Source organism: Morus notabilis, unplaced genomic scaffold, assembly GCF_000414095.1.
Source record: "Morus notabilis unplaced genomic scaffold, ASM41409v2 Scaffold502, whole genome shotgun sequence".
NCBI lineage: Eukaryota > Viridiplantae > Streptophyta > Magnoliopsida > Rosales > Moraceae > Morus > Morus notabilis.
In genome coordinates, this window is record NW_010364639.1 from 104706 (window position 1) to 168043 (window position 63338).

Here is a 63338-nt window from a genome sequence, read left to right on the forward strand (position 1 = left end):
TACACCAATAAAAAAACTCTAGCAAATCCAGTAAAATTACAAGTTTCAAACCTGTAACCCAACGGGCTACCGCGGGGTAATACAGTAAGGTCTTGTTGACGAAAACTAATCGTCAACAGAAACCATCATATAGAAATTCATATCATTAAATAACTTTTTACTTTGTCCATTTTATTTTCTCAATTCAGCTTCTTTCTCAAAATATGTATGCAAATTGACGTTTGCTTTTTCTTTCTACTTAAATTGAACTTAACTTTTCACATATATTTTTTACATATATCACATTTTTTTGGTACATTTTTTTTTTCATCTCATAAAGGTTACTATTATATATATTGACTTTTATGTACGACACGTTCAATTTAGAGATTTCATGTATGCATATATTAATTTTTTACCTCACCCATTAGTTAATTAATTTATAAGTGATACATGTATCTATTGAAAAATACACATCACAAACTGCATAAAACATAATATATAATGAGATTTGGAATTTCATTAACTTTATGGATCGAATAACTCATGTTGCTACATACAATAATTCATAGTAAGATTTAAATGTACCAATTTAGCTATAAAGTCATCCCTGCAAATACTACTTTAGAGTGTCCAAAAGGAGTTTAATTGTTCTTTTACATGACTTGAGCTATGATTTAAGTTGTAAATGTGAGAGAAAAATACTATAATAAAAAAGTTAAATTTAAATTTTTATAAGAGAAAACACTGTAACAATATGACTTGAGTCATAAAAATACTCCGTACATAGAAGTAGTTGGACAATTTTAGTTGAAATGAGAATATTACTCTAGGAGAATTTTCCTCCAATCTACCTGAAGTTGACGCTCAATATATACTATATAAGTGCCACAAAAGTTTTCACTTAATTAAGTATAAGTAATTTAGTAAATCTAATTAAATATTTTCCACGACCGCCATGAGCTTAGCACAACCAACCTAACCAAGCCCAACTCAAACCCGATCCTCTTCGGATCTTCACAAACCGACTCTATCGTTGTCGCAAGCAAGAAGAGAGTGAGCCCAACCTCACCATTACAAGTGAGATCCTCCTTTGCAATCTTCCTCATTCACGCTACCGCAACCTTGTTGTGATCTTCCTTCTCTATGCATGCCGAGCCCTATTGCAAACCTACTCCTCCACGCGAGACCTTCTTTTGTCGAAGCCTATACCCGTTGTTGATTTGGTTCTTTTGCAATTATTCTAGTTTGGAGATTTTTGTTGTTGTAAATATTAGGGGTCAAATTATTATCTACAAGAGACCATTTATTTTAACTTCTCAATAATCTGTCCTAATACTAAGAGTAATATTCTATAGGATATCACTGATTGTTGCTGAAATAAATAGTTCTTTATTTGTCTAGGTGTGAAAGGAATGCCTCGTTCATTTTACCGATTCGAGTTTTCAGTTTTAGATTTCTACAGTAAAAAGTTCTCAGAAAATGTCACATCTAACTTCTTCTGTTACAGTGAAAAGCTCTCAGAAAATGTCACATCTCAGTTCGAATTAAAAATTTGAATCTGCAAAGTAAACGAGGAGATCAAAAATTATGCTTTCATTATGTGGAAGCATTGTTCTCTCAATTTAATAGCGAGAGAGACGTTTCAATGGTTTACAGTTTTGTCACACTAAGTCCCAGCGGCTAGTGGTCAAAACTTCATTTTCGTATATAGGTTTTAGTGGACCCCGACGTCATAAATATTATATTTTATATAAGGTCTTTTGGGATGAGAAATTTTTGAAAAAAAAGAAAAGGATGAGAAAGAAAATATATCCTTTTTTGTTCATTATCCGCAGCGATCGTTATTAATTATATGTTTTAGCTATCATCAATAGTGTATTAGAAATTTTAACATTTTTCAAAATAATTTTGAAAGAAAAACAAATTACAATGGGTAGCAATAAATAAGAAAAGAAAGATGTACAAAAGAAGAAAAGGAAAATTGGTTTAGTACTAGAATATGAAAAACCATACTCTACTTAAAAAATTAGGCTGGTTAATTTTATAAATGGTCCATGATATTTATTTTTATTTCATTTTAATCCCTGACTTTTAAAATGTCTCACAGTTAGGTGTTAAATATTTGACAGAATCTGTGAAAATTATATTGCAAAATTAGAAACATCTAAAGTTTAGAGAGTATAATAATAAAAACAACAAGAGTTACTTTCCACGGATAATTTCTAAATTTTAACTGTTTTTAATTTTAATTCTTAATTTACATAGATTCCGTCAAATATTTAACACTCACGGAAGGACTGAAATTGAGTAAAACTTCAGGACCAACTGTGAGACATTTTAAAAATTAAGGACTAAGCTGGGATTAAGAGTAAACTTTAAGAACCATTTGTAGAATTAACCCAAAACGTAACTATTAAAAACTCGTGTATATATATATATATATATATATGAGTGTGATTTAATGGCTACTCTAATATTTATCTATTGTTGAGTATCATTATTTTAATAGTATCCTCGCAGGCATTGAAATATGTCTGCCATTGGTCCTTCTTGTGGAAAACTTTGATGCGGGATTGGGATTCGGATTGGGATTGGGATTGGGCTTTAATAGTATTTGCTTGGCATGATGTGTTTTTATTTGCCCGGCATGATGTGTTTTGGGGGGTCTCTAAGACGGCTCCCATTTTCTTTTTTCTTCTTCTGAAAATTGAAAAGACAAATTAGCTTTGTATAAATTTAGAACTCTAGTGGAATGGTTGTGGGCTTCTTTGGCTTGAGTGATTAATTGGATGAACAAAGGAGGGGTTTATATAGATTTGAGATGGACCGAAACTGAGTAAAACTTCAGAACCAACTGTGAGATATTTTAAAAATCAAGGACTAAGCTGGAATTAAGAGTAAACTTTAAGAGCCATTTGTAGAATTAACCCAAAACGCAACTATTAAAAACTCGTATATATATATATATATGAGTGTGATAAAATGGCTACTCTAATATTTATCTATTGTTGAGTATCATTATTTTAACCTTATATTTTTAATTTGATGGTTATAATAAACTTAGTAGTTGCCAAAAAAAAATATATTATAATTAATATGATTAGATTCTTATTACGCCTTATCATAAAATTTCTATATTTAAAGATAACAACTAATGGAAACTTAATCATGCATGAAAACTCATTTATATAGACACACATTTTAATTGTGATTGATTACAGGTTCGAATTCAATTATGTAATTTGACATTTAGAAACGTGGCCCTGTTCATTTTACCGATTCGAGTTTTGTTAGAGTAAAAAGCTCTCAGAAACAATCACATCTAACTTTTTTGTTACAGTAAAAAGCTCTCACATAAAGTCACATCTCAACTCGAATTAAAAACTCGAATCAACGAACTAAACGGGCCCGTACCTTAAAAATCACAAATTTGGAATTTGCGTGTAGCACCGGCTAGTGATGCCCTGAAAAATGTCCCAACTTTAGGAGATTTGCGTGAGCATACGATAGTGGTCCATAATAAAGCATAAATATATATGGGCTTTGGTTTGGTTGTGGTTTGTGCTGAGCCCTGAGGGGACCAAAACTTATCTTCATTTTCCATTTCTTGATCAGTTTATAGTGAAAAGCTGCCAAGAAAACCCAAATGGACTTGGACCCAATACAGAAATAGACGGGCGAGCAAAGTCAAATTCTCACAAGCCGAGCCCTTTGTTTGTGTCTCTGTCTTCATTCTACAAAATTAATTCAAAGCTGATATCTCTCTGTTTTTTTTCCGTGAAAAGGAAGTTTGGAATTGTAGGGACAAATGACAATGAACAAGACGATGTATATTTTATATATTTTTTGTTTTTTTTATGCCTAAAGTCCTTTTCAATGTTTGTTTTGCTTGCAGTCGTTGTTCTTGTCAAGTGAGTTGTATGTCTTTGGAGTGACGTGTTAAGTTGTGACAGTTTTAAGTCAGCAAAAAAAAAAAAAAAAAAAAAAAAAAAAAAAAAAAAAAAAAAAAAAAAAAAAAAAAAAAAAAAAAAAAAAAAAAAAAAAAACTCTTTCCTGCATAAGTTACTCGTAGAGCACAAAATTATCGTTAATTTGAGTTGAGATGTGATTTTATATGAGAGTTTTTTACTATAGTAGAAAAAATTAAATGTAACTTTTTGTGAAAATTTTTAACTGTAACAAAATTAAAATTAAAAACTCAAATCGGTGAAATAAATGAACCTTAAGAAAACTGAGCGGAATCGACCGAAATTGTCTAGGAGCGTTGGCCCCACATTTGCATCGAAACTTCTTGATTTGTAGATACGGTTACTATCTGAACGAAAGAAGAAATAAACTATCTGATTACCTCTCAAAACCTAGCTCTGGGCCCAAGAATGCAATGTGCTCAGGATCTCTACTTTGTTGGGTCTAAGCCCATGTTCTGTATGTAGCTCTTCTTTTGTTTGGTTTGGGTTCCTATGCTGAGCCACTTTGAACACACGCGAAAGAAAGAAAAGAATTCTACTGTTTTCTTATAAATGGCATTGTACTTCCAATCCAATCAAATTATTTCTGCTAATATAGGCCTCGTTCTTCCGTTAATGAGTTCGAATTGAGATGTGATTTTATGTAAAAATTTTTCATTGTAACAGAAAAGTTAAATGTGACATTTTGTGAGAGCTTTTAACTGTAATAAAACTGAAATTGAAAACACGAATTAGTGAAATAAACGATACCATAGTTGGTGAGATTTATAAACTTTATAATATATAGTGTTGCATAGAAGAGTGTATATAAGAACCAAGATCATATAATCTGATTGACTGCCTTGAAATCTTACTTTAGAAACCCAAGTTCACAATCAAGATTTGACCTATATTAATATTCCCTTGCAAGAACAGCGATAAGCAATTATAACATGACACTGTTTTTAATAATAGTACCTAACCTTACTTTGTGCGTCCATACATACAAAATTAAGGTGATCAATGATTCAACAAAATAAATACCATTTTATTGTATAATGAATGGTCTAAACCCTATTACTCCATTGATAGTCGATATCACGATTGTGGAGAGAGTGATATTCGACGTCAGATCAAATTACGAAACATAAAGTTGAATTTTCACCGATATATTACGGTTATATATATATATATATATATATATTACATATCCATATATGTATTTATAGTCAATGTGGTTTTATACATATTACGTACAAACAAAACCCACATGCCTAAAATTTCAAACAACTTTTTAATAGGCTTTCGTTACTGTTCAGACGTCCATTTCCGTCCTAATTATCAAATGAAAGTTATGCCCTAAGTTTGTAATCTTTATCAGATTTAATCTACCAAAGCACCTTATCGTTGATTAAACAAATTTATCAAACTCTGACTATAGATGGCCCATCAATAATTGTAAGATGACACCGGTAGGGATGACAATCTTATCTATTGGTACGGGCACCCAAATATCCTTAATAAGACATGTATGGGGATACTAGAGGCGGGCATGGGGCAAAAATTGGCCCCCAATTTGAATGCCTCCAAGCGACTAGACTTTTTTCTTTATACTAGTTGCAGAACATGTGTTATGCACGTGAAGAGTAATCGTGTATTAAGTTTTAATTATTGTGTTATTATAAAATTTTAAAAATTAAGTTTTAAGGCAAATAGCCAAAAAAGATTAATAAAAGGACTAAAATGAAAGAGAAAAAAAAATCTTGGAGAGCCAAAAAAAAAAAAAAAAAAACTGTAGCAACATTATTACAGTTCACGCATTTTTGACTAAGAAATATATGAATAGTGAACGTGTTTTTCAAGATGAAAAGATAAAAAAAAAAAAAAAAAAAAGAGAGCATTAAAAAAAGAGTGAAAGTACTATTCATAAAAGTGTGATTTTTAACTAAAATTACGTTGTTTTGGTTGAAAATAGTAAAACCCTATTGACATTTTTATATATTGTTATAGATTATAAATATATGATACACGCATGCATGCATACATACATATATTATAACACATCTCTCATATGTATCTATATATGTATGTATTCGTTTTTCTTTTGCTTTCATTTTAATTCTTGTATTGTCACCGTTGGTTAGTCAGGCCAGCTCGATCGGTCGTTCTAATTTGACTCGCCAAAAGAACAAAACTGAGTATCAACCATTAATCATTTTCAGCTTGGAATTAATTTGTGATACAAGACTTTTGGAATTAATTTGTACCAAAGGTATGGAATCTGTGCAAGTGGGAACAAACTAAGGACACTTTTGACAACTTTAGATATGTCTATATCAAAGAAAGTTTTAAATAATTATGTTACTTTTTCTTTTTTGCATGAGAATAATATCACCGACCAATGATTTGACCCATTTGGCTGGCAAGTCCAATAAAGTCCGAGAAATCGGTGGGGAAATAAAAGAAAACAAAAGTCGTGTTTAAAAGTCGTGTTTAGAATTAGTTATGTTTTTATTTTTTTATATATTTTAAGAAAAAAAATGAAATATTTTTAAAACTGAGTTTGATATAATAAAGACGAAAAATAGAAATGAAAACGATTTTTTAGTTAAGTGTAAAATGAGAGAAATAAAAAATGACTTTTAGTCGTTTTTTATTTTTTGTTTTCGTTTTCTCATCTCTCGAGCAGAGAGAGAGAAAGAGACCTCTCTCGAGTAGAGAGATAGAAAGAGAGATATTAATAAATTTTTTTACACTGAAAATAATCTCTTGATAAAACTATCAAACACATTTTTAAAAATGATTTTTGTCTGAGATTGAAAACATTTTCATTTTCATTTTTATACAAAAAACAAAATCATTTTAGAACGAGTTCCAAACGTGCTCTGCATCACTTTTTTTGAGAAAAAAATGAAAATATTTTCAAAATATCATTTGGTGCAATAAAGACAAAAAACGAAAATGAAAACGATTTTTTGGTTTAGTGTAAAATGAGAGAGAAATAAAAAAAGACTTTTAGTCGTTTTTCATTTTTTTTTTATTTTCTCATCTCTCGAGCAGAGAGAGAGAAAGAGAAACATTAATGAGTTTTTTTACACAAAAAATAATCTCTTGATAAAACTACTAAATGCATTTTCAAAAATGATTTCTGTCTGAGATTGAAAACATTTTTATACAAAAAATAAAATCATTTTAGAACGAGTTACAAACGCGTCCAAAGTTTCTGTTTTCAAGTCAAATCCGTAATTTAATTTATTTGACACGTGTTACCAGACTTTTGGAGTAGACAATAATGTTGCCTTCGTATATATACCCAAAATGGGAACACCTATATGCATGCTCCTATATATATATATATATTAGATTTATTTAAAAATATACTTTTAATTTTAATCTCATTAAATATATACTTTTAAATTAAATTTAATACCACATTTTATATACATTTTCATGGTCAATCCTTGATTTTAACCTTAAGAATACCTAAAATACCTTTAAATAAAAACATAGAAAAAAGAAAAAAACCTAAAAAAAGTTTAAACTCACAATTTTTAACCTTTAAAATATGTAAAATACCATTTAAATGGTTTTTTTTGTGTTATTAATGTTTAATTATCATAATATTAGAAAGTTTTAGTCTTTTTTCCTTTTTTCTTAAGGATAGTTTAGTCATTTTAAAGATCATAATCAATTATTGACCGAGATAAGACATAAATCTCCATATTAAATGTATAAAATCTATATAAAATGTGGTATTAAATTTAATTTAAAAGTATACATTTAATGAGATAAAAAACTGAATGTATAGATTTTGAATAAACCTAAAATGCAAGGTATAATAAAAAATATAAACATGTCAATATGTAATATAGTCGTTTTATTCGCCTTCAAAAATGTGGTCCATTTTGGTCGGCAATGGGTTGGTTTGCTTCCATATCTACATCTACTACTGAAAATGATGAAGAGGCTTTTAAAAATTGGACAATTTATATTATCAACCTTTTTTTTTTCTTTTCAAAATCATTGTTTCGGGCGGAACTTTATGAGTCTCTTCTGGGTGGGAATGCTAGTGAAATTCATGAAAATGGAAATATTTTTTGAAAGATCGACCACTTTCAAGAAAAGGGGACTTTTGTTTTCATCTTTATCTGCTTTCTGGTGGTTTAACTATATTCACACGCGTTTCTTCCTCGTTATTTCATATTACAGCTATTTTCCTAAATTTCATTGTCTTTTCCTCCAAACAATGTTGTTATAAATCCATAAAAAAATGTTATAAAACAAAATAGACCAAATGCAAGTCCCATCAAACGCTACTCTGTTATTTGGCCATGACAAGTGTTTAGTTTGGATAAAACGAGGGGACAACGAACTATTACTTTTATATTTTGATAAAGTCTATTTATATGTTCATGATCATAGTTAAATATTATATATATTTATAAAAGTATCATGATTGATAATAACAAATATTCCCTTACAACAAAGAAAATAGTTAAAACATTACTTCTATAAAAAAATAAAGATGATTTCTTTATGCATTCTTTCTGATTGACACTAGCGTAACTTCCACAAAGTAAACAAAATTGAGTTTTTAGCAAAAAGTAATGCAATCCAAATCCAATATATACTTAGCTATAATGAATTCATTATTGATGTTGATGTTCTTCCATTATATATTATCTTACAAATTCAACTTTTAAAATCTACTGGCAACAGACTATACAAAACAACAAAGAAAGGACAAACCTAAACAGAAAATAACAACTTGAGAACATAGTGAACAAACCCATACAAACACAATAGATCAGTAAGATCAAGGATATATATTTTTATTTGTTAGGGAAATACTAAGCAATATATATATATATATCGGAAAAGAAAAAAAATCCTACTAGAAAGAAAGATATTAGGAGGATCACTCTTTTGTTAGGAAATAGATTACGGGAAGTTAAAATGAATATGAGAAGAAAGCAAGAGTAGAGTAATCTATGGTTGATTATTTTCATATAGTTCTGTTGAAACACCTTGATTTTGGCCTTAAAAATACGTGACAATGAGCATTAACATTTTTAACAGAAACAAAACGTGTATCGTAAGTATTTAACCTTGTAAAATCATAAAAATTAAACCTCCAATAGAGCTCAATATATCCAGCCTTATTTTACAATATTACTGTTAATTTCTTAATTGGTAATTTATGCATTCTATTTATTGTATAGCATTCGCGATGATAATGGGGCTAAATTATAACTTGCAATTTGCATGCATGTTTGCTAACTAATAGCTCGTTGATAATGTCAATCAAGTCCTGCTTGGCTTTGAAATAGTTTGCAGAAATACAAAAACCAACTTAGTTTGATGAATTAAATTTTTTTTGTATTAATTGTAAAAGACAAACTTAAAAGTACTTTTGTTCAAGAATTATGTAAGTACATTTAATCCCTCAAAAAATAAAAAAGAGTGCAAGTGCATTTGATTATGCAAAAAGTTAGGTGGTTCCCACCGAATGTTTGCTGAATTATTGGATTAAAAAAAGTCACTATAAACTCTTTTATAATTATAAGTATAATATACATATCGAAATTATACAGTGGCGATTGGAATTAAAAATAAACTGATCTTTTTCGCTTGCAAATAAGAAATTAGTTTGATAATATTTAAATAATGCATAATAGAAGTTTGAAGAAGTAAGGATATAGTAAAGGCTGTATACGTCACTCCACAAATAAACAGATGGCAAAATCTTTAGTTGCTCTTATTGTCTCCAATTTTTTGCAATAGTTTAAATATCTATAAGAGAATTTTCATTTGTATATCCATTGCTGTGCTCACAACTGTTACAATCATCACACAAATGTTTGTTATTTAGTTATGTAGTCGAATAAGTTGCTTCCATATACATAATCATATATTTTCTTATATATGTGTTATAACGTCTGCATATATATCATATATATCACATACGTAAAATATAGATTATATGTGGCATCCATATCATTAATATCGTATGACGCAGTCCAAAAATTATATAATAATAAAATCCAACTTGGATCAAATAAAAAATTAATTTTAAGATTTCGAATCATGAAAATATATAACCAAAGAAGACATTATTAACATAAAATATTTAACTTACAAAACACTTGAGAATGAAGTTTACACACAAAGGCCCAGAGAGGACCCCCAAAAAAACAAGAGTTTTACACTGATATGGAAACCAGAACGAAATTTTTTCCCCTCTCTCAAGCTTGAAGAAAAACAAAGACAAATTTTCACATGAGGAAATTAGAAAGAGCCAAAGAAGGGAAGAATGAGGTATCTCGTTGAAAAGTCAAAAAGGCTCGCTCTCAAAGAAAAAAACCCTCCCGGAAAAAAGCTGCAAAGAATTCATCAATACTACACGTGGGTATAATTCAACGTAGTCAATACTCAATGGTCAACTACGCAAAAACGTCACATATAAAGTGAGGAAAAAAAAAAAAAAAAAAAAAAAACCCTTTCGGAAAAAGGAATAAACTTTGCAGCTAAACTGGCTATTATTAAGACTCATGATTATGGCTGGTGGACTTCTGCGCTAGAGAGAGATTTTCCTATTTTTCCTATTTTTTTTTTTTTGATATGGCATATGATTCCTGAAAAAAGAACTGTTGTCATTAAGAATTTATTATTCCTAGTCATCACGATGGAGCTAGCTAAGTCATGATTACTTTTTTTTTTTCCTCAGTGATCAAGTGTAGTTCTTGAGCAAAGCCTGTCTTATATTTCTCACTAGATCCTTCGCGTTCATGCTGTACTCAACGTCCATCTGCAAGAAACCAAAAAAAATATTAACTTTTAATTAATTAATTAGTTATCTATTTTTTGTTGGGAAAGAGCTTATCTATACAACTGGAATAAGTAATATTTGAGGGACCAAATTTTTTATCACTTCAATGTGTTCACAGCTTTCCTGATGTGATAATTCTTTAAGCACAAAAGAAAAAACATCGATGATCAGTTTAGTTCATAAGTTTGTATAGAAATTTATATTTATTTAATTTTTTTGGTAAATAAGGTATGCGTCAAACATTTTAGGGTTCATTTGGTACGAGAATTCAAAACAGAATGATTTTAATTATGATTCTAAAATCAGAATTATAATTCATGATTTTGGATTTAAATCATGATTCTGAAACTATGATTTAAAATCAGAGGTTTGAATCACCTTGAATCAAGAGGGAGATGGTTTAAGAATCATGATTTGAGCTAGTTTAAAACATCACATCAGATTCTAAATCATGATTCAGAATCGTCCAAACCAAACACTGATTTTAAATCATGATTCAGAATCATGATTTAGAATCACTATAAACAAACACTGATTTTGAATCATGATCTAAAATTATGATTCTGGATCTATCTACCAAACGCACCCTTAATTCAAACTTTGCAAACAAGAGTTTGGCTTTCCATTAAAAAAAAAAATTCACGTTGAAATAATGGTCAACACAAATGATACCTCGAGTATTAGCTAATAATATTTCAAGGATTTTCGTAGTTTTAGTAATAAATGGTGGTATTAAGGTGGACTATATTTGTTATTACACAAAACAAAAGACAATCTAATAATAATCTTGTAACATGTTCTTAAAGATTTACCTGAGCAACAATAGTAATGTGGGTGGTAGAACCACCAAATGGTAAGACACTGCTGTTGACAATTGTGAGGTGAAGCTTCTCTATCTCGCAAAGTATGTTAGACAAACATCCTTTTTGCTTCTCGCAGTGGATTCTAATCAAAACGTCCTTGCCCGAAACTCTTGCTTCGATTTCGGGCAGCGGTTGGTCGGAGCTGCTGTCGAAGTTCTCGTCGGACGAAGAGATCTCGTCGTCGGCGGAGAGATGAGATCTCTTCACAAAAACAACTGACTCCACAGTCTTCTTTGCAGCCTGTTCCTCAAGTATGCTTACTCGTTCTTGAAGAGTTTTTATGTACGTGATTGCATCTCCAAGGACGGAAGCCTTGTCCATCTGTTAACAAATCAATTGACACATATAAATATGATAATTAAAAACTTTCATCAATTTCATAGATACTTATATTATCATAATTTCCTTATTATGTGTGTTAATTAATCACTCAAACTGTGTACTAAAATTAAGTTATGACAGCTATTCATTAATGTAAACGATGTTAGATTCAGACAGTATATCACCACTTGCTATATTTATTCATTTCAATGGAAAATCTCTACTATTTATTTAGGAGAATAAAATCTCCATCTCCAACGCAGCAATAAGCACATGATATATGAATTATTATACATTTCTAGCTAAGAGATTCTAAGAAACAAAAGAAAGGTAAAAAAATAGAAGATAAACTAGTCATATATAATGTTGAAATTTAGAACAAACTTGTGGTACCTTTTTTAGGCCTGGAACGACAGCCGAAAGAGCTATGTACCTCTGATTGAGCTTCTCACGGCGCCTTCTTTCGGCTATTACATGATCTTGAGCATGTAAGGGAGACCTACTCATGGCGGCGGCCGGCCTCTTCTCGCGGATAACTTGCCCTAATTTCGGTGAGAAGTTCTCGTTTCGATCATGATAGGAAGATTGAAAGATCATGTATTTATCGGTGGATCCAGCCGGCTCGTCCTTTGGCTGCTTCACAGGGGACTGATCTAGGTTATCATAGTACTTCTCGGGGGTGGTCGCCGCCGAGCTAGCGTACTTTTCGAAGGAAATTATCTGCGAGGATGAAGAAGAAGCTGCCTTTGCGCTGGTTTTATGATAGTGGTAATTATCATTAGTGGTGCAAGAGTTATTGTTGTTCCAGCTATTGTTGATCTTGAGCTGTTTGGCTGGCCGGCTTTCAAAGTCTGTGATCTGATGGTGAGGAGCTTGGTCTACCGGCGTGGCGGCGCCGCCCAGATTTTGCGAGTTCGCCGGGGCGAAATTCGTGTTGTGAGATGAGTAGCTTTCGGAAGAAAAAGACTGGAAATTGATGTCGTCAAATGAATAGTGATGGTCCAGAGAGTTCACTTGATCATATTGGTGGAAGAAATTATAATCCATTTCCTACAAAATTAAGAATCATTAAACCATAATCACTACTATATATATATATATATGTGTGTGTGTTATGAATGGTAACTTAAATTAGGTCTTACCAGTTCAGATAACCATTTGGCTGATGGGATTTCCATTTAAGGCACCTGGTTATTTGAAGGTTTGATTAAATCAGCAATATATCTTGAATATGATGAAGAAACCTGCATAAAATTCAAGAAATGGTCATTTTATAAAGGGAGGAGAAGAAAAAAAAAACTAAAAAGCCACAAACCCAAATGAAATAAAAAATCATATATAGACAAATTAGAAAAGGAATAATATGAGGCTGAGATCTGAAGACCAAATTAAACTTATCCCAAATATGTGGTTTGTGGAAATTAATGAAAATCTTTGGTGGGATAATTATATCTGGAGACTTGGAAAAAAGATTATAATCACTTACCTTTAGAACAAGAAGAAGACCAGAAAATCTTTTGTGTTTTCAGTTTTTCGTCAGAGTTGATGTAGAATTTTTGCAGTTGGTGTGTGCGTGTTATATAAGGTGCACCGACGCGCACCATAAACTCGGCGGATAATCAGAGATATTAAAGTCAGAGAGAATAATAATTACAATGTTCCATTAATAATATTAATTAAAGAAAAAGAATTAATTAATTAAAGCCGCACGCATTACACCGTACAAGTAAATGTTCGCACGTGTGAAACTGTTCATCCGTTTTTCTTGTAGTTCACTGTTCATTTGTGGGCTGTATTAGTATTAAACCATTTATTATGCTCTCCTCATCGTCTGTGGTCAAATTCTGACTCCCAACTCTTTTTAGGCAATAAAATATTGCCACGTCTTAAGGACGTACGTAAATTTATTATTGGTCAGCCAGTGCTTGACCGTTCCCACTTACCCATTTTTTTGGAGTAGTTTAGAAGCTTCTTTTTTTTTTTTTTTTTTTTCCCCCCCTCTGAGCTACGCCGTATAATTGTTGCTATGTTCGCACTATATACGTTTTGTAGTTATTCTAAGGTGTTTATATTACAAAGAAGGCCAAATTTAGTCGATTTGTACTGTCAAATTCTTGAAGGTTTTATGTCTTGGCTCATTAAGAATACGGTCTTATCTAAAACCAAAATCATTCCATAATTTCCATTCAAAATTTCAAACTGTACCCTCATTTTTTTCCCTGTATTTAAGGTATATGCTTTCAGACTAATTAGGAGATTATATCATGGGATTAATAAATATTAATTAATAAACACAATGTAAATTAGCATAGAAGCAAATAGAAAATAAAGCGGATCAAATTGAGATATGTACGGATAGAAAGAGTGAAATTCATCAAATCATCATGTTATGCTCTTAAGAGGCAATAGCTATAACCAATATAAAGGTCAATTAGGATAGTACCACTTCTAAGAGGAATTTCTTAGGAGTGAATAAAAAAATACCATTTTTTTTATTTCTTTACAAACATCATTACTAAATTTAAAATCCATCTCTATCTCATAAAAAAACACTAACCCTATTTTTTTTTTTTTTTTTTATCTCTCTTCCATTCTCTTTACTCTCCCACTGTTAGTGCAGGTTTTGTCCCTGATGAGCAATAATCGAAGATAAAGATCGCCATGTCTCCGCCATGAGATAGATCTTTATCGCGATGATAGATCTCTGTGGCAGTTTGATCATCAATGGGATTCGATCAAGGCGGCCAATGAAGGGACCTCACCTAAAAGATCAAGTTCTCTGGAGATCCATAAGGAGTTGTGTCTCGACGACAAGGTGTGGATCATCATAGCATCGTCACTGGTCTCTCGATTCCACTAAGCTATCATCAAGGGCGGCGTATGGAGACTCATGGTTGTTATCATAAGGCCTTCATCATTTGATCTTATTGTTTGACGACACAGCAGTTAGATAAGAGAGAGGAGACAAAAAGTGAACATTAGGGTTTCTAATGATAAATGTGGTGTGTTTGAATAGAAAAAAATAAGAAGCTGTATTTCTTTATTCAATGACAAAAGAAGTGGTATAAGAGCCAATTTCCTCCCAATATAAGCCAAGAATAAAGTTAAAAAGGTCAAATTGCAAGAGTCATAACAATCAAGTTCCACGTAAGGGAGTAAATTTTCTGGTCGGAGAATACAATGGAAAACTATTAGCATCTTCACCCAATTTAGTGAAAAAGATAATGGTTTTGAAAAGTAAATGAGGAAACATGCATGGGATTCTCGATTCCTTTCTAGTGTTTATTTGTTGAAAAATGTAATGTAAATAATCCAATTCTCTTTCTAGTTTATTGAACTTAGGAATAGAAAACTTATGATCAATATAATTACTAAAATGTACTTTATTGAATAATCATTGCCTTGTAATAGATGAACTTGTCAAGGGTGTATAAGTGATTTGATATTCTTCGATTCCAGCTTTTTTGATGATATTTATGTATGTTATATCTAATATTTAGAAGGGTAATTTAGTATTTTCCTTAACTTTATGTTATATATGTACTAAAAGAGCGTTATTTAGTATTTTACTCCATTAAAGAGCATTTTCAAGACAATACTAAATTAATTTTCTAATAATTTTAAAATTTTGATAGAAAAGTCACCCTCCAATGTAGTGATATTTTTTGTGCTAAATTTGAAATATGTTGTGCATGCTGTCGAATTAGCACCAAATATAGCATATGCCATATTTTGGTGTATGATGCTATTGGTCAATGTGCTGATTTTTTTTATTTAATAATTACTAGATTACTATTTTCATAATTATTTAAAAAAATGTAAAATTAATTTCAAATTACTTACAAAGCTTATAATGATCGTGACACAAAATAATTTTGAGTAATCTTGACAAATACCCTTTGAAAGTGCATGGGTCAAGATTTTTACCCTTTACTCTTGATTCATAACCTTTTTAGTCAAATAATTACACTAACAAAATGGTATTTATCAAGAGTAAAAGGTACAAGTCCAGACTCATGCACTCTTAAGGACAAATTTTTCATTTTTTCAATAATTTTTTTAGCACAAAATAGTATTACCTATGACATTCACATTTTTTGTCAAAGTATTTGAAACGGAGATGATCATTAAAGTTTTGACTTCTGATTTCTACATGTTCCTTTAACTAATCATACATATGTTAGAGTAGATAGCAACCTTTCGTATTAATACTTTGTTAAAGTATCATGGTATCGCAATGTTTGATGCCAGTTCGAATCTATAATTATTGTATGTATCCATTATTTTGTCATCACATATTGGACTTTTGTTTGAATTTGTTACAACTCTCTGTTCTCTTTTTGAAATTTGGGTTCAGTGTATGATTAATTTATTTCTTAAATTCTCCAAGGTCGTGTTTTATGAATAGGTTAAACAATATTGGTCCTTTCCTTTAAAAAAATATGGTCCACAAATTTTTCATGAAAATAATGGTCCACATTTGGTGAGCTCAATATATGGTACTTAGTCATATTATCATTCATACCATGCATAGAATTTTTCCCCCCTTGTACATTCTCCCATGGAATTGCAATATTCATCTGAATATCTCATGTATATATAAAAAGTAAATTTAGAACTTTACAATCTTAAAAATAAAAACTCAATGGCTGTGATAAGATATGAAACAATATATTGTCAGTGATGTTAGAATTTGTTATGATATATAGGCAAAATATTGTGAGCTTCTGTGCCCCAGAGTGCATATTATTCATCTAGAAAGGAGGCCTACGTCTTCCCTAAAAAATAAATGTTGAAAAAATAAATGAAGGAGATAACAATCAAAATACCCTAGCCACTAGGGATATAAAAAGAAAAAGAAAGCATAAAATAATTTAAAAAAAAAAACGATAGCACTAGCCACTAGGGATATATAGATATTAGATACATTGGCTTTTAGATCTATCTTTAGTTGTACAAAGGAGCTTAGAAATTGCGCGAGTGATGATCATCATGATAATCACATATACTGTCCACGTAATTAAAGTCTCGACTTTATGCATTAGCCACAGTGGAATTCATGATTGTGCTACATTATCTATTCCATAATAATTCGGATATCTACAGAAAGTAAATTACTCATTTTAATAATTATTTAAGATTCTGCAAACATGTGTGAGCATTATTAACAGGACAGGGAGTACTACGAGGACAAAACCCTACATCCCCACGTGGGAATTATAAACATATGTGAATAAGGAAACCGAGTCGAAGCTAATATATATATATATATATATATATATATATATATATATAGACACGCACATACATATACACACTGAATTACAGTGATTAAATCGAAAATTTCGCCGGCTGCTTAATTGCTGGAATTAGGTGCCCAATTGAATGGTCAAAGACTTAATTCACAATTAATCATATTAAGCATCCAATTTCTTACTTAAGCGCTAGTCAATTGGATAATCAATATTGCTATTAAACTATTATGTCAAATCAGTCCTAATGTTGGCCCCACTAATTAATTTTAATTAACACGCGGCTAATTTTGCAGATTCAATTAATGACTAGTACAATAGAAGTGATTGTATAGCTTTAGGTGAAATGTACTACTTATCAAAAGTAAGATAAGGAGTTGTCTTTAGTTTTAACCTTTTAAAACAAGATCTTGAAAAACAATCCATCCAGTATCGTTTGTCTCGTGAAGAATTGAAAAGGGTTATTGAAGATGCATGATTTCAGACTTTGCTTGTGTTATACAAGAATTTTCACAGCTTCGAGTCAACACGCCATGTCACCAACCTCGGAGCTCAACGGTTATGTTGAGCTCAAAATCAAATTAGTTAAGGAGGTATGGATGACCTGACAACCTCACACCCTCAGCTATGGTTCAATCCTTTAACTGAAGACATTATCCCTTAGCTCAGCTTACAAATGCCATGAGCTCAAGTGTGGATGAGCTCGTGGCCCAATCAAGTTAAAGATATTAGAATCCCACATTGGCTAAAGATATTGGCATGATCTACTTAATAAGGTGAGGATAATCATCTCCTAACAAGCCGGTTTTGTTAGGTTGAGTTAGACCCAATATTCTTTGATTTCTGTAAAATGGTATCAGAGCAAGCTCAGTTTTACAATGTTAGGTCCCCCAATATCGACTTATTCGCAACGGTTTGGCATGGTCCATGCTGTGCGTGAGGAGGCGTATTAGAATCCCATATTAGCTGGAGATATTGGCACGATCCAGTTAATAAGGTAAAGGCAATCATTCACTAACAAATCGGTTTTGTTAGGTTGAGTTAGACTAAATATCCTTTGATTTCTGTAAAAAAAAATCTGACCAGCTCTCATACCTAACCAGGTCGAAGACTTGGTTGGCTCACATAATTAAATCGAAAGCTCAGCTAGTCCCCACACCTAGTGAGTTGGGGACTAGGTGTGAAACTCGCGAGCATGAATCTCTTCCCTCACACCCTACTTCTCTACCCTCATTCCTAAGCCCGCTTTTCTCGCTAAAAACCCACGTCCGTTGAAGGAAAAACTTCACCATCATTAATGACCCTCGATGACCGACTTATCTGAAGATCCAATCGCCATGCTCACCCACAACGTGGAGGGACACCTAGCTTGAGACGAGAAAAGGTGGCGACGGTTACACCCACGTCGAAGGAGGTCGAGGGTTGAGACGAGGAACGTGGGTAAGATAGCAGTCTCAGCACGTGGGAAACGGATTAAAGGGGTCTATAAATGCGAACGAAGGGGGGAGGATAGGGGGATTTTTCAAGATCTTTCAGCTGTTACTCTGCCGAATTTGTACTCAGAGAGTGTGAGAGTTTGAGTGTGTAGTCGAAGATCTCCAATAAAAATTCATACACGATTTTCTCCCTTTTCACTTGAAATCGTTACACTTTTTTGTATTTTTCTTGTTGTTTGATCCGTGTTGTTGAGATCTTGCTTCAAAGATCTTGTTTTTTTGGTTGTGGACAGAATTTCACAGTCAACAGCTTAGAACAAGTATACATGACCGAGTAGCCCTCCCCACGATTTTTTTTTTCTTATGCGGGACATTCTCTGGTACTACTTTTTAACTTTAACAAGATTTTATGCAGATCCAACCAAAGAATCTCCGTTCTTATGCTGCTAAAATAATTTTGGTTTTGGACTTTTCCTTTTGCACGTTGTATATTTATTCTTCTCCTCTCATTCTATTAACATTATTTGCTTGGGTATAATCTCCAACACAAAAATCAAATACTAATACCATATTTTATGAAAAAAGGAAGTAGAAATAACATGTTTATTATGTTGTATTTGTTGATCCAATTATATATATACATATATATATATATACACGTATATATTTTTATTTACATATAAATTGCAACAGTGCTATATCTATTTTTTTCATAATCATTAAGCCTTGAAATTTATAAAAGAAACTTCTACTTTTAAAATAATTTGAAAATGATAAGGGTGTAGCGATTGAATAAAATTTGTATACATAAACCAATAGCAATTTTGAATATCAAAATTTGGTATATGCTAATTTTGGTGTCAAACTAATGCAAAATTTAGCACTAAAATAACATGATATTGGAGATCGATTTTTCTATTTAAATGCTAAAATTTGATATTTACACGCTACTTTTTTTTTTTCATAAGTTTTGGTCCAAACCTTTGTTGCTATACAATGTTTTCTCTAAAGCAATTTAAACAAAATTGAATTTATATTTAAACTTTATGTTCAAATCTAAGCCATACGAGCCATAATTTGGCAATGCTTTGGAGATGCTCTAAGTTAGTATGTGATAAGACATTTAATGAGTGCAAATTTTAAGGGTTCGTTTGGTATGAGAGTCCAAACCAGAGTGATTCTAGTTTTGATTTTGGAACCATAACCATGATTCATGATTTTGGGTCCAAATCATGGTTCTGATACCAGAACCAGAATCAGGGATTTGAACCACCCAAAACTAATGGGGGTGGTTTTAGAATCAGGAGTGATTCCTGGCTTAAAACATCACATCAAGGTTCAAACCTTAAATCAGAACAATCTAAACCAAACACTGATTCTGGGTGAGTTAAATCAGAACCACTTTTTACCTTTTGTAAACAAACACTGGTTTGAATCAGAATCATGGTTCCGGGTTCAAAACCCTTATACCAAACAATGCCTAAGTAGAATGCCCTAAGTAAAATGAGTTTGATTAAAATATAGAAAAATAATGAGAACCATCAGCTCCTATTTGGATAATTTAAAAGAATAATATTCTCATGTAGCTTGGAAAGTGTATGGAAAAGAAGCAATAAAAGAATACAACTTATTCTCACTCCAATTTGGCGAACCACGGTAGTCGCCTCGCCACCGTCCATGGTGAGCCATAGTGGCTCCCCCGGGGGGGGAGGGAGAGGGAGCCATATGGGTCACCCTCACCTTGCTCCGGAGATGTAATTAGCCCACAAAAAAAAGATGATGGCTTTTGCTAGTAATCTCCAACATATTTTATTTTTCTTGTTAAAACTGTACGGCCTGTGAATTGAGCAACTAACAAGACGAGCGAAAAAAAAAAAGGAATAATAAATTATTGAAATATGAAGGGAAGGAAGCTTCCTGGATAAAAGTAACTCTTGAAAATTATCAATTTCAGTCCCTTTCCCTTTAATTACTTTTTTTGGTTCATACCATATATTTTGGAAGTTAGCAGTGGCTTATGATAACCGGCAATGACAAATCAAAAGATTGCATAGATCTAGTTGTTATAAATATCTTTGAATAACTGATGACAGCATTGTGTCCACTTTTATTAACATTTCCAAGTAAAATGGCAATGATTGTAAAATATTCAAATTTAAGAATGCAAGTAGTGATAGTTTCAGTATAAATGCCATGATCTGTACAATATATATATATATATATATTGATAATAGTCCAAGTCAACGAGCATAAAATATTGATTCCTGCAACATTATTGCACCCATTTAAGAAAGGAATACGAAAGGAAACAAGAAAAGGAAATGTTCTTTGGATTTGTTCTAAATTGGAAAGTTTATGTAGTGGGTGTGTGAATTATATATATATATAAATATACTTAATGCGTGCTTTCTACGCTAAATTAAGCGTAAATTGTCTTATTCTCAACAGGGAGCTTCCAGATGAGTGTATATATATATATATGTATATATATTCTTATATAATAAAGGGGAATCCAATAAGAAGTTGAGGAATTAAAAAAGAGCTTCACATGATACACGTGAATTACTATTGTATCTCCGGTGTTATTGTACATATAAGCTAATTAATTCAGAAGATAAGGACGTACGAGTCTCAAATCTCAATAATAGATTAATCACTGAAAGTTAATTAATTGAATATTGTAGAGACGTCATGACTGAATTTAGAGTCGACTGTAAGGAAAAAGTGCTTCCAAAATGCAGCCAATCACGGTAAATTATAAGAAGGGCACTGAATTTTCGGTTTATTTTGAGAATTCAATATCAATTTATTTACATATAGTACTAATTATACAACTATTCCCTTCAGATTTGAACGAATATTGCAAATATTATATTTCTTTTTTTTTAAGGAAAACATTATCTTATTTTGGCTTTCCCTAATAAATCAACTTAATTATGAAATAGTTCTGTAACGTATTATTAATTTCCCTCTTAGAAGCTATTATGCGTAATTAGTTTGCGGAACAATACATTATTAGTTTTCTATTATTGGAAAATTCAAATTTGTGAATTTGTGCTTCAAGGTTCAACTTATTACTTATAGAAAGCTACATATATATATATATATATATATATATAAGTGATACTAAATTAAATAAGGAAGTGTTGAGCTATTATAATACATTTTTATTTACCTATCAGCAAAAGGAAAAAAAAAATACATTTGTTATATTTTATCATGCAAGTTGTCCTCTCTCATTTCATATAAGAAAATCAATACATTTCATTTTTGTATTCTTCTCACTCCTTCAATCAACTTGAGCTCAAAATATAAGTTTGTTTTAAAAATAGAAAAATAGTTGAATATTAAATACAAATAATCCGTGGGCGGTTGAATTTGCTCGGCAGCTCTTTTGGAAAGATCATATACACGACTTAATTCGGTTAGCTAGGTGTACAAGCAAATGAAACTCTCTTTTTCTACACTCTTACTGATATACATGTATATGTAAACATATATATATATATATATATATATATATATATAATTTTTGGTTGTGCATGAATCTGCATGCAGTTTCTTTGTGGTCATGATTTAAGGCTAGTTTCGCTAGTCTACTATCAAATCTGAACTCTGATCACCATACAAGATGAGTCTTTTCTCGTCTACATTTAAGTTGTTATAACACTATAGGGTTTTAGGGATGATAAAGTAATCGTTAAAAACATATAGCAACAGATTTCAGAATTTTAGCGAGCAAATTAACCATCTATTTTCTGTTGTACTTTTACAACATTCATAATAGCGATCAAGAATAATCAAACAAAATTACAAAAGTAAACTTGATCCTTTCCATATACATTAATTCATAAGTAGTGTTGTATGTCGCTAGATAATCATTTGTGGTCGCCACTAAATTAACATTTTAATGAAAATTAGGTATATCGAGAAAAATAAGAAGAACTTTATTTTTCTTTGTACTTTATTTTTCTTTTCTTGGCGAATAAATTTGAGTGAAGAGGTTGGTGTGGAAAGGAGTCTATAAAGATGCTAATTTAGTTAGGACTTAGGATGTAGTTTCTTTTAATGCCAATTGCTTTTTTTTTTCTTTCATTTAATAAAAAAAGAGGAAAAATAAAAGTAAAAGAGAGCCAAATGCCAAATGGCGGATGGGGATAAATTTTTGAAAAGACTGAATTAAGAAAACTTGGAAAAGTTATTTAAAACTCTGTGTATATATATATGGGTATGATTTTAAAGATTACTTCTTTATTTATCGATATTATTATTTTAATCGTAAGGTATTAATCTGACGGTTAAAATAAATTGAATAGTTGATAAAAAAAATTATGACAATTAATAAAATTAAATTCTTATCACGCCATGTCATAATCAAATTTTTATATTGATGGTAACCACGGATAGAAACATAAACATTAAAAACTTAGTTCATAAATATGGATATATATATATATATATGCTAACCCTCAGCAGATATTCCTCCCTAATTTGATTTGTTTTTGTTGCACACGTCAAGTAGATCTTGTGATCTCGTGTTATCACAACACAACGGAAGAAAATCTGTGCCCTTGTTTTATTGTGGTACACAAATAATCACAATGCGAATCACGCAGAAGGTCAGTTTCATTTTATAAAATAATCATTTTTACATGCACAAGTACTGTTAGGAATTTTTTATTGGCATTTTCGTTAGAAAGAATATTCTTTAAATGTTTCCGAGTTGTTAATTCGAATTTGTGATTACGAAATGAATGAGTTGAATATGCAAGTCATATGTTGAGATGAATGAACTTCGATACAACTAGATATGTTCTTTCTCCTTCTTCTTCTTCTTTTTCTGCTTAACATAATAACGGGAGATTCGAATTCTAAATAATCTTGTAAAGAGTAGTCGGGTGTGGAATTATTGTGTTACACTACGGGCCTGTTTAGTTCGCTTATGTGACTTTATGTGAGAATTTTTTAGTATAGAAAAAAAAGTTAGATGTGACTACTTTTGAGAGCTTTTTACTATAGGAAAACTCAAATCGGTGAAATGAACGGAGCCTATATCTTTTAATCATTCATTTTTTTTATTATTCGGTATTAAGTAATTTGGATGCATGGTAATTCGTGTTGGTGCGTAATTGTTTATGAGCTGATGATCAAGTTTAGAGCATACCATCTTCTCCTTTTCTTAGATGTGGCTTTTGGTGTCTTAATTAATTGTTCTTCTGGTACTGATGTCACTTTATAGGTTATTCTCGTATCGAATATGCAATTTTTTTAATTAAAAAACAAATAAGAGAAGGAAGATCACATAATCTTTGGTGGGTCTAATTGTTTACAATTAATATGATTTCATTTGGATCTGTTTATGCACCTACAACCATTAAATACATGTCATCCTTTCTAATCTGTTTTATGTTCAGATTATTTTAAAAGTAAAGTTTTTTTTTCTTTTTTTCATGAAATATTTTAAAAAGTACATGGTTGATAAGACGTCAGATTTCTCTTTATATAGGACAAAAAGAGAAAATTACTAAACCTATCTTTAAAAATGCATGATTTTAATATTTTATCATTTATTCTTGTTTAATACCCTTTTGACTACTATAGTATTTGATTAAAACGGTATTAATCAAGAATAAAATGTAAAAATCAAGACTGGACAACCTAAAAGGATATTTATCTCTTTTTTCTTAAAAAATTTAATACAATATTATTAGTGTTCAGCCCGTTTATCAATATCAATGACGCCGTAAAAATGAATGAGAAAACAAAAAGATCCAACAAATGGTCGGAGAATCTATAGAAGAGACTATAATATAAAGGTTAAAGAAGATATATATCTAATGATAAAGAAAGAATTTTCTTATCTATTTAACCAAAGAAGCTTACACGAAGGGCACCAAAAAGAGTTCATCCTCGTTGGCTATTTTTAGAGTAAGAAATTAGAAAGTGTCCGGCATTTTTTGTCTCTCAACTTAAAAAATATTTTTTTTACACGAGAGGAAGGAAAAGAGTGAAGAAGGAGAGCACCTACATGGCATTAAAAGATGCAGTTCTCGAATATAGCACGTGGTAATTGAACGTGGTCAATTTCGTCAACCACCCAAAAACGACAAAAAGTGGCCACGGAAAAAACAAAACATTCGGAAACTCTTACGATTGAACATGTATTTTGGCACCACCAATAATAAAAAAAAACTGTTATTTTTAATCGTTAGATTAATTTTTTAAAAGAGTAAATGTGTTCATATACATGTTTAAAATTTACAACGTGCGGTACATAACTGCGCTTACAATAAATCAGATTGTTAAAAAACTAATTCTACTATTAAAATATAATTTTTATTGGCGGAGCGAAAATGCATGTCCTATACGATATATAAATTTTACCATGATGCAAAAAACAAAGTATATGGCTGTGTTTAGAATTGATTCCATTTTTATTTTTCACATTTTTTTAAAAAAAATAAAAATATTTGAAAAACGGCGTTTGACACAATAAAGACAAAAAACAGAAATGAAAACAATTTTTTGATTTGGTGTGAAATGAGAGAGAAATGAAAAATGACTTTTAGTCGTTTTTCATTTTTTTTTTTTCGTTTTCTCCTCTCTCGAACAGAGAGAAAGAGATAGAGACATTAATTAGTTTTTGTATACTGAAAACAATCTCTTGATAAAATTATCAAACGCATTTTTAAAAATAATTTCTATCTGAAATTGAAAATGTTTTCATTTTCATTTTCATATAAAAAATAAAATTATTTTAGAACGAATTCCAAACGTAGTTCATAAGAATCTTCGAACTAAAGACAACAAAACTAAAAAAAAAAAAAAGAAAATAAAGCCATGGTTAAGCAAGATTGACAAAAAAATGCTTTCTAAATGATCTCAAAAGCGGAGAGGAAACACCGGAAAATGCATTTATATATAATCATCAGAAACCATTCTTAGTTATATATATGGAACAAAAGTTGTACAAGTTGTTATGTATATAGATATACATTGGGAATTAAAGAGGCATCAAGAATCATTTGCTAGCTCTGCAATTCAGGACTAGTTGTGCAAAGTCTCTCTTACATTTTTCTCGAGATCATTCGCATCCAAGCAGAACCCAACTTTAAAAAAAAGAAAAAAAGAAAAAAAGAAAAAAAAAAGAAGCAGAACCAAAAAATTAAAAAGACTAGAACGTACACTTTCTCTTTCCGGTTGGTGTGAGAAAGAAGATCTTTTTGAGGTCACATATACGCAAGTGTATCGAAGAAGATTTATATACATTACTAAGGTTTGTTATCAGAGATAATAAATAAATGAAATCAAAGACGTACGCAAACACAATGTAAACTAAAATACTAAAAATCATATACTAGCATATATGGAAAATGTTGTAGCTAATTTGATTTCATGACATGACTTTCTCAATGTTCATTTGGAGACATCCTCTAACCTTCATGGCTCAAACGTTGGTGATCAACTTTGTCCTCTTTTCAATTAAACTTAACTTGAAGGAAAAAAAAATTACGAGAAGAATTTTACAGCATGGTATGAAAAAAAAAATATATTTTAAGCTATGTTTTGAAGCGTTGGATGGGCATGAATTTCTGTCAATTTATGTGCCTCTTAATTTCATGTGATTTTTTTTTAGCGGATCCAACCTTCAAAAACGTAATGCCCTACTAGTAGGATAAAAAGCTTTAGGATTAATTTCAAAAATTTCCCTCGAATTTTGACTTTTGTAACACTTTACCCCATGTATTTTAAAAAGTAACATCCGTTCATTCCGAACTTTGTTCCGTTAACAAGTTTAATCCTTCTATTACAATGAGTAACGAAATTGTCACATGTCACTTATTTAGTGAGAATTGAAAGCACAATTACGCTTATACCCTCCTACTCATATAATTCTCCATTTTTATTGAAAAAAATCACTATCTTCGTTCCCATTTTGCTTCTTTTTTTTTCTTCACCATTTTCATCCATGGCAAGTTCTTGCAGTACAAACAGTGGCGGCGGCGGCTAGGTAAACGAAGAAATTCGAAGTCCTATTCGATGTCAATGTGGGTTGGATCTGGTAATGAAGACATCACACACAAAAAAGAATCTGAGAAGATAATTTTATGGTTACATTCGGTTAAGCGATTATTCCCCCATCAAGCCACATGACTTCCACCTCCGATCAAATCAGAAAAATATATATGATCAAATCAAGAAATCACAACAACAATTAATCAGATTTAATTCTTTCTTCTTCAAGAATTGCCACAAATTTATTATTATTATTTACAACTTATGACTCAAAATATTACCTACGGAAACACAGATTGACACAGTAAAATTCGTTCCTCCTAAAATAGCTATTCTGCAATCAACTTTTTTTTTCTTTGTTGGCTGAAATAGTGTATTATTACAAAAAGGAGTTTAAAAGGATGCAAATGCCGCTCCTGCAAATATAGAATTCCCAGAACCACTACAAAGTTGAGCAGCTTCAAACAAAATCAGAAAACGCAAAGGGATAAGCCATTACGTTAATGGTTCTTGGAATCCAAACAAAATAATAATAATAATAATAATAAAACTCAAAACAACTAAAAAGACTTCCAGCAGCTTCAATAATATGTTTTGATAATACCATTCGACGGCATCCAACTCCCCATCTAATTACTTTTTTAATAACCTAGGGTTGTTGCAGGTTAATTTACAATAATACTCTTTTTAGATGAGTCATGTACCTGACACGTGGCGATTTTCGTCACTCATTATAACAAAAGGATAAAACTTTTAAACGGAATAAAGTTTGGGAGAATGAATGTTACTTTTTAAAATTCAGAGGGTAAAGTGTCATAAGAGTTATAGTTCGGGGATAATTTTTGAAATTAATCTAAAGCTTTAAGAAAAAAAGGTAACAAAGTTTTCTCGTGCGTTTATTATTTATAGATAACAAAACAAGGGTAAAAAAAAAAAAAGTAACCACATAATTCAAAAATAGTTATCAGGAGACAAAGAACTTAAGGATTCCAAATCATCTATATCAACGTTGGCATTTGTTGCTCCATATCTATCGTCTCTGTCGATCTCATTGCTCTTTTCTGTCAAACGCATTTTGTGCTAAATAAATTTATTTAGAAAATTAAATTTACTCACAAAGATTTTGTTAGGACTATTAGTTGGCAAATTTGTTACCAAAAGATTGTAAATTCAAAAATAAAATAAGTAAGATTGTGGACTACTATGCAGACTCTTGATGCCATACAGGAAGCTTATAAGACTATGTTCAGCAAATGTGTTAAAGTGTGTGAAATAAATAAGTTTCTGCGGGAGCACGTCAATGAGCTTGTTAAAGAGAATGATGTGTTGAAGAGAGCTGCTAATAATTATGAATTCCTTGTTGCAGAGAGATAAAAGAAGTTAAAGGAAACAAGGGCTGAACAGGAGAGCACTCAACAAAATTTGAAAATGATGAATTCTGGTACCAATAAACTGGAACATATTCTTTCATTGGGAAGATCAAGTGGTGATTGTCAAGGCCTTGGATACACTGGTGAAAGCTCAACGTCCAAGATAGTGTTTGTGAAGGAGAAACGCGCTCCTGAACCTCAAATTAGCCCCTGTAAGAAAGTTGTTATCTCACGCCCTCAGCATAAGTCAAGAAGGTTTGTTCCTACATGTTAGTATTGTAATTTACCTGGCCACATTAGACCTAGATGTTACAAATACTTGAATGCTTTAAAAAGAGGTATGATCATTAATCCACCAAATTCTGCATTCACAAGAAGGACACCTAGAATGAAAATTGATGTGTACGAAAAATTTCTTAGACTTGTGTGGGTAAGGAAATCTAATTTGAGGTGTCATAAGGCTTATACTTCTTTAAAAGCATGTACTAACGGTTGTGTGTGTAGTAATGGTGGCTGGTCCAAGCATTAGACAGGTGATAATAGCAAGATTAAGAGAGTGTTACATTCAGGGGGAGTAAGACTCGTCGAGGATTCAGGGGGAGCAATTTGCAGAGATCAATGACCTTATAAGATGATCTGTAGAAAAGTATTCCATCAAGTGTTATAACACTTTCTGCGACAACAATTTCTAGAAGATTTATTATTATTATTTTTACTTTTATTTTGGCTTATTTTTGTCAAAAAGGGGGAGAAAGGTGTTGTTTTTGTACTTTTTTTTTCTAGTTTTTGAATTTTGATTGTTAATAGGAACAATATGTTAATTTTGCAACCAAAAAAATGTCAAAGGGGGAGACTGTTAGGACTATTAGTTGGCAAATTTATTGACAAAAGGTTATAAATTTAAAAACAAAATCAGCAAGATTGTGGACTATAATGGAGACTATATTCTTGGCTACTTGCACCGGATTTGGGATGATTTCCTCAATAAAAAGAAATAAGTTTATGGAGCTGATTTGGTTGACTTTTGGTGACTAATTGAAGTGGGTTGTATGAAAAGAATCTGTGGAGAAAATGTGCACATATGGAAAAGTGATTTGTTGCATAATTGATTTGAAGAGATATCTTGGATATACTTAAATTTGGAGTGTAAATGGTATTGATCTTGGTACCAAAATAGTATATGTTGCATGTGCTCTGCAAAATAAGGGCAAATCTGGATTGGGGTACTTTGGCTATATATTCATATGTGTGTACGTGAGGGAGTGTGGCTTGGAAGAGAAAAAGTAGGCTTTTTTCTTTTATGGTTTTAAAAGCAATTCAAGGCCATATTATGGGGCATAGGTTTTAGAGATATATTTTTGAGAAAAAGTATGTGAGATTGTGCTTTTGAGTGTGAAAATATTTTGCAAAAAGAGCTGCTTTGATGTTCTTTGAGAGAAAATAGAAAAAGGTGGTTCTTCAGGAGGATAACGTATTGCTTTCGGGAGAAAGTTTTCAAAGACGAGTGGTGCTTACTGGACAAGGCCTCTAAGAAGATTTTACACAATGACGACAACATCAAGGACGGAGTCTTTGAGTGTGTAAGTCCGATTGGTGTTTGTAATCTCTTTATCTTAGTGGATTATTCACTGTCTGGGCGTGGCCCCGTAGATATAAGTGTGCGCACCGAATTGCGATATCAATTTCTTGTTTCTTTTAATCTTTCTGCACTTATAATTTGTTGCAGGTAAATAAAAGAAAAAATATATGCATATGCACGTATTTGTCATCAGTGTTACAATAAGTGTTACAACACTCTTTGTGACACCGACCGAAAAACAGACCTTTCAAATTTCATTATCAATCAAACAAATTAAATGATGATTAACACTTATTTAGAAAATCTTCAAACAAATTAATTAAGGTGAGAAATATTAATTAAAGTAAGAAAATAGAGATATTTGAACAAAATATATATACGTAATATATATATACACATATACGTGTGTGTTACAAATCAGAACTTTCGTTGACATATTTGGACGGAACTTCTTTTTGAAACCCAAACTATTATCTTTTAACTAAAAATCACCAGTTGAAAATCCTATTAAAAAATTTCCACATATCATTTTTGAAACATGGGTAACAAAATTTTGAAATGCAAAACTCCATTTATAAAAAGATCAAATTGCAAAAGCATACTTTACTTTTAAACAAAAAAAAAAAAGCGAGAGAGAAAGGTAGATTTGTAAAATAAAATTTAAGGAGCTTTTATTTAAACAATAGATTTATAAAATAAAAGTTAACGAGCTTTTATTTTAGAATTTATCATTTAAAGAAAAGAGAACTGCTTCACAATAAATTTTCAATTCACGAGCTTTTTCTTCAACAGACTCAGCAAGAATTTTCGTAAGTAATGGTCTAATGGGGTTTTCGTAAGATACTTTTTGTTTTTTGAATAAAATTGTTGCCAAGATTTTCAAGATCAAGAAATTAAAAATTTCCTTCACACACAACGAAAAAAAAGGACCTCTTTGAAACTTGTAATGCTAGCTATAGTTATTGTAATACCATAATTTACTGATAATGCCAAATTATATATAGTATTGATGTGCAAAGATTGAGTCAAAAGGAAACAAGATTTGAAATGCAATTTAAAGATTGATCCTAAGTGACAAACATAAAGGTGCATTTGTCTCAAAAAGGCCTTCCAGATGAATATTTTTTTAATCGGTCCTCAAAGTGTGGTGAGGAAAATAAAGGTGCGCAGATTTCACGTGATTCACGTGAAACCACTATGTTCTAGAACATTAGTTTACTCCACAAATTATGTATACGAAACATTGAATAACCAATCAAAAATATTAAACACTTCTTTAATTAGAGACACTCTTGGAGAAAAATCTTCAAACATATGCCCATGGACAAAACTTTCTCCCAATATTTTTCTGAAATTCTCATCGAGATTTCAGAATTTCCGTGGTCCCAGATATCTTTTGGGTTTTGTCACAATTTTTATAATTTTCAGTAAATACCAAGAAATATGAATAAAAATAACGATTTTGACGAGGTTGTAGTCTATTTTTTAAATAAATTGTGGAAAATATTGTAAAAATATCAAGATAATATTGGTGAAAATATCAAAAAGTTTCAAAAACATGTGTTGATGATTCACTAAATTAAATAAATTAATAGAGTAATGTTAGAGACAACAACTCAAATCTCAACTTTTGTGTATAACTAGCGTGGCATGTGAGTTGTCATTTTTTCATTGATAGATGTAATCTCTTTCATTAATTGGCGTAATAATATTTTAAACACCCACCAATAAAAAAAAAGATAAACTCACATACTACATCAGTTAGTATATAAGAGTTGAGATTTGAATTGGTGTCCTTAGTATTACTCAAATCGATTATAGTGTTAGATGATGCGTGAGATACTTGCCCGACTAATTAATAGGCCAGTCTACATGATTTTATACGTATTGGCCCAACAAGGTGATAAGGTCTGAGGTAAATCCAAAAATCAAAGTGAAAATTACATGGTTTCATAGTTTTTTACAGACCTATTATTTATGTCATATAAAATAATTAAGTGTAATCATGATTTTATTGAATGATAATTGTGTATTTTTTAGTAGAGTGAAATAAATAATATCTTTTAGCATCTTGAGTGGTATTTCTGGTTTTTTTCTCAAAATCAAAATAGCGTCCAGATTCAACAATTCTCTTATCACCGAAGAATCAAATGAACATATAGGGCTTGGAAATTTCTGGCTTCATGGAATTAATCAGCCACGTGATTATCATGGAGTTTTCATAGTCCCAAAACCTCAAAAAAGCTAGATCCACAATATCTCTTGAAGCATCCAGGCCAGTTAGGTACCCCATCTTTCCTTTGCCATGCAAGAATATCTTCAGTTAATATACTGTGCAAGAATGCATATAATACTATAAAATGGCTCTCGTCAATGTAAAACAAGAAACAACTACACAAAATGAAGAAAACAAATTACTTGCACTGCATAATTTAATTAAATACATGATAGATTAATCAAGTAAAGAGGATATATTCTGAAATCAACAAAAAAGGAATAACATTAATTGTGCTACAGTTTACAGTGAAAATTATTTTTGACACAAGGCTCACATTCCACGCTTACAAGATCCCCCTAGAAAAGCATAAGAAAAAAAAAAAAAAAAAAAAAAAAAAAAAAAAAAAAAAAAAAAAAAAAAAAAACAGACCAAGTACTGCAATATTTAACAAAACCAACATTTGGTTTATCTCTCTCTCAACATACAGATCATGCAGTCAAAGAGGAAATTTAGAGGAAGACTCAAACATCAACGGGCAAAAACCAAGCGATGATTTGCCATCAAATTCCTTATAACCACATGTGGGTTAATTCAACGTGGTCAACTAATCGTTACCACGCAAAAAATGAGCAAAGGCCCAAAAAAAAAAAAACCCGCAAAGAGTATAGGATATAGCTTGATGGCAAAACAATGTTCGTTGGTTATTTGGTCTGTAAAAATAGATAATATTTAAATGCCTAAGTTAGGTAGTTTCTTCTTGGAGATCTGGAGAAAGAGAATAAACACCGACATTTTCCGAGCTATATGTGTTCGAATATTGTACAAGTTCGCACGATTTCACATCTGTTCCAGCGCGCATATGTCACATAAATTTCAATAGAGCTTGTCGGAGGTTCTTAACTAGGTCCTTCACAGTCATGTTGAACTCATTTTCCATCTGCAAGAGAAGGAAAAAGAAAAAATATGCATGACTTTTTGTAGAGGTTTGTCAAAATTCATTTTCATGTATATGTATAAATAGACAGATTGGAGTGTTACTAGATTTCTTATGATCATATAACATTAACAATATACTTTGTATATTATTGTATCCTTGTATATATGAATTGTATTTTTCTTTTGTTATCAATAAAGATATTTGATAGAACTAGCAAAGGATATTGGTCAAGTACGTACTAGTTTTATGGCTAGTTCCTTATATAATGGTTCGTCCTAGAAATATAAATTAAACAGATGATAACATGTTTAATTAACAATTTTAACACTAGAGGCAAAAAGTTCAATTTTACCTGAGCAATTACGGTTATGTCGAAAGTGGAGTTCCCAAAGGGCAAGACACTAGTATTGACGATAGACAGATGAAGCTTCTCTATTTCACTTAACATTTTCACCATAAATCCTTTCTGCTTTTCGCAATGGATTCGGATGAGTACATCCTTCTCCGAAACTCTCGCTTCGATTTCGGGGAGTAGCACTTCGTCGGAGTGGCTGTCGTGACTGTCGTTGCTAGAAGAAGTGTCATCATCGGTACTGGAGATCATCAGTTGGGACTTCTTCACAAAAACAACGGATTCCACAGTTCTCTTCTTGTTCTGTTCCTCTAGCGTCTTCATACGTTCTTGTAGCTCTTTCACATACTTGATAGCATCACCAAGAACCGAAGCTTTGTCCATCTAAGAACATAAGATCATTGTTGCAAGCAAAAGAATCACTAAAAGATATACATCATTTAGCCTTCAAGATATATTATAAGCACACAAAGGAGGAGGAAGACAAATTTTCAAGAAATCTTAGAAGGTTTTATAAATATGAAATAGTATCTTCTTTTAAAAAAAAAATAAAATTGAGAGAGAATAACTGATATCAAATCGAAGTTTAGTACATCTCAACCAGATTGATAGTATCATAATAAAATCTTATGTAAATAAGTCTTGGGCTTGAGAAATATTGTATCGAAGTTATTATGATTATGGATATAAATAGTACCTTCTTTAGACCAGGAAGAATTGCTGAAAGAGCTATGAACCGCTGGCTGAGCTTTTCTCTTCGCCTTCTTTCGGCCATAATATGTTCTTGAGCATGTGAAGGAGTTCTGGTCATTGATGAGAAACTCCTCTTGGTCCCCTTTATAGATGTTTTTGGTGCAGAATCAATATTATCTCCATTAAGTACTGAGTGATCTTTTGTGACCACGGATGAAAAGTAGGGCACATGATCTATTTGAGACGCCGCTTCTTTCTTGGGTCTCAAGGTACTCTCAAAATTCCCATAAACATGTCGTTGAGGCCTTGTAGGTGATGAGTTTGAGTTCTCAAAACTAAGGATTAGCTGAGATGAAGGAGAACCAGAGATCTTGAGCTGTTTGGGGGGCCTATCAAAGCTGACCTGCGAATCTTTGACCGAATAATCCGAACCGCTTGATGCGGCGTTGGACGGGTTCTTGGTGGTGATGGTGGAGTATGATGAATAGCTCTCGGAAGAGAAAGATTGTTTGTAGTCCTCGCCAAGAGCTGTTGCTACTTCTTCTGAGATGAACCCAAACTGATTGAGAGAGTTCATTTCGCTTTTGTGGAAGAAGCTAGAACTGTAGTCTTGATCCAGTCCCTGAAAGCTCAAAGATATTATCTAAGAATTAATATTTTGCTGTACAAATTTGTTAGGAAATAAGAAATAATGAAGATAATAAGATAATTATATATATGCGCAATATAATAATATGAAAATCTTACCAGTTCGGAAAGCCATTTCGCCGAGGCTACGTCCATTATATTTACAAGATTATCCTCTTAATAACTGAAGAAAAGGCACAAAAAGAGTTACTTAGAAAAATTGAACACAACACCAGCTGGAAAATAACACATTTTCATATATTATTTCATGCCAATATCTTATTTCAATCTTTCGGGAAACCCCCATAACATGATGCCTCTTGACAAAACCCAAAAAGAAGAAAGTACAATAAAGTTGAAAATCATGGAAATATTATTGAAAACTGTAAATTAGGGGAGTACAGGAAAATATACACATGAAGGTAGGAAAAAAAAATTAGATCTCCAAAAAAGAAAAAGAAAAAACCTATCTATGGTTTTGAAAGATTGCTCGTTTTTCCTTGTAAGGGCCAAAACTTTTCCCCAGAAAAAGAAGAGTTGAAAGAAAGATAATTGGCTAAGAGAAGTTAGGATTTATAGAAAAAGTACTCTAGCTAGGGCTTTTGAGAAGGGGAAGAGAGAGAAGGAAAAGCCTTACTAGTACTTCACTGAGTGGCCTAGTCCTTGCAGAGAAAAGTGGTCGACAATGAAATTCCTTTTCTTCACTTTTTATAACAATTGACAAATGCCAAATGCCAATCACAACCTTATTAATCTCCAAAGGCGTTTAAACGTTTTTTTGTCTTTATTCAAATTCAGACAAATTAGACTGGCCTCCTAATCTCTCACACGTTAGTTGACGTGATTTGTGGGGCCCATATGGGCATTTCTAAATTCTCAAACTAGATCTGGGAAGAGATACTGTATGCTTCAACAATGGATTAAAAAATAATTTTTTATACATTATCTTTTCCCAAACCCTGCCAACCAAAATGTCCAAAATATTGGAATATACAATTGGCGGGTTAATCATATTTTGTTCAATCATTTTCCTCTCTTAATTGCCTAATTGACTATAAGTTTATTAATTATGAGTTATGATCATGATGGTTGCGCATACATCAATAATAATCAACTTTTATTTTGTTATATTATTACTTGTTCTTTTTTTTTTTTAATCTATATCACGACAAGAGAGTGTTATAATGAAATTGAAAGGCCCATGAGTGAAGATATAAATTCAACTCAACCCTACGGCAGTATATTTGCTAGCTAGCTCGTACAATTTTTATTCAAGCCACTGACTTCAGTGTTTTCTATAATTGACTGTAAGTTTTCTACAGTTTTTTTATTTTTTTATTTACTTGTAATAAAATCACTCTTCCAATCAATGATAAACTAATCAATATATAATGATCTCTAGGAGATCTATTAGATTTATAATTATGTGCATGTATGAATGTAATTTTCCTAAAAATAAGTTAAAGGCTTCTAGCGCAACTAACCTTTAAGAAGCTTAATAAACATCTCAACTAGATTAGCACTCCCCCTCAAACTCCTTTCCTATGTCAGACCTCCCACTCCAGTAATATTATTAAATAAAAAAAAGAGAGAAATACACAAGTTCATCATAAGACCATAAATGACTTAGGGCTTGTTTGGTAAGTATATTTAAACTATGATTTGTGTTCTGCTATAGTATTTTTTATCTCACGAAGAATTTGAATTTAGAAATTTCCCGCTAATGAAATAGAATCACTAACTTGAATATATGCACCAAACAAGCCCTTAATTAGGTTAAGAAAGCTAGTTTATATAAGAAGACGGATGGCTGTTTCGTTCAACAATACAACCCTTTTTCTTATCATTATTATTATTGAATGAAAAAGAGGAATCAAGTAGCATTAAGGACTTCAAACATATACTAACTAAGTTGGCACTGACAGGAAAAACCTATCCAACAACTAGACCCCACACTAATATTATCGAAATAATACCCATGAGAGAGAGAGAGAGAGAGAGAGAGAGAGATCGTCGGTACAAGAAATCTAAGCTGAAGACAATAGTATAACCAAAAACAAATGAATAGAGCTAATACAAAGCAACTGTAAAAGAAAGCGCAGTTTTAAGAAATGATTTAAGGATCTACTCTTCGTGAAAGGAGGAAAAAACCACGAAAGGAAAAACTTCACTGGAAAAAGATTGCAAACGTCTAGCTGAAACAAAAATAATACCAGTTATGTCAAGACAAATATGAGGGAAAAAAAAAAGAGAAAACTATATATTTCAACTGCACGCTTAGCTTAGAATTGTATCAACGATTTGCAAAGAAATTTCTATTAAAGAAAAAGAAAAAAAAAAAAAAAAAAAAAAAAAAAAACGGCTTTCCCGGATTAAAGAAAAAAAAAAAAAAAAAAAAAAAAAAAAAAAACCGGCTTGCCGTGATATGAGATTGTGAGTTCAACTCTATCGAAGGATCGTGAACGTTTTGTTTCCTTAATTTGGCCGCTATTTTTTCTTTTTTCAACTTTAAGCTTTTGTTTTTTTTGTTTTTTCCTCTCACTTAGAAGCAAGTTTTTGGTCTATAGTTGACTCTCAGCGTGAATTAATGTGATAATACAGTTCCAATTTTATAATGCCATTGACAGCAAATCACAGCTGCTGATTCTGCACGCTGTTATCAGGTTTAACTTTGCGATTGTTTTATTATAATAATAATTATTATTATGGTGTTTATAATATGCACGTGCTAAATTAATTGATTTTCCATTGCGGTCCCAATGTCAAAGTTCGCAATTATTTGTCTTTGCTTTAACTATCGAATTCCAAGAAAATGGCATCAAGATGAGCAGTATATATAAATTATCATAATTTGCGTAGTGGTTGTCTCAGCAAACTACCGTTCATTTCGCCGATTCAAGTTTAGAATTTAAATTTTACTACAGTAAAAAGTTTTCAGAAATAGTCACATCTAACTTTTTTGCTACAGTAAAAAGCTCTCACACAAAATCATATCTCAACTCGAATCAGCGAAGTGAACGGACCCTAATTAATCAATTATCAAAAAATATATAGTTTATTTACATGTATATATTATAGTACTATGGAGCAGTTAGGGTATTTTTAATTGGATGATTTTGTCATATTGATGAAGATGACCTCTTTCAAATATGCGCATGTACTGTTTTTACATTATATGTATGTGTGTGTATATATTTTTACACACACACACACACACATATATATATATATATATATATATAACGAGGTTTCTGAGTTGGATTTATGTTGTAACATTTGTAAGACTGGTGGCCGGTCCTACCATATAGCGATAAGAATTTGAATCATAGAATTATATCTAACTATTTTGTTTGTGTTTCTAAGAAATAGATAAAGACAAATACAGCGTGATTTCTTTGGCTCTTAATTATTGTTGAGCCATCAATATCAAATTTTTTTATCATATTTATCTATTCAAGTTGGGGTATATGATTAAGTTTAATATTATTTGAGTATTATTAAAACAATAGTAAGTATTATTAAAAAGTATGAATTCATAAACCATTCCAAAAGTAAACGTGTTTACACTCAGCACTAGTTCTCCCAACCCTTACCCTTCGCTAAGGACCAAGTTCTTATAATCAACAATCATAGTAAGAAGCTTCTCTCTTATTGATTTAAACCACTTGTTTTCTAATTTCTTGGGGCTAATCTCAAAAAATGTTCTGAATTTCAAGTACTTGACATTAGAACGTCTCAAAACTGACCTTGATCTATCTTGATGTCATGACAAAGTTAGTCCTTTCGTTAGCTAGCTCTTCATCAAATGTCAGAATACAACACTTGAATCGTGCTTTGATAGGCATTTGCATAAATGAATTAGGTGAATGCCCTTAGAACCCTATCAGACGTTCACATATAGAGGGAAAACTGGATAAAATATATATCAAGAATAAAATATAAACGCCACACCAAAGCCTTCTCTAATCAGTTAATTCACATGATTAGTGAAAACGCTCATTTACTTTCATTTAAATTGCTCATCATGAGCAGCTCTGATCTATTTCGTCCAGATTTTAGCGCAAGTATAATGAAAAAACTAATTTGTCACACCGAGATAGATTAGTATATATTGTTAGACATTTTGATGTCATAGATCAAATTATGGAACTTCGTGTTTCTAGAACTATTTTTGGAATTAATCCAATTTCTTATTTTGAAAATTTTACCAATCTTGGTATTTATCAACTTTTCCACAAGTATCCCAAATTTTTTTTAATAAAAAAAAAGTATTTACTAGTTTTTTGTAAAACACTTAAGTGTATTCTCCCCAATATTCAAGTATTTCTTTCTATTATTAATTTTCAGACACTAGACAAATTTTCTCAATTTTCTAAAAAAGAAATTGATGTTGGAGGAGATATCTCGCATTGCCTTACTCTTTTTTTTTTTTGGCAATAATGACCGTACTTAATGTGCATTATAGCCAACAAACTGGTTGATCTTCCATGATTTTTGGCCTATTTTTTATTTGGATGTAATCAACTGCTAATCTTCATGGTCAAACTTAGAAAGGACAATAAAAGGTCTACTGAAAGTTTTTTTTTTTTTTTTGGGCAGAATGTCTACAATTTCTTTGGTGTCGTGTACATCATGAGAATCTTAAAACCAGCAACTAGGTTATTATTTTTCAAAGTGAGATCAGCATCAGCGCATTGAAAATTATTCCCTCCATATATTTTGTTGTTCTTTTGAAAGAATTAAAAAGTATACAAATTGCATACACATACACGTACCTTTATATATCTATGTGTGTATGTGTGTGTGTATATATATATATATATATATATATATATATATATTTTGAAAGAAAAAATGAGGCGATAATAGTGCGAGTGGTCCAGTCACTAAATTCGCTCCATTTGATTTGTCAAGGTATTTGGCGCCAGGTATTACAACCGATGCACGTTGTATTGGGAAGAGTTTTTCAACGCAATTTTCCTGGATCAAAGCGTGTGTGTGTGTGTATATAGACACACATACGCTCACATGAGAACCAATATAGTTCAATACAGGAAAATTACCCGTTTTCTCCCCAAAATTTAAATTTATCTTTGTTTCCCCGAACTTCAGTAACTCTTACAAATTTTCCCCCTCAACAAAATTTTTAATTGAAAATGTCACGTGAAATGTAAAAAGTAACCAAAAAAAAAAACTCCTAATGTTAAGATGTTTAACAGAAATAACACATATCACACATATAATGAGTGTCGTTGAACCATTTTTAGTACATAGTTACTCTATTAGCTCCTTCTCGTTTAGTAATACGGAAGTGCAATTACACATTAGGAGTTGTTATTATTATTTTTTTTACTACACTAACTTTCTCTTAATTTACTTGACTTAAGGAACTTTAGAGGTTCATCAATGGCGACTAACAACAATAACATAAATAAAAATTTAACAAAGGGGAAAAATTTACAAGAGTCATTGCAGTTCGGAGAGAAAAAAACCTAAAATTAAAATTATGAGACATTTTGTGACAAAGCTTATATATAGTTGGGGATGAAAAGGTATAATTTATCCTTCAATACACCAAATTTCATGTGTAAGTGTAATTATATATCCTATCATGAGCCGATAAAAAAGGTTCTGGATTCCACTAACCCAACTGGGGAACAACATATAAATATATATATATATATATACATCATGTTATATATAATATCTCCCAATTGGATAATGTTTAGATTGATAGGTTTAGATTCGTATCTTTGGTTTATAGTATACAATAGAAGTTGTTATGCTGGCGTTTCATTCCGCACGAATGGGGAACTTCTAAGGTTTGGAGGGCCAAAAACCTTTTTGTTTATTTTGCCAGAAAATCATAGCCAACCCACCAAATCCCATAGAAAAATCATGAGGACATCGAAGCATCATTAAGTACTGGGCCATTTGTCTTTTTGGGTGCCTCGACAAATCTTGTCTAAACATTTTGTGGTGACCAAATTTATATATAAATATATATTGCGTATATAATAAGTTAGGTTCGTCTTACGTTATATTAATATGGGGAATCTGCAGTGTTGTTGGGTATACAACCTAAAATAGTAGGGTTCTATGTCATGCACCTCCTTTTCATCAAACGTAAAGTGTATTGGGGCCTCTAAGAAAATGTCGAATGGACTAGAACTTTTACCTGTTTGTTATCAATATTTTATGTAAATAGAAATGATTAAAATATATTTCTGGGCATTTTTCTGATCTTTATAATAGATAAGACCAATATGATATACGTAGGATTGTAATTTGGAGACATGCATGGTCATGTAATGATGTAAATGTTACTCAATTTGCGTGGAAAACTGAGAGTATATAAGTAAAGCCCATCTTATTTCATATACGGGTAGGAAATTATAAGATTTAGTCTCTCTGGTAAGAAGTACTTTCGACATAACATTTAATATATATATATATATATATATATGAAAAAAAAAAAAAAACATAAATATCATCATTCCCAACGGTAGGGGTCGTAGATTTGAGTCCGAATTCCTTCTGCATCATAACCTTGTTTCGGGCAACATAAATATCATTAACAGCTTATGTGTTATTTTGGATTAATTTGATTGTATGTGATACGGTATGTTGATGCTTTATGGTATTTTGGTGTGACGTTTTTCTAGTTTATTTTACTAGGCATTGTTGATTACAATTTTTTTAGCTGATTTTGCTAGGGGGCTGCGTGAACTCAGATTAATGATTATGTAATTTTGTAGTGTTCGTATGTTCAGTCATATATGTGCTATGATTTGTATAATGTATTTGGTTATATATATGTGTCGGAATTTGGTTATGAGATTCGATTTTTATTTGTTTTAGGATTTCTTTTTATTTTGCTGCATAAATGGATGATTATGTGAGGGCATTTGATTTAGCAATGGATTTTGGTATGTAGAAAGGACTTTGGCTTTTGCTTTTTGGTTTTTAAGAAATTTTTCGGGTGCTTAAATAGGTTATATGAATATGATATACATATAAGTAACTAGATTGTGTTATGTTAAGTAATTTAATTTGGTTTTGCATTGATTCTGGTTATGCGGTTATTTAGTTAAGTATGATGTTAGATTTAATTTGGTATAATACTAGAGATATTATGATATTTACTTTAAGGTTATTTTAGTAGATGAGATGATATTAGATTAATAACAATAGACTAAGATATTACGTATATACTAAAAACAGTAATAAAAGAAAATAATATATTAAATTGAAATTATCTAATACATATTTAAAGCCAAATAGTTTACTCAAAAAATAAAAAAATAAAAAAAAGATCCCAAATAGTTGTACTGTGTTTTTAATGATAGCAAAGCAATTATGGTTAAGCTTTAGAGTGTATTTTGATTGTGTGCCAGTATGGAGATTGAGGGTGAGAACCTTATAAAGGGAACTCTTGTTCTATTTATAGAGTTGGGTCAACTGATAAGTTGGTTACCTCGACTTGCATGATCGTAGAGGTTGGAAAGATCGTGTGGAGTCTCATTTTTGGACCTCATTTTGCAAGAATCATCTCCTACTCATTGATAGAGCTGCTCAACACCACCCGTACCTTATAACATTGTTATATGAGAAATGGGCTTCTCTCTGGTGAGCATAGTACCATGTTCTTTGTTTGTGCATGAGGTTGTTGAGATTTGTCCGGATATTAGGATCTTCTTTCTTCTATCAATGAGCAATGTAGCCAGCTTTCTTTTTAACGAAATTGTAAGACAAGATCATCATAGTAATTTGCACTTTTGTCTAGTGGAACAAGTGCTATGATAATTGTTCGGGTCTGATAGATTCGGTGGGTACGACATGTACAAAGTATGCACGTGTAAGTACCGGATTCAGTGGTGTCGATACTGACGCGGAAGAAACACGAGGCATTCACAGAGAAATTTGTATGGTAGGACCTCCAACAGAGAAGAATTGATCGGTTAGGCCCAAAGTAAGCCAAAGAAAATGAATTCTATGGCCTACTTTGTCGCCACCTTACCAAGACACCAACTTACGCATGGGAGGACTTTGAATACAGTTATGGAGATCGCATGGACGAAGTATGGTGGGAGGAGTAACTGAACGGTTGACAGAGATTTGACTCGGAGAGTGTGGATAAGGCTTATTTGGAGAAATGCTCTGAGAACAAGTGCAATTGCCTCCGGAGCGGATGTCTGACTCGTAAGGTATGGATAATGCTATTTGGAAGAGTTGGTATGAATTTCTTCTTCGGAGGAACACAGGTCGCTCATGAGCAAGCTTTACAGACTTTCAACAAATGAGGCAAAGTCCACTTCAGAGGAACACATGTTGCTCCGAGAGTAGACGTCGGCAGACAAAGTTTTATGACTTTCCGAAAGTGTGCTCCGGAACAGCGGAGTCTGGCCACAAAGGCAAATTTTTCAGACCTCCGAAGAAACCTCAAAAACTTCAAATGTAGCTTGTAGATGAGTTTGGATTGACCAAACAAAGTGTTTTGAGACTTTTTTAGGATGAACACTCAAGATCTGGGCAGAGTTTCGCTAAGTATTTCGAGGATCTTCGAGCCCGAAGAGCACAAGCTCGAAGAACACATAGCCTTTAACATAAAAGGCTTTCTCTCAAAGGAAGATCACTCATAATTTTAGTAAGGAAGATATCTTTTCAAATGATCAAGTATAAGAATGGTCTAACTATTTTTTTTTTTTTTTTGAAGTGTTGATGAAGAGGGTATTTATAGGAGAAGTTTGAAAGATTTTGGTGGTTGCTCTGGAGTCGTACAATCACGCCTTGATAAAGACTTGTACAAACTATTTCCTTCCGGAGCAACTGCATCAAGTGGCTTTCCTCTTTGACAAACAAATTGGTCGAAAATGGGTGTATTTGGAGACCAAATCTGGAATTCGCGCTAACATTAGACCTTCCCCAGGTCTAGAGATCATGGAGTGGTTGACTAAATCTAGTGCTCCGTGGAAACTTCTATTTTCGGAGGTCTGAACACACGTTAGACCAACTCGAGAGCGCCACCATCTGTTTTTGGCTAAACAGCCGTCGCTGGAGCACCTGACACATTCAACCTTCATAGAGCACGAGAAGAACCTTCGGACACAGAGGAGTCTCTCAGTGCATGGGAGGTATCTTCGGTCACAGAGGAGTCCCTTGGAGCATGGGAAGCATTTTTGTGAAGGCATCTGCAGTGACGCCTCTGTGAAGGCATCCATAGTACCTCCTCCAGAGCAACAACTGCCACAGAAACGAATCATTGCCAGCTCTAGAGCAAAAAAACTTCTCATCTGGCGCCGGAAGGGAAGGTTCCACGACTTAACATCTGAACTTTTGAGTCTTCAAAGGCTGAGGAAAGGATTTCTAAGGCTCCTAAAAGGTAAACAAAGGCTTTTAGGGGTTGGATTCTCCATCACTCATTCATTCCTTAACCCAATTATTTTAAAACCCCCAAAACATGACTTAAAATCAGATCGAACTAAGAAATAAATGGATCCATTCAATTACCTATGGCCCACGAAACCACGGCTCATATGAGTTCTTCAAACGTGGCTTGGATCTACGAAGCGAGCTCAACAGTATCACGATATATAATTATTAGGCTTGGACCCTTGTACGAGCCTCGTAAAAAACGACCATAAACAATAATAACAGCTTGAGTTTTGTGAAACATATATTTCATTTTGCAAAAACACCGTGAATCATGAGTATGTCATAATTACTTGACTTTGTATCCAACCGTGGGCCAAACTTGTGCATGCTTTGGTCAAAAAATTAATTTTAAAAATGCCATTTAAACTAAGAATTCTAGTTCGACATAGAGTTAACAATAATAATAATAAGTTATATAAAATCATTTAAAACAACCTATAAATTAATGTAATTCAAGAAACGTATAGTTCGGTGGACAAGTTTATTTAAAATCTATATTTTGAAGGGTATTTATAAAAGTATAATTAGTGTTGGGTATTTATAGGAGAAGTTTGAAAGATTTTTACGGTTACTCCGGAGCAGTACAATCAATCCCTAATAGAGGCTTGTACGAACTATTTCTTTCTGGAGCAACTGCATCAGGTGGCTTTCCTCTTTGACAAACAAATTGGTCGAAAATGGGTGTATTTGGAGACCAAATCCGGAATTCTCGCTAATATTAGACCTTCCTCAGGTCTAGAGATCATGGAGTGTTTGACTAAATCTAGTGCTCCGTGGACACTTCTATTCTCGGAGGTCAGAACACACGTCAGACTAGCTCCAGAGCGCCGCCATCCGTTTTTGGCTAAATAGCCGTCGCTGGAGCACCTAACACATTCAACATCCATAGAGCACGAGAAGAACCTTCGGACATAGAGGAGTCTCTCAATGCATAGGAGGTATCTTTGGTCACAGAGGAGTCTCTTGGAGCATGGGAAGCATCTTTGTGAAGGCATATGTAGGGACGCCTCTGTGAAGGCATCCATAGTGACGCCTCTGGAGCAACAACTGCCACGGAGACGAATCCTTGCGAGCTCCAAAGCAAAAAAACTTCTCGTTTGGCGCCGAAAGGGAAGGTTCCACAACTTAAATTATGGAATTTCGAGTCTTCAAAGGCTGAGGAAAGGATCTCTAAGACTCCTAAAAGGTAAACAAAGGCTTTTAGGGGTTGGATTCTCCATCAACCATTTATTCCTTAACTCAATTATTTTAAAACCCCCTAAGCAGGACTTAAAATCGAATCAGACTAAAAAACAAATGGGCCCGTTCAATTGCCCATGACCCACCAAATCGCGGCCCATATGAGTTTTCCAAGCGTGACTTGGATCCACGAAGCGAGTCCAACAGTGTCACGATACAAAATTATTGAACTTAGACCCTTGTACAAGCCTTGCAAAAAACGACCATCAACAATGATAACAGCTTGAGTTTTGTAAAACATATATTTCATTTTGCAATCGTGAATCATATTCATGAGTATGTCATAATCACTTGACTTTGTATCCAACCGTGGGCCAAACTTGTACATGCTTTGGTCAAAAGATTAATTTTAAAAATGCCATTTAAACTAAGTACTCTAGTTCAACAAAGAGTAAACAAAAAATAATAATAATAATAATTTATATAAAATCATTTAAAAAAACTTATAAATTAATGTAATTTAAGAAATACATAAAACGTCTAGTTCCGTAGAAAAGTTTATTTAAAATCTATATTTTAAAAGGCATTTATAAAATTATAATTAGTGTCGGGTCATATTTTTTTTTTAGTATCATAAATAGAATAGATGTTCGGAAAAATTTTCCTAATTAGAGGATAAAAAGAAATGAACGCTTTACAAAGTTTGTTTGAGAGAAAGTTGAATTAGAGTACATAGTTCAGAGAATTGTTATAGTTTTTTTTTTTTTTTTTTTCCATATAGTTCTAGGTAATGGCACTGTTTTTCTCCTTTTTTTTTCTAATACCATGGACGATTTTCAACACATCTGCACATGTTTATTTTCTCATCATTCAGATATGTTATCTTGTAATCTATCCTCTTGGGAAAACGGTTTTTCTAGGGATAAATGAATCTTCAGATAAGAAGATTCCCTCTCTCCCATATTAAGCCAAAGAGCAACGTTTTTAATTTGACCATCTTGTCGTCAACTGGTTATCTCTAAACTGAGTAATAATTACCTATAACTGACTCTATCACTTACCCTTCTGCCAAGAAATATGAACTTCATTTTGTGTAATTTGCCAAAAGATCCCAGTTTGATTTACTTTTGTGGTCCCTCACTTTCAGAAAATTGATGTCCGACCCAGTGCCAATCCATGAAATCATACCTGTAATATGTATAGATATTGAGCATAAGAACGATAAAATAATGACATTTATTTAGGCCTTAACACTGTAGCAAGAACAGTAATGGAATTTCTGTCAAATCCGCCTATGGAATTCCCTGTTCAAATAGACAAATTGAACTATAAAAAACAACTAATACTCCGTTTATTTTACCGATTTAAGTTTAAAATTCGAGTTTTGCTACAGTAAAAAACTCTCATAAACAGTCACATCTAACTTTTTTACTACAGTAAAAAACTCTCACATAAAATCGCATCTCAACTCAGAATCAGCGAACTAAACAAATTCTAAATAAATAATAAGTACATAAACTTTATACTCCATGTAGTGGTCTAACAGAGAAGTTGATAGGAAAATAGGACTGGAGATCTGGTTTTTGAAAAACAATTCCGCTGAAAATAATAAAATTATATCTCAGCATTTTCGCTAAATATCTCAAATGATGAAGGAAAATTAAAAAAAGGATTTTCTAAAAGAGTAGGATTCCAGTTGCAAGAGCTACTTTGATAGGAATTTACCAAATAATTTACATTCTCTTTAATCTCTAATCTCTTTCAAATTCCTTTAAACCACCGACTGCATCCAACGCTTTTCTTCTTTATCGTCTTTCGTTGCATCAAATTCCTAACCTCGGCTACTTCAGACCACAAACCAGCTCTTGCATAAATGTGCGCTAATGTTATGAAAGGGGCGGCGTTACGCGGCTCCATCTTGATGAGATGTTCAGCAGCCTCTCTCCCAAGTTCTACTTCACCGTGCTCCTTGCAAAAACCCAAGAAGGAACTCCACATTACATAACTTGCACTACAAGGCATTTCCTCCATTAACTCCTTTGCCTCTCTCAGATGCCCATTTCTTGCATAAAGGTCGACCAAGCAAGCATATTGATCTATCTCGGGAATAAGCCCGTAATCATTGATCATTTTATTGAAATAGTTTATTCCTCCTTCAAGGAATCCAACATGGTTGCAGGCAGTCAAAACAGCAGTAAAGCAAACATGGTCTGGCTTGAAGCATTCTTCAGCCGCCAAATGGTCGAAAAGCTCCAATGCTTCTGATCCCCTACCGCTCTGAGCGTAACCCGTGATCATTGAAGTCCACATTATTGTATTCTTTTCAACTGTCTGATCAAATACGCAGCGAGCTTCATCAATGCAACCACATTTTGAATACATATCTATCAAAGTACTGGCCACAAAAACATTGCTTTCTGAACCCATTTTTGTGACCAGAGAGTGCACTTTGCTTCCTTCTTGGAGTACTGTGAGGTTCCCACAAGCATTTAAAACGCTAGTTAAAGCATGCTCATTTGGACTCAAATTCATATTCCTCATCTCTGCAAATAATCTCAGAGCCTCCTCTCCATATAAGTTCTGTGAATACCCTGAAATCATAGAACTGAGTAGTATAATGTCCCTCTCTGTTGTCTCGCCAAACACCAATGCAGCTTGATCTATTTCGCCCCATTTCGAATAACAATCAATCAAAGAGCTGACCACAAAATTGTTGCCACCAAAACCGAGTTTGATAACATGAGCATGGAGCAATAAACCTTGTTCAAGCCCGTCTTTTATCTCAGAACATGCACTTATAACACCAACATATGTAAAACTATTCGGTTTAATTTCGGTACTAAGCATCTCTTTCAACATCAGTATAGCTTCTCTTTGATGCCCTTTCTTCGAAAACCCACATATAATTGACGTCCACGAAACTTGATCATGCCGTTCCATGCCATAAAACACCCTTCTTGCATCCACAATGGCATTGCACTTCGCATACAAATCCACGAGCGCGCTGTTCAAGATCAAATTGTCTTCATGTCCCATATGAACAATGCCAGCATGAAACTGCAAACCCAAGCGGAAATTGAAGGTCTTCGCACAAGCATTCAGCGCCGTGCATAGCAAGTACTTTGTGGGCTTCTTTCCTAGTCTGTTCAGCCGACAAAAGGACTCCAATGTTTCATTAACACTCCCATGCTTAACCGGTTCTCTATCATAGCCATTTTTCCATTCTTTCTCAATCCCATTACGCGGCGAGCTATGAACAGAAGAAACTTCAAATTCTGGACCAAAATGATGAGCCTCGTCCCTTTGAGGACTTTCATCGAACAGCTGGCGAGCCGCAGTTAGGATTCGTCTATAAAGAGAACAAGGGCGTGAAGTCTTCAAGATGGAAACATGACATAGCCAAGAGGTACGAAAGATGATGAGCATGTAGATTGTTGACAAATTAATCCACAAATCGTAACTATGGCGGCCACAAAAAATGATCAAAACAGCAAAAACTGTAAAGAAACGCACAAGAAAATTTGCATGCTAAACAAATGGGTTTTTTTTTATTTACATTTATCTTTTTTAAAAATTTGTTGGTGTTGGTTTTTGAAAAAAAAAAAAAAAAAAAAAAAGATCAGAAAACGGGAGGGAAAGGTTGGGAGGCCGAGCAATGGAAGAGATAAGGAACAAATGGGGACCATAATAATGAGGATGTTCTATTTTAGAGAATTTTAAAAAATATCATCAATAAAATAATATTATTTTATTTTTCTAACAAGTAATACTATTTATTTTTACAACTGTTATTAAAATTGTCTTATGCCACTCATAATTTCTAGGTTATTTACTTACAGTAGTCTTCATAACACGCACGCATTATCTTTTATATCTTACAAGTTATTTATCGTAATAGTATTAAAATTTTATGTAGAATATAAATAATAAAATTGAAAATAACAATAATTAAACTTAAAATTTTTTCTACTTTTTTAATTTTTCCCTGAAATTTTTATTCTCTTCTGAAAGAGGAAAAATAAACTATTTTTGGGATTTTGTGTACTAAAAGTTAAAAGTTTACAGAAAAAAAAAATAGTTTTAAAAATGTCTCCGAAATTATGGACCCGGTGATGACCGTTTATGTTTGTACTTTTAAATAATAGAAGAAGATAAAATAAGTTGTAACTTTTTAATTAGTATTTAGATAATGCCTGAAAAAATATTTTATATCTAAAAAAGGCTTTTAAACTTATTTACGTAAAAAAGTCAAAAATACTTATTATTATAAAAAATAATGTAATAAAAAGATATTAATGAGATATTTAATTTATTATTCACAAATAAAAAATTAAAAAGATAAATAAAAAAGTTTTTTATATTTTAAAAGTGCTTAAAAAGCTAAAAATACTTTAAAATTATCTATCTAAATAAATTTAAAAGTGACTTTTAAATTATTTTAATTTGTCTCCGAACTTTAAAATGCACAGCTCATTTCAAATTCCTGAGGACTCAGTACTGCATTTTAACGTTTTGGAGCCAAATTGACACAGGCCCCATTTGGGGTTGCTGCGCTGTCAAGAAAAGTGCTTGTAGAGGACGTTTTTCTTAAAACATGTGTTTGGTAAAAGCACCATTTTTTAGAAGCTGACCCATAATTATGTACCCAACAAATCATCACTGCCTAAACAACGGCAACCTTAGCCCCAGCCTAGGCCTCCTATAGCTGCTTCTTCACATCTTCGGCTTCAACTTCTCTGACAATGCAGCTCCGGCAACGACCAAAATAGGATAAAAGCAGGTTGTTTTAAAATACTCATGTATTTTTTTTTTTTGTTAGATCACATCTTCAATGAAGACAAAAAAAAAAAAAAAAAAAAAAAAAAAACCTTCTACCAAAAATTTCTAGTGATCCCCAAAATATCAATTAATTAATTAGCATATGAACAGGAGAGTTCAGACTAAAGCTCGAAGAAGAATCCTTTCCTACATACAAATACAATCAGACTTCTTATCTGCCAAGGGTGAAAAAAATAATACAATGAGACAACTAATTAACACAGTTAAATTATGAAAGCCATTCACCATCTACCCAGTTTTCTCCAAAAACATGGGTTTTTTCCAGGTAGCAGATCAGAGCCCCTCTCCAAATCAAAATCTATGCCAGCACCATATATGATAGATGTATCAATCCTTAGCCTGAGTCCAGATCTTCACAGTCTTGTCGTTTCCGAGTGAACCGGATGCAATCATATTCTCAGTTGGGTGACAAGATACTGATATAACTGTGTCAGTGTGACCTTCCAATTTCTGTAGAATGTTCCTGGTTTGCAATTCCCACAAGTACACACAATTATCTTCAGATCCACTGACAATATATTTCCCATTTGTCACGGAAAATGTGGATGCGATGCAGTATTTCGAATTAACGTGGCCGGTGTATGTCTTCAGAAATTTCCCCTTTGAGAAGTCCCATAGCCTCTGTTAACACATAATGTCAATTCCAAATTGGTTTTGATACATAGAATGAAAAGAAACAATTTCCAGTAATGTCGTTGAATAAAGCAAGAAGAACATGTAAAATTGGCATAATATGTGTCGGTTGCTCTTGACTTCCGGTTCGTTATTCATGCACAAACATCTTAAGCAAAACCAGAATCCATTTTAAAATGTTCCAATGGAAATCTTGGCCTAAACTAGAGGGGGTCCCAAAACTAAAGTTTTCATACTAAAGAAGAATTTTAATAACAAAATCAGCAAAACAATACCAGCTAAAATGAAATTTACATCATACAGATCCCATGGAAAATAAGCTTTAAGATCAATTTTAAGTCAGTCTAAGGAGCGCTGATCAGCGACAGGACACAATAAGATAAAAAAAGAAATCGGCCATCCTGTGCCTACTGCATCACATCTACAGTTTACATTTCAAATTAAAATTGAAGCCAGATTCATAAATAGCTAATAACATGAAAGAATTTCAAACAAATATATCAACTTAACCCAAGAACTTATTTGAAGTCATGAAAAAAGAGCAGAGTTGGAGAAAAAGAACAGTGAGTATTGAAGCTTCAAATAATGAACTAAAAGTTAACAGACTTGGATACGAAACAAGAAGAATGATAAAGAAAACGAACGTGTAACCATCAATTTCAACCAAGGGGAAAAGAAAATTTTTAATATATATATATATATATTTGAGAAATGTATTAATAACAATGCTTTCCCAGGAAATACTACAATTCTATAATTCACTTTTAGCAAATATCACAGCTTTGGATACCAAAAACAGAAGACAAAAATCAAACACAATCTTGTTGTGTTCTAGTTTAGACCATTAAACCTTTATCAAGTGTCATATATTTTTACTAACATAATCCTGTTATTGTGATCTAGATTTACAAAGACATGATAAACTAGAACTTCATAAAGCCATTCAACGTTTCAGCCATTCAACGTTTCAGAAATAACCAGAGAATAAAGTTATGAAATTTTAACAAACAAGTTACAAAAACAGAGAAATCAAAGACTATTCGTTTTTTACTTCACCAGAAATATTCAGAGAATTAAGCGAGCATTCACAGACATATTAACAAACACTTGAAAAGCAAACTTAAAATTCAACGAAAAAATCAAACCTTTTAAACGAAGAACAAAACAGAAACGAAATCTCACTTACCAAAGTATTATCTAAAGTGCCAACGAGAATGAACTTCCCATTGGGGGAGAATTTGACATACGAAACCGGCGGATTCTCGTCATCGATTAGAGTCTTCATACAATGCCCCGTCGAAGCGTCCCAAATCCTACACAAGCCGTCGTAGCTGCTCGACACTATCAACGAGCCGTCGCGATTGAAATCGACGGCAGTGACGGGATCGGAATGCGCAGGCAGGACCTTGAGGCACTTCCCGGTCTTGACGTCCCAAATGCGGACGGTCTCGTCGAAGGAGCCGGAGACGAGCATGTTGGACTGAGGGTTGAAGTTGACGCAGAAGACGTAGTTGGTGTGGCCATGGAGGGTCTTGATGAGGGAGCCGGTGGCGACGTCCCAGAGGCGTAGGGTCTTGTCGTCGGAGGCGGAGACGAGGAAGCGGGAGTCAGAGGAGAAGGCGAGGTCGGAGACGCCTTGGTCGTGGCCTTGGAATTCGTGGAGAGGAGAGACGGGATCGGCGGCGGCGCCGTCGAGGGATACGGAGTAGGTGCGGAGGGTCTTGTCGGCGGAGGAGGAGGCAAGGAGGCGCCCGTTGGATGAGAATTTGACGGCGGAGATGGCGCGCTTATGGCCCGTTAGGGTTTGAGTGAGGGAGTAGGGTTTGAAGGATTCCGATGGCTCCGCCGACGACATTTTTCTTCTCTCTCTCTCTCTTTCTTTTTTTTTTAAATTTTCCAATCAACAATTTATGCGGGTTTTGGAGGGAATAGTGTTTAGCCGAAATACAAGAGAGAGATGGAGCAGCTTTAGGAGATTGGAGAGGAGAGAGTTTTCTTTTTGTTTATTTTTTGAATACGGATTGTTTGCAACTGGGGACTACTTAAAAATAGTCTGAAATGCATTTAAATTTAATACTTGCATATATAATTTAAAGATAATTTAAAATGCTTGAATTATAATTTAACTATAATTTCATATAGTTTTAAGGGAAATTCCATACATGACTATAGGACTAAAAGTCAAAATTCAAGAAATGGATTTTTGTTTAATATGAGATTTGAATTGCAGAAAGAATTTTAAAGAATCATGCACATTATAAGGTATAAATATCGAATCTCTCACCCAAATTAATTTTTGGCAAGCTTGTATTGTGCTCATTTTATGTTGACACGGAAGTTTATCTTCAAAGCGTTATTTCACCTTCAACTTAGTCAAATTATATTTTTTTGTGGTTTTTTTTTTTTTTTTCTCTTTAATGTTATAAGTTTCTCGATATCAATTCAACAGACTTTAAACGATTTACTAAAAAGTTACATGTATGCTCAATCTCTTGTGTGCTTTTCCCTTAAAAAACACGTCTTTTTCATGTTTTGGAATATATAATTCCCATTACAAAAAATAAGAAAACATATATAGTTAAATGAGATGTAATTAATGACAAATAGAATACGAGTTTTTAACCGTTATGTTTCTATTGATTGTTACCAATCAAATATATACACACTATCTGAATAGCTCTAAAATGCCGGGTATAAAAGAAGGTAAATCCCGAAAGAAAAACAACTATACAAAAAGAAAGAAAAAAAAAATCTTGACAATTGCTTGCATAGCAGTGAAATTGAGCACTATAGGACATTTCTACACAGTTTTGATCATCACAATATGTACAACAACAGAACTAGCCACATTCCGTGTGTTGACAACTGAGTGACTAAGCCAAAACACCCTTCTCCTATCCAAAAACCCAACTTTCTCATCCTCCTTCGCTATACAAAGAAATCACCAGCCGTGTAAACCTACAAATGCAGAGACTCCAGCTTTTTGGCTGAGTAGAGATTCTCTGAAACTACTACCACTACACCTATGTACATTCTAGAGAGTAAATCAGAAAGGGGAATAGAACTCGAAAGACGGTACGAAAAGTGGGGAAAGAAAATGGCGGCGAATGGATAAGCCTATACAAAACCGTGAGGAATCGGAGGATTACCATTGGGGCTAGAGTTGCGGGAACCGAATGAAACTGTCGTTGCGGGAGCAAAGGGAGACATGTTGGAAAATTCTGGAGGATTTGAGCATTCAGTACTTGGGACAATGAAACTAGAGTTTACAATTCCAGAACCTTGCTCCAATGGCCTGTTGTATCCAAACAAACATCGAGCTGTTGCTCCGTGGTTAACCATTCTACCTTGACCACTGCTCGTGACAGCATGCGGACCGTTGAACATTTCTTGCCTCAAAGTACTATTCCATCCATCCTGTGTGCCATGATGTCCAAGTCAGATGGATGCAATATACAATTACAGTTTTTTCTTATTCTTTTTCTTTTCTTTTTTTTATTTTTATTTTTATTCAAGAGCTTGTACATTCACTTTCCATATGTCCTAGCATGATAAAAGATGAGATGATCATGACAAGTGAATCTGTTTGCAATTGTGAGCAAGAAGTCAAAGAGATCAAAAAGAATATCCTCAAACCTAAAATGGTATGCGAAAACTATAAAATCGAGACTCACAGCGAGAGAATTTCTGGACCACCCTACACTATTTTTCTGTTGAACTAGAAAACTTCAAGACCGTGAGATAGTTTTGTAGAATTCATACCATATATTGCTTGCCAAAATTGGCAGCAGTGAGAGCGGAAGCAGATATGCAGCTTTCACTGTAAGGTGAAGAATGAATTCTCATCTCTGGACACGACTTCCGCAAATCTTGAGGATGTTTATCAGGAGAACTAAAACATAAATTTGACCTGCCACCAACCCAATGCTCACTACTCTTCCTCGTATTCATATATGCTGAAGGGGAGTGATCATGAGATACCACAAAGTAGGAACTATGATGCTCCTCTCTACAAAAAGCATGAGTTGGTTCGTCACCTTCCTTGAGCATTGACCTTGAGCCAGAATCTTGACACCGTTCAAAGACACAAGATTGCCTAGAATATGAAAGGCCCATGCCAGGGAAATATCCAGATAGACTACTTCTGCCAAAAGCTAATTCTGATGACCGCTTTATTGTTGAAAGACCAAGATGTGGTTTCATAGTCCAGTCCTCTATTGTTATACCCTTCTTGGCGGCAAGGTCCAATATCCGTCTTTCGTCGAGTCCTAGCCCCATGAGCAAGTCCCACATGTTTCTTACCATTTCCCGTTGGTTGTGGATGACTTGATCCCTCATTGCCATTTCAAATTGAAGCTCCGTATTAGCCATTCCCTGTATGTTTGCAACACCAACATTAGGATTAATAAGATCTAATATCCATGTTACCTACGATAAATTGGCTTCTTCCAGAGTCTGTGACATTGCATTCAAACCCATTACTGAAGCAGATACCAGACGTCGTTTCTTCAAGAAGTACAAGTATCAAGAAAATACAATCTACATAACTGATAACGGGATAATGCAAATTCCAAAGAAGACACTTAAAAAACTAGATTCTTCCTGGGATTTAGAATCAAAATAATTTCGCTGAACTATGAAAAATCAAAATCTATTTATTTTGACAAGAAGAGCTGCATTGGTAACCTTAAAATTTTTATAGCAGCATAATACAAATCCAAATACAAAAGCAAATTATAGACACGTATAGATATATAAATGGGTTAGCATTGTATCTGCTCACCAAGAGCCTGTATTGACTAAGAATCCGCAAGTATGTTTTATTTCCATTATTACTAATGGCCTCCTCAATCATATCTTGGAGCTGGCATCGATGCTTCTCATTGGATTCAATTTCCTACAGACAATGTCCGTAATAAGATCAATAGCCATCAAAATTATAACCTTATGAGTACAAGCTGAAACATTTACCTTCTGGTAGTTAACACCAGCTTCATCATTGTCACGAATATTATCTAGAATGACTTGCCGCCTTGCTCTCAAAGCCTCAACAGCGGATCCATCTTTTTCAATAGCCTGTGACATAGAAAAATGCATTACATTATCAGCATAACATTCCAAGAGAAGTCTTTCCTTACTAGTTCTCAAGAAATAATCAGCCCTTTCCGTATCCTTCTCTAGCCTGTCCCATCCTTGCTTCCCTACTAAAAAAAAGTAAAAACGTATTTTGGAAAAATAAAAATAAAAAAGTTTCTCCTCCTCTAGATTTGAACTTAAATTAGCACAGTGAAAAGGCAGTGACAAGATCTTCCAATAAAATACAGCATGTGACATATCAAGCAATATTACCATGTAATATGTATGCTGCTTAAGGGCTACCTGTTGTTTTGCAATGGCATCATCAAGATGTTGGAGTTCGGTACGGTTACGAAGGTTAGTTTCCTCAAGTTCATACAGTGCCTTCTGTAAGTTTATCCTTTCTTGAACATTTTCACTGGTTTCATGGCTCAAAGTATTCAACCAAGATAGCTCATCGTCAACAGCTTTCTCAGCAGGTTTGATGCTTAGTTGTGATTCCTTTTCAGCTAGTTCTTTCTTCAACCGGCAAACCTCAATCTGTGCAATTAAATGTATTTATACAACAGAAAGAGAACTCTTACCAGAATTTCTACCGCTAAAACCATTTTAAATGCTGACCTGAAGACTGTCAATCATCCTCTGGTAGTCTGAAACATGGGTATCAATTGTACCAATATTTTTCTGTGAATAAAACAAAAGGATGCTCATTATTAACTTAAGATGGCGATACACAGACAGACCAAAATAGAAAATTTTGCATTAAAATCAATGTTGTATAAATCAAGAACTCATAAAAACACACAAGAACATACATTCGAAACTAATAAAATGTGAAATGCAGCATAAAAAGCACAATTAGCAAACAACTATCCTATCATGCTCTTTTTACTAGCATGAAAGGTCAAATAGCATGAGTATTGCCCTCCCAAGGCTGAGTAACTGCTAAGAAATAATAACATGACAGAATTCAAGGTCAATGATGATTTACAATGAGCTAAAGACACAATGTTTGAAAGACTATATTCTCTGATTATTCAAGACAATTCATCTAAATGGAAAACTATATTCGGATCATACAATGCGACTCTTCAAATCTTACCTGGATGTGCGTCTTTATTTCTTTTGCTCGGTCTGCATATTTCAAGGTATTAACAGTGTGATGATACTGACTGTCCGCAGGAGATATACTAGCAACCATGACAGTTTGAGAATTACCACTCAAACCATCTTTCAGAATTCGCGTCAATTTGCTGCAGAACCATTTAAATTAGCTAAAGTAGTAGAAAGGGCATCAGCCTACCATAAATTATTACTAAATACCTATTTCGGTAAGGAACATAAGCAAGACCCTTCTTGTGCTGGTTCCCAAGAGCATTAATGCAATTTGCTAAAGCTAGAAGTGAACGATTGATATTAGCTCCATCTCTTAACTTCTGGCCTCCATTATTTGTTTCAGAAGCCCTTTCACTGCCAGCAAGATCCACAAGCGCAAGTTTTCCCCGCATTACTTGATTCCTATACTTGTTCTTCTGTTTTCTTTTTACAATTATCTCCAAAACTGCATGTGACCTAGTTATAGATGGAAAACGTTTCATGATATAGCCATAAGAAGATCATTTTATGTCAATTTAAACTAGGGAAGTAGTGCTGGCACTGCAGATGCAATAATGCACACCTTCATATCTGATTCTCTATAAAAGATCATATCTCTACTTGATAATTTAGCCTCACCAAAGTCAAATACACTACCTAAAGAAATCATATACCAGCATAATTACCACAAGAATTAGCCAGTAGTCTATAGAAGTATGACCAAATCATATGCCAGTAGAGGTACTAGCAGAATTACATGTTGCATGTGTAACTATATTAAATACTCAACTTAAAAAGAAAATACACATGTTTCACTGAGCTGAAAATTTAATGACCTCCAATATGAAGTTTGAGATACTAAATAGTTTATAATCAAGACAAGGTTCTTCTGAAATGGCCAATAATACTAAGGGTCTCAAACTAATGACAACAAGCACCATGGTAAGCTGCTTATGGCAGGCATAGAAATGCAACTCACCGAGAGGATGTTACATTAGCCTCTGTGCTTTCAGTTTTCCTTCGACTATTTCCAAGGTTTAAGAGTTCAAGGATCTTATCAGCTGAGTGAACCTGAATTAAAAGCATAATACATAAAGGACTAATAAGTATCTTATCACAATATTTGCTTAAAATATCAATTCAAGAAGACAAAAGTCAAAACCTTGATACATCTTAATCCAGCCACAGTTATTCCTTGTTCTGGATCCTCTCTCAATTCCAAATGGCCAGATGACTTCTCAAGCAAATCGTAGATGACCTAAATAATTGTGCATTAGACAATTTCATAAGGAAGGACATAAGTGCGACAACATATCAATCTTTCAAAATAGTCACACCATACCTCATTATAGACTTCAAGATAGGAACACGTAACTTCAAATTCATCAGAGCTCTTTTCCCTTTGGATTAGATCAAAAATTCTGTGCAGACTGAGAACCATGAGTCCTGGATCATCTTTGGTCCCCGCCATTGTGTAGGTTTTACCACTGGACAGATTTGGAGAAAATATGACTACAAGTGAAACGACAAATATTTGCAAGAGGTCGTGCTTTCCATTATGCATGAGGATTGTAAAATATCAAGTTTCTCTTAACTATATTTAAATTGATCCATTGACTAAGAAATTGTATAGTGAAATCAAGTAGAGACACAAGAAATCAAGCTCCAGTCCGTGTTTAATGATCAAAAAGTTAAAAACATGAGTATTTCTCTCAAGTACCTTCCAGTTGAACCATATGCAAAGACAGTTGCATTGAGGCCTTGAACAACCCCAGAAATTACAGAAGATATGCTTTTTGTGTAAACATCCTGTGTATAAAATAAAACTAGTGATCAGACAAAAATTCAAAATGCAAGTATTCCTAAAATATAAACTATATCTTGTTTGGTCATTTACCCAATATGTAGCACGTGGTATGAGCTAATACCACCTTTAAACTAGTAGGTCAACATTCTTATCACTGTATTAAGAGCATTATACTTTAAAAAAAAATGGTTCAACCTTTGAAAATAATGTGAACCATCTAGAAATTATGTTAACATAATAACATCTCGCTTCCATTTCAATTCTATCCATGTCAATCTTTGTACCAAAATTTCAAAAATGCAACTGATATTCATTTAGTGAAAAGTTACATATTAACAAAGAAGTACATGAACAATGGCATAATACAACAAATACAAACAAATTCTAGATAATCCAATAACCTAGAAACTAAATATTATTAAATCAAAGGATATGATCAGCACATTAGCAGAGTAGTTGCTTCAACAATTAATTCAAATACTACAAGTTCATGAATTGTAATTAATTCAGCAATTAGAGACAAATGCTAAAGTACCAAATTTGTAGAATCGGGACCAAATGCGTAATCGAAACTGTACTTCTTCTCCTTGGTTCGATTCTGTATGCGTTCAAGGTAATCCTTTGACAGGTCGGGATCTAAAACAAGCACCTTCTACAAATTCAAAATACTCATCATCAACTAAATAAATTTATACCAATAACAAACAAATGATTCGCCAAAACGCCACAAACCTTGTGGTCGATCACTCGAACAATGTCGCGGCCACGTTCCTTCTCCGCTAACGGTCTGCATTTCACGGCAACCTGTAGAATTGCAGAGCTACATATCAAATACACATATAAAGAATCAAATACAAATATCTATGTATGTGTGTGTATGTATATTTGTATATAAATACCGTTAGAGTTGTTGCTTTCTTCGTAGCAGGGGCTCTAATGCTCGGCATTTCGATTTAACATCGAGTTCTCTGCTTTTTCAGCAAGAACAAATCCAAAACCGTATACAACTTTGAATCTGCTTTCTTTTCGCGTTTCAAAAAAAAAAATCGTTTTATATTTTCAAATTTCTTCGCTCGCAGAAATTATTCAAAAAAAAAAAAACGAAAAGAAAAGAAAAGGTAGGGATTTCTCGCGACCATAAGGAAAACCAAAAATAAAATCAGAAACACTGATGAGACACACGTTTCTTGTCCCGCAAAAACCGCATTGCGTTTGAAATGTACTCGAGAGACCGGCATTCAATTTCTCGAGAAACAAACGCCAAAGAAAAGAAAAGAAAAGAAAATAAATGAAACGATTTTCCGGTTTCAGTAGAGAGAGAGAGAGTTCTAAGTTCTAAACTTCAAGAACGCGTCCGAACGACGAAGCAAGGGAAAATTATTAAAATAAGGAAGAAAATCAAGAAAATTACAAAAAGAATAAAATAATAAATAAATTGATTAAAAGTACGTGAGAGAGATAAATAATAAAGCTGAAGCCTGAAAGCTTAGTTGGCAAAATAAAGGAAAAGGATTTTGTGGTCTACGGCATAACGTACCAATTTTTATTAAATGGCGAATTAAGTAAAGCGGGTAACGAAGGAACGCAAAAAAAAATGTGGATCGTGACCGTTACCTTACTTACGCTTAGGCTTAAAATTTACTGAGAAAAAGGACAATAGTGGGATTTCGGGATTTTTATGGGGATACAACTGGAAATTCGCTGCCGTTACAATATATATTGGACTTCCCTCCATACTTTCTTGTATATGAGTAGGTCCCACAAGTGAAAATCATAAATGAGATTGAGATCTGTTCGTTGCGAGTGACGATGTCCAATACATAATATTGATGTGGAAAAAATAGAAAAAATAAAAATTAGAATTTTGTTTTTATAAATGGAAAATTTCATTACCAAAAAAAAAAAATACAAACTCAATATAAAGTCGCAGATAACCTTTAAATACAATGAAATTAACTCAAACAACTTGATCTACTAATAAAAATAATAATCACAACCCGCTTTTAAGGTGAGTCAGATCCGCCCCAACGAAAGCACCATACTACACGCATCTACCTTCACGTGAAAGCCAATGTCGAGATTTTGGAGACCAACTTTTTAGGCCAAAAACCCGACGACTCCGGCCAAAACCAACACTCTAAGAATAAACCTCTCTCTCTAACTCACATTTTTTTCCACCTTTTTCAAAATTAAATATTTTATGAATGGTAAAAGTTAAAATTATTATGTTAATTAAATAAAGTATAAAACACTAATGTTATTATAACAATTTCATCAAAAAAATATTATTATAACATTTACTGTGTAATTTTCATATGCTTAGAATTATTTAAAGAAATTAATGTATTTCAACTCCACTCTTGTAAATGTCATATTGTGTCATACTATAAAAAAAATAAAAAATAAGATACGCTAAGTATTATACTTTAGTTTTCTTTGATGTTTCGATTGAAGCTTAAAAAGTTAACCTAATATCTTCTACATAGAGGTAGTGATGCTTACATTTTTTTTACTACAGTGTTTTTTTATGAAAATTTAAATTTAATTGTTTTAACAGTGTTTTTCTCACATAAAAAATTTGAGTTTTTAAAAAAAAAAAAAAACACACCCAAAAGAATATTGACACAAAATTAAATTGGTGAGTTAATAGGGCACATTCACAGTTTTCTCAAAAATAAATAGTTTAAAAATGTCACGCCACAATTTTAATATTAGTTGTAATCAATAATCATCAATGTGTTTCGGCGCAAAAAAGAAAAAAAAAATAAGACTTTAGCAATTTAACTTCTCAACTTTTTATATTATAGTAAATAGTCTCTTTTATTTTTAATTTTAGTAATTAGCCTTTGAACTTAAAAAACCATTAAAATTTAATCTAAATTGATAACACCAATTAATCAATGAGAGAAAGAATGGCCTAATTACTAAACTTAAAAGTTTAGATTGTAATTTTCTAAGAAACACTAAAGTTTTTAGGAGATAAAGTACTAAAAAAACTAAGGTGCGCCGTGCACATTACTATTTCCATCATTAATTTAAACTATAATGTGGATTTGGGTTATATTGTAATAATTTATAAATTCACAGTATTAATTATTAAATTTAAAGTTTAATAGGTAATATGTCAAAGTACTAAAAGTTCGTAATTTGCGTGATGACCCTTTCCGGGTCGTGATTGCTCTTTTTAAGACTGATGAACAACGACTTTTATGTCTTTTTCTACCGAAAGGTCCTGTTTTCTTGTCGTTTTTATACTTTTGTGAATCTTATGATTTTCATTAAAAGGGATTTGAATAGGACAGTAGAATCGGCAATACAGTTCCAAGGCCTTTGGGTTTAACCAAGGTTTGACATGCGTCCCACGTGTGAGGTAAAATTGAGTTTTGTGGAAACTCAAGAGATTCACCTTTGGGCTAACAAACAAACATATATATATATATATATATATATAGGCAATACAGTTCCAAGGCCTTTGGGTTTAACCAAGGTTTGACATGCGTCCCACGTGTGAGGTAAAATTGAGTTTTGTGGAAACTCAAGAGATTCACCTTTGGGCTAACAAACAAACATATATATATATATATATATATATATATTTGATTGTGAAATATAATTGTACGTAGCTTTTGTGTTGTAAACTCACTCTAATAGATCGATATTTGACACTGATTTTTTTTAATAATTATTTTACTCAGCTGAGAATGTTTTCATAAATTATTCTGCATTAGACTGAAGAAATTTACTTTCCGCAAAGAAAATAGCCAAACTGGAAATACTAAAGTTGATATTTGTTCTTTGGGTTTAGTTAGGTTATCAAATATGTAGTAGCTCAGTATAAAATATCGAATATGAAAGTTTTTCTCACTAGGAGTTCTCCTTAAAAAAATTAATAAATTAAAGGTTCTACTTCTCATAAAACTCCATAAAAAGAAAAAGAGAGTATACCAACAATACATATATTTTTTAAATCAATTAGTATTCCACGTCAAAACAATGACTAAATGAAATGATAACTTTTTTTTTTTTATAGCACTAAAAATGTATTTCAAAGATAATAACACTGATTTTTATTATTATTTTTTTCTTCTGTATCAGTTCATGTTAGATAATTTTAGAAATTATAGTAATTACCAACCGTCATGATAGTACTGTATTGTACGATTACTTGACTTAAACCAGAGTCATTTATAAAATACGTCTTTTTTATTAATTTCATAAAAAAATTTAACCCAAATAAAAATTACAATCAACAAAACAGAATCCTAATAACAAGCATATAGTTAGTTCCATGTTTAGCACGTCTTCAACAGATTTCCCTTTTGCTTGCGTGATTTGAGTCAGAACGTCCTTTGCTTCTTGCAAGTATTATTAGACGACTCCATATTCTTTTAATCCTTTGCCATAGGCGACTCAACCTCCATATCTTCGGGTGCATTTAGAATTCGTTATGAAATGATTTTATTTTTTTGTATGAAAATAAAAATGAAAACGTTTTTAATCTCAAACAGAAATTATTTTTAAAAATACGTTTAATAGTTTTATCAAATATATTGTTTTCAGTGTAAAAAAACTCATTAATGTTTCTCTCTCTCTGTTCGAGAGAGGACAAAACGAAAATAAAAAATGAAAAATGACTAAAAGTCGTTTTTCATTTCTCTATCATTTTATACTAAACTAAAAAATCATTTTTATTTTTATTTTTATCTTTATTGCGTCAAACGCCGTTTTGAAAACGTTTTTTTTTTTTTTTTTAACCGGAAAAATAAAAACATGATCAATTTCAAACATAGCCGAAGTGATATCTGATATCTCTGAGTTGATGGAAATCTAATTCCCTTTTCCTACAACATGA

At 32.6% G+C, this 63338-nt stretch overlaps 5 protein-coding genes across 5 annotated transcripts; all 5 read right to left on the minus strand.

Moving 5' to 3' along the window:
- Positions 1-10092: 10092 nt before the first annotated feature.
- LOC21399161 (transcription factor bHLH18) lies at positions 10093-13464 on the minus strand. Its single transcript, XM_010106800.2, has 5 exons — positions 13429-13464; positions 13085-13186; positions 12336-12992; positions 11571-11942; positions 10093-10737 (listed from the first exon to the last, which is right to left on the minus strand). The coding sequence occupies exons 2-5, from the start codon at positions 13118-13120 to the stop codon at positions 10660-10662; spliced, it is 1143 nt and encodes a 380-aa protein (XP_010105102.1). The 5' UTR covers positions 13121-13186; positions 13429-13464; the 3' UTR covers positions 10093-10659.
- A 19211-nt stretch (positions 13465-32675) lies between these two features.
- Positions 32676-34578, minus strand: LOC21399162 (transcription factor bHLH18). Its single transcript, XM_024171274.1, has 4 exons — positions 34543-34578; positions 33800-34417; positions 33103-33486; positions 32676-32750 (listed from the first exon to the last, which is right to left on the minus strand). Exons 1-4 carry the CDS (start codon positions 34576-34578, stop codon positions 32676-32678), a joined length of 1113 nt encoding a protein of 370 aa, XP_024027042.1.
- Positions 34579-46044: 11466 nt separating this feature from the next.
- On the minus strand, positions 46045-48608 carry LOC21399163 (pentatricopeptide repeat-containing protein At2g13600). The gene is made up of 2 exons (XM_024171270.1): positions 46762-48608; positions 46045-46224 (listed from the first exon to the last, which is right to left on the minus strand). The coding sequence occupies exon 1, from the start codon at positions 48460-48462 to the stop codon at positions 46798-46800; it is 1665 nt and encodes a 554-aa protein (XP_024027038.1). The 5' UTR covers positions 48463-48608; the 3' UTR covers positions 46045-46224; positions 46762-46797.
- Positions 48609-49934: 1326 nt separating this feature from the next.
- Positions 49935-52514, minus strand: LOC21399164 (COMPASS-like H3K4 histone methylase component WDR5A). Its single transcript, XM_010106803.2, has 2 exons — positions 51695-52514; positions 49935-50496 (listed from the first exon to the last, which is right to left on the minus strand). Exons 1-2 carry the CDS (start codon positions 52361-52363, stop codon positions 50203-50205), a joined length of 963 nt encoding a protein of 320 aa, XP_010105105.1. The 5' UTR covers positions 52364-52514; the 3' UTR covers positions 49935-50202.
- A 686-nt stretch (positions 52515-53200) lies between these two features.
- On the minus strand, positions 53201-59542 carry LOC21399165 (kinesin-like protein KIN-8B). Its single transcript, XM_024171268.1, has 15 exons — positions 59386-59542; positions 59219-59290; positions 59022-59138; positions 58400-58488; positions 58022-58166; positions 57842-57937; positions 57659-57750; positions 56908-57156; positions 56687-56837; positions 56206-56268; positions 55888-56124; positions 55480-55584; positions 55292-55405; positions 54271-54882; positions 53201-53925 (listed from the first exon to the last, which is right to left on the minus strand). Exons 1-15 carry the CDS (start codon positions 59431-59433, stop codon positions 53626-53628), a joined length of 2490 nt encoding a protein of 829 aa, XP_024027036.1. The 5' UTR covers positions 59434-59542; the 3' UTR covers positions 53201-53625.
- Positions 59543-63338: the final 3796 nt, after the last annotated feature.

Coding starts and splice junctions, on each gene's coding strand:
- LOC21399164 (XM_010106803.2), bottom strand. CDS start 52,363: ATGTCGTCGGCGGAGCCATCGGAATCCTTCAAACCCTACTCCCTCACT. Junction 50,497..51,694: donor GCACTTTAGATAATACTTTG/GTAAGTGAGATT, acceptor ATGTGTTAACAG/AGGCTATGGGACTTCTCAAA.
- LOC21399161 (XM_010106800.2), bottom strand. CDS start 13,120: ATGGAAATCCCATCAGCCAAATGGTTATCTGAACTG. Junction 12,993..13,084: donor CCAAATGGTTATCTGAACTG/GTAAGACCTAAT, acceptor TTAATTTTGTAG/GAAATGGATTATAATTTCTT. Junction 10,738..11,570: donor ACATTACTATTGTTGCTCAG/GTAAATCTTTAA, acceptor GGTTTCTTGCAG/ATGGACGTTGAGTACAGCAT.
- LOC21399162 (XM_024171274.1), bottom strand. CDS start 34,578: ATGGACGTAGCCTCGGCGAAATGGCTTTCCGAACTG. Junction 34,418..34,542: donor CGAAATGGCTTTCCGAACTG/GTAAGATTTTCA, acceptor TTGAGCTTTCAG/GGACTGGATCAAGACTACAG. Junction 32,751..33,102: donor ACATAACCGTAATTGCTCAG/GTAAAATTGAAC, acceptor CTTCTCTTGCAG/ATGGAAAATGAGTTCAACAT.
- LOC21399163 (XM_024171270.1), bottom strand. CDS start 48,462: ATGCTCATCATCTTTCGTACCTCTTGGCTATGTCATGTTTCCATCTTG.
- LOC21399165 (XM_024171268.1), bottom strand. CDS start 59,433: ATGCCGAGCATTAGAGCCCCTGCTACGAAGAAAGCAACAACTCTAACG. Junction 56,125..56,205: donor GGATGATTGACAGTCTTCAG/GTCAGCATTTAA, acceptor TTAATTGCACAG/ATTGAGGTTTGCCGGTTGAA. Junction 54,883..55,291: donor TTAGTCAATACAGGCTCTTG/GTGAGCAGATAC, acceptor GCAAACATACAG/GGAATGGCTAATACGGAGCT.